The sequence below is a fragment of the Vidua chalybeata genome, chromosome 7, assembly GCF_026979565.1.
Source record: "Vidua chalybeata isolate OUT-0048 chromosome 7, bVidCha1 merged haplotype, whole genome shotgun sequence".
Classification (NCBI taxonomy): domain Eukaryota; kingdom Metazoa; phylum Chordata; class Aves; order Passeriformes; family Viduidae; genus Vidua; species Vidua chalybeata.
The window spans coordinates 2,970,330-3,031,956 of NC_071536.1; the positions used below are offsets into that span (position 1 = coordinate 2,970,330).

The following is a 61,627-nucleotide window of genomic DNA, read 5'->3' on the forward strand; positions in this document are numbered from 1 at the left end:
ACTCCATGGCATGTGCCTGCAAGGCTCCATTTTTCCTTCTGGGCACCTCCAGCAGGCCATGGGAAGCGTTATCAAGCCCTGCCTGGGGACAGCAAAGGAGGCTCAGGGAAACTGAGGACGTCAGCCCCACAGCCCAGAGCTGCCCTGTGCCCTGGGGTGGCCACTTTCTTCTGCTCTCTGCTTTCAGGGGGGATTTTTGAAGGGGCAGGGCAATGTGAATTGTTTCTGGGAATTTTATCTTCCTTGGGTGAGCTCAGAGAAGGAGAGGAAGGGTAAAAATCATGGCTGTGGAAAGCGAAGGAGACAGATGAAAATACTTATGGGGTCATTGAGTCACACAGGGACACCCAGGACTGGCTCAGGCCAAGTTGCTAAATGCCATGTCCAGCTGAGTTTAGATTCATTCAGGATGGAGATTTCACAACCAAGACATCTCTGTTTCCACCTTTTTTCCAAGCTGGAAATCTCCAGGTTGCCAGCAGCCTCTCAGTGCTGTCCCCCTGAATACCCTTACTACATCTATCCTCCCTTTGAGGCACAGTGGGATTCCCCCCCCCCCCCCCCCCCAAAATAATTGCTTTCCAGACCCTGAAAATTTATTCCATTGATACCCACACTGGCTTTAACAAGACAAACCCACAAGTTTCTCAAAACCTCCATTAGACTTTATTTAAAAGTTCTTTGTATAGACTTCCTGACACAGTATCCACAATAAAAATAAAAACCCCCCTCCCTCCCACTGCTCCCCCTCCCCAGACTGCTTTGCTTTGTATTTTATAAAACATACAACATCAGAAGAATGCCAGAGGCATCCTACACCACAATTTAAAGATTTGTTAACTGAGGCCTTGGTCCCAGCAGTGCATTTGCATTTGGAAACTTTGCTTCCTTTTCCTTGCTAGTTCAGTTGGCCACATGTGGTACAAATGCATACAAGAGATCTAGTCTGAGATCGAATCCAGCAAAAGGAGAAAAAAAAAATTTAAAAAAGAGGAAGAGTGAAAATGGAACCACTTGTTTATCAGAATCAGCCACTCCCTTACACAAAGGCTTCCCCGGTAAAGTTACGTTCAGTTATGAGAAGGATAAAAGCAAGCAGGTAACGAGTTGCAGTGAAATTATTATGATTTTTTTTTTTACTCATTTTTATGGTGCCTTAGATAGGCAGACAGCCAGAACTGGGGGGGAAAAAGGCTAATTTAGAGACATGTTGAGAGACAATAACAATCTGCACTTAGGTAAATATTTGGCAATGTTGAAGCTATACAATATAACCCGGGCACGTGTAGCACTCAGTCCACAAACAGTTTAGCACCATATTGATAGGTCATGCAGCAAAACCCTCTCCTCGGGGTTTGCTTGGGAGTTAAAAGCATGAAATATTACAGTGCAAGGTTGTCTATACCCTTAGCTTCTATAGGGGCAAGGTGGCAAAGGTGATGCTGTCTCAGAGGTAAGTGTTGGCCAGCCCCTGGCTCTATGTCCCCATCGTCGTCACCGCGCCGGGGTTGATGGTACCTGGTGGGGACAGGAGGAATGAATAAGGTTTTGATGCAGGACATTGAGGGAAGATAAACGAGGTAACTGCCAGGAGCCCAACCCCACGCAGCAGAGGGGGAATGCCAGGGATTTGGCTGGTGCCTCTTACCAGGGGTGCAGAGTTTTTCACATTCTTTCTGCGTGTTGAACCTGTTCTCGTTGCCGCCGCAGCCGCCGTACCAGAAGCGGGCGCAGCTCTTGGTCTCGGGGTCGTAGTACCACTTCAGCACAAAGTTCCTGCACGTGCCCTCGTCCTTCTGCAGCCGGCAGATGTCCATGACTGTGGAAAAGAGCAGGGGCAACAGTGGTCAGTAGCACTCCTGGGTGAAGAAACCTTTTCTGAGTGAGTCTGCAGGGCAGGGCTGGAATGCAAGCTGAGAAAGGGCACCCGCATCTCAGACTGTGCACATCTCCTGGGGCTAAATCCCATCTCCATCTTTGCAAAGAGAACCTTTTCCCTGGGGGCCACCAACCCCGGTGTCTCCTGTGTTGCTGCCATGCATCCAGGAGCGATGAAGGAAGAGTGTTGCATGGCTGTGGTTGTCTGCAAATCCCTTGGATCTCTAGGAAATGTGTTGGCAGGTCTCAGAGCTGGGAGAGGACTGGCTGGGCTGCAAGGCAAGAAGTACTGGCACCACTAAAATGACTGACTTCATTTAAAAGAGAAATTTTCCATGGGAAGATGCTCCTGGGTCCACCACACGCTGCCCATGGCATCTTGCATCCCTCACTGGGTGAGTGGGGAGCAAAACGGCAGAGCTCTTGGATTGCGGCAAAATGAAATTGCCAAGTAATTTTTTAAAAATAAAATTTAAAAAAATACCTGATATCAGCCACTGATTTGCCATCAGGTCACACAGGAAAGCAGAAGGAGCTTGTGCCACCTCTGCTCAGCACAGCAAAAACACCACAGATAAGGGGGAGTCAGAAATCAGTGTTGACCTTACAGTTCAGCTTTGCTTCTGGGCTCCTACAGCCAAAAGCTTCCCCAGGCCTTAGGCAGGCTCTTTGCCTTTTTTATATTCAGATTTTCTTTTTCCAAAGCCCATCTCCCTTCTTCCCCACCTTCCAAAACACTGAAATCCATCAGATGTGAACACAGGAATGACTCTACCCCAAACCCTGCACAGGAATGAAATCCAAACACTAATCAAAACAGAAGAATTTCTTTTGCATATATAACCTAATTTTGCCCTATTTCAGTCTAAAATTAAACAAAAGTTAACCCAAAAATTTCCAAGAATTGATGGAGAGCAAGAACTAGGGAGTTAAAATGTGTTTTAAACTGTAGCAGGTTGAAAAGATGGGAAGAGACAGGGTTTTAAGTCATCCCACGGAGAAAATGTGCCTGGGCTCCTCAGTTACACTTAAGAATTACTTTTGTCATGGTAAAAAAGTTAGTTACAACAAAAAAATAAAACCATAGAATCATTAATGTTGGGAAAGTCCTCTAAGACCCTTGAGCCCAACCATTACCCCAGCACTGCCAAGCCCACCACTAAACCATGCCTCATGTTCCACATCTACACATGAAGAATGATATCTAAAAAGTCCATAATTAAAGGGAATCGCAGCATTTAAAAGCCAGAGCTCAACTTCCAAAGAGAAGTGGGTCTGGTGCACATTTTTGCACCCAAAGTGCCTTAAGGTTTGGGAGCTCAACTCATTTCTCATTGTTGCACCTGCTGAGGGCTGAACCCAGAGCCTGAGCCATCACCCAGCACCTTGAAAGCTGAGCTGCACTGAACTCCTGTGTCCATCTTCCATGTGGATTCCAGCTCTGGCTTTGCAGAAAATGGAAAGGGAATAAAGTGAGCAGAGCACAGCGGGCAGAGACCTGAACATCCCTCCAGGGCCCCTTGGCTGCTTTTCTTGACTCTGTGCCCAGGGCAGAGCAGTGCCAAGTTGATGAAATATCACTTCTAGCCTCAGAAACAGTTGCTGGAAACATCATCAAAGCATGTGACAGTGATCAGAAGGGGCTGGCCCGTGGGACAGGGCTAGCAGGAACATGCACCCTCCAGAGAAAACCTCATCAGGGAGGCTTCCCTGCTCTCCCAGGGTGGAATCCTGCTCTGGAGTGAAGCTGTGCGCTGCTTCCTCTGGCAACAAAGTGCTCAAACTACAGCCAGAGGATCCATGATGCCCATTTGCATCCCCAAAGCACCTTGAGATCCCCTTTTGCCACCCCAGACATTTCTGTGGCTGCTGGTGGCCGCCTCCTCCTTGCCTCCACATCTTTGCAGGGCTGCCAGTGACAAAAATTCCCAAACGTGATTTAAGGACCCTAAAATGAACCTAAGAAAGTCAAATGATGTGGAAGGGTCTGTAATTTGCCTTTTCAAACCCTGTCATGCCACTGCAAGGACTAAAGCCCTGCCTTTAGGTACCAGAGCTGTCTTCACTCCTTGGTTTCCCTCCCAGCTCCACAAAGGGCCCCAAAACACCTCTGGGAGGGGGAGGCTGCTCTGATAAGGATTTTCTGGGCTCTGTTCCCATCCCAACCCCTTGCTGAACTACCACAGGTGATTTCAAGCTTCTTCTCCCTTCCCAGGTCTTGCAGAGGTTTGCAAACATAACCCCTTAACCTCAGAAACTCCTTGAGGAGAGGAGGGCATCGCCGTTGTCCTGCGGGCTCCTCCCTCAGCCTTGACTTTTCTCTTTTGGTGATGAAGGAAAACATCTCCATGCAATGCCTGAGCCCCATGGAGTCACTTTCCATCAGGTGCTTTGGTTACAGGCAGCGAAATGTTGGGAATTCTCTGCATTCCAGCAGAGGGGTGGCACTTCTTGGTCACACAGAGATAACACAAACTGGTTTGGGACCGTGCCGTGCTCCAGTTCAGCAACCCCAGGTCCCTCATGAAATCCAGTGAGCTTTGCCACTCAGGCTGTGCCAACACAGCACGTCCTCGTGGGACAACACACATGCAAAGTGACTGGCTCATGCAAAGCAGATGGAAGGGCATGGTTGTGTGAAGGAGCAAGTGAAAACTAAGTCTGTGCTACTTTTGATCTGGGGTTGGACAGGCTTGGATGCATGCTGTGGAATGGTCAAGGTGAAATAATGGGTTTGCTCTGTTTGTGATGATTAATTTTTTGGGGGGTGTGTTACCTGATGATAATCTTTTCTCAAGGGGTGGCTGCTGCATGGCTTTCTCATCTGCTGCTGGAGGAGGAAAAAGTGCACGGGTTTGGATTTTAAATGGTGCTTTCTCTCTGATCCAAACATCATTTGACAATAGGACAAAATGCAAAAGGGTGAATCCTCATGGGGTACTTACATGGCTTTAAGCATTTGTTATTGCACTCAGCTTCGGTCTCAAATCTATTGGCATTACCTCCACAGCCACCATACCAACCCTGGCTGCAGAACTTGTGTTTGGAGTCAAAGAACCACACAATCTGATAGTCCTTGCACTGCATGCCCATGTCAAAGTCCAGCAAGCAAGGATCTGGCCAATCTGCATGGCAAAAGGTGCAAAGGTTAAGTGATTCTGAGAGGGTTAAAAGCTGAAAAAGCAAAGAGATTGAAAAGAGAAAAAAAGGGGAAATAAAGCCTGGTTTGGGACTGGTAGCATTTCCCTCTTGTTTGTTTTGTCTTGCCTTGCTGGATGCAAACCTTCCTCAGCCTCCACTTTACCTCTTCTTGCTCTTGGTTTTGTCACAGATCCAAACCCCAGATCCTTGGAGTAACAGAGTGGGAACCCCTTACTCCCCACTGGTGCACTCAGGACTGAGCCCTCACGCAAATCCCCCCACTCTCTTTTCAAAGCTCTTTGTCTTGGCAGTAACTTCTAGTCCTTAAGTGTGTTTATCTCTAAAAGCAAGTTGCACCTGGTATATGTGAAGGCTCAATGAAGGCTTAAATATATGTTCCTTTCCTGTTCCAAAAATGACAATTTAGGTCCAAATCCCAGAGTTTTTATTAGCTGTGCTGGGCCATCCATGCTATTTTACCTATATAAGGAGGGCAGAGTGTGGGCTTTCCTTGAAGGTCTCTTGGAAGATTTACACATGGGTGTCTCCCATGAACTAGAGGAGGCTCAGCTAAACCCATCCCCAATTCTCTGCCCTCTTTAGAGTCTTTATCCTGTTGAAAACCTTTGGATTAGCATCCTTGGGGAATGCTCCCCCCAGATTGCTGGCTGCCATAAATCCTCAGGCAGAGGCATTTGCTGCACGTGGGCCAGTGAATGGAGCTGAGATGGAGAGGTCTGTGTGGAAGTGCAGAGCAGGCACACAGCACATCTCTTTTCCCTGGAGCAGGAGAAGCCCACATTTTCCCATGGGCTGCCAAGGGGTTAAACAAAGCCAGGGGGTGCTTGTCACCTGGTGGGAACAAGGGGGGGATGAGGGGGATGTCAGAGCCAGGGAGAGGGGCCAAATGAGCAGGAGCACATGGGAAGGGAATGATGAAGGGTCATGCAGGAAGGAGAAACGAGTTGGTCCCGCACAAGCCCTTGGCCCCTCGGCTGCACAAAGCTCCAGTGGTGCCACCAGCCAGGCACGAATGAGATCCATGCTCATCCCACTCAACACCAGCAGCCAGAGCTCAACAGCAGCTCCACAACTCCTGGCTGAACACACTGAGCAGCAGCATTTCCCAGTGCTCTCAGACCACTTTGTGAAGAAAATGAGCCACAGCGCAAGCAAAATGTTTGAAGGAAAACATGGGAGCGATGACTCAGGGATGAATTTTGGACAACAGATCAATTGTTGGTGTGCCTGCAGTGGCTGTGCTGCTTCATGAAGGCTGAGAGCCCTTGCAGTCCTTGGAGGAGGGGTTGTGACACTGATGGTACCACTGAGTGTGACAGCACCGATGTGATGAGCTTGGTGTCACCCAAAGCCATGGAATGAGGCAGAGACCCCAGTGCAGGGCTCTGACCCGTCCTGCCAAGGGTGTCACCAAGGCCATGATCAGCTGGCTCTGCAAAGCCAAGGACTTGCAGATCCCTTGGTGTTAGTGGGACTGTGAGAGCCCCCAGCCCAGCAATCCCCCCGTGGCCCGCACTCACCACTCTCAGGCCCTTCCAGTGGCTCAGTGTTGAGCATCATGTTGGCCAGGGACACCTGGGCCTGCGCCGGGGTCTCTGTGGAGGAGAGGCAGAGGGTCAGTCAAGGGGGAGGGCATCAGCAGCAGCACCCTCAGTGCAGTCACAAACTCACTCCCTGGCCCCAGCCCCAGCACAGGGGCCAGATCTGGATCTGTTTAGCCCAGCACACACTTAGGAGAAATGTTTATTGGAGGCAGCTGATGGGATGAGCAATCCCCAACAGCCCGGCTGCACCAGGATGGGATCGCCTTCCATCCCCAGCCAGTGGCTCTGCTTGGGCTCATCCTCGGGGGTCACCACAGAGGAGCAGCCTCAGGACCCCGTGTGACTGCTTTGGATGGCCCCACTCACCCCCCAGCATCGACAGGGCAGGGGTTCAGGAGCTGGATGTGGCCTCTCTGGAGCCAGTTTAGCTTTGGTCTCCTGGCCTTGGAGATGGCAGAATAAAAATGGCATCCCCCAGGGGAGCCAGTCCATGATGGATCTCTACTCTCTTGTTCCCTCAAGGGCTCTTTTGGACCACACTCCTCCCATCAGGCTTCACATCCCTCTAGGAGCCATGGTGAGGATTGTCACAGGTGAAAAAAATTCCATGGAGGGGTCTGCAGCCACAGGAAGGGCTGGATTTGCTTTTCTTTACTATATGGTTTGGGTGTGGCTAAGGGGGACAATCCTACTCAGTGTCCAGGTCACAGCTTGCCACCACTGCCTACTCAGTTTATTCCCACTCAGGATTTATTCCATGGGAAAAGCAGCTTCCCTGGGCATTGGGAGCTCCAATTCAGCACATGCTAATGTTACTTCTACCCACTGATGTCTTTTCTCAATATTTTTGTAAGCATCTTTGTTGCTTGCAAAGGTAAGGGACTGGTCCAAACCCACTGAAGCCAGAGGAAAGGCTCTCCATGGGCACTGGAATTGTCTTGGAAGTGCCAGAGGAAGCCAGACACAGCACTGGCAGAGCCAGCACAAACTTCCCACCACCAAGCCAAGTCACCTCTGTGCCAACTGTATTAAAAAAAAACTTGGCTGTGTCTTAGACAGCAACTTTTGGCCGTGCCAGAGAGTTTGGTGATGGATCTGCACACATGGAGTTTGGATCCCCAAGGGACTAAACCTTCCTTTTCATCTCCTCTTTGCGGGTTTTTCTGGATAGTGTGGGAGGCAGATCAGTAGCTATGGGAATGGCTATTAGGGAAGCAGCTTTTATTGCTTATTTTGAAATGGGGCTGGATTGAGTTTACCAGTTTGACTCATTATTAATTGCAGTAGTGCAGGCCGGGCCCCCTTCTGCACCGATGTACAAACCCTCCAGCACGTAACAAACCCACTCTGGGACTGCCTTTAATTATCCCACATTCTGTGCTGAAGTGTAAACTCCCATTTTTCAAAGAAACACATTTGCCACGTCTCCTACCCTGCTGATGATGACAGACATGAGGTGACACGACTTAGCACAGCCAGGGCTGGGATTGTTGGTACCAACTGATTCCCGATCCCTTTTTTTTTCCCCTCACACTTTTTGTGTCCACTTAATGAAAAAAATAAATGCCTCCATGTTTTCAAGAGTCACTTACTCGTGCTGAATGACCCTGTGTAGGTTACTTTGGGCTGGGATTTTTGGTAGCCAGTGACGACGACGACGTATTTCTGCCCGCTCCTGAGCCCTCGGATCACGTGCTCGGTGCCAGTCAGGTTTTGCCTCTGCACGAGGGAGTGGTCGTGTGCCAAGGTGACAGTGACATCAAAGGTGTTGTGCGGCTCGGGGCTGGCCCAGCGCAGCCTGGCGCTGCTCTCGGTGACATCTGTGATCTGGATGTCGTGGGTCTTTGCTGCAGGGCAGAACCAGAAGGGACAGCAAGCAGTGAATGAAGAGGGAAAGGTCTCAAGGAAAAAGTGCCTCAGTGCTGCAGAATCTTCTTTCCATGGCAAGTGCAAGCCAGGCTGGTACTTGGCTGTGTCAAATGCCACTGCAGGGGAGGCTTGGTTTTCCATAGCTCAGATGATTCACCAAGTGGTTTATTTATCTTTAATAATCTGTTGCAATCCAGCAAATCAAAGTCCTTTCCCCCCCCCCCCCCCCCCCAAAATTCTCACAGCTTGAAATTCCCAGCACTTTCCCAACAACTGTAGATGTGCCCAGTCAGATCCTTCCTTCTCTAGGGTGCAATGGATTCACTGAGCTGCTGAAGACCTTCAAGCCAAGCCTGCCTAAGAGTGAACATAAAATCAAAGCCTGGTTGGAAGGGACCTTCAAGACCATCTCATTCCAACCCCCATTCAATGGTCAGGGACACCTTCCACTAGTCCAGGGTTGCTTCAAGCCCTGTCCAACCTGGTCTTGAGCACTTCCAGGGATGCTAACCTTAACAGGTCAAAGAAGTTGCTAAGGAAAGGTTTTCCTGCTCTGCCTGGATGAGACCTTTATAAATAAACACTGCTTGAAGCACTGGCAGGGCAAGAAACACCAGAAAAGCTTATTCCCCTCAACCTGATAAAAGCATTAGCCTTGCAAAAGCTGATTGCTTTTATTTATTGCTTTTTATTATTTATGCAGGGACTTGCCATCAGTGACTGGATGAGCTTCCCTGTGCTTGGACACACTCTTTGATCCTTGCTCAGCTAGTGCAGACCTGCCTGAACCCCCTTGCAAAAATTCCTGGGAAACCCCCTTTGCATGACCTGTGCTCCCATGAAAGAGGCTTGGCATTCCCAAATAGATCTCCACGCTGATCCATTGATGAACTAACTATTCCTATTAGCTGAGAGTTCAAACAACACCACTATATGAACCACCATAAATAGCAAAACTTGGCCAAGGGGTGATGCTACAAGGAAATCATGGAAATAAATGAGCCACACTAGAAAGAGAAGCTCTCTCCAGAGGGATGGATTGTTCCTGCTTGTGTTTTGCTTAGGGGCACCCATTTTTGCACAAAATTCTTAACACAAGCTGACAATGCCCCAGCGCAGACTTCCTGATTTACACCTAAAACCGAAATTTGGCCTCTGGGTGACATTTCCCACAGGAGTAATCCTCTCAGGGGGCAAGAAGAGCCACAGCCTGCTGTGGTTCAGCCTAGAGGGAGGCAGTGCCCACACGGGGAGAGCTGTTCACGTACCACTGTGTCTCCTCCTGCCGCCGGCCGCGGTGGCTGTGGCGTTGCCGGTGGCCCGGCCGCTGGCTTTGGTGTGGGTGGTGGCACTGGCCGCTCCCTGGGCAGTGGCGTTGCCCTGGGCCACGGAGCTGGCCGGGGTGGTCTCGGTGGCTCTGGCCTGGGCCGTGGTGCTGGCAGGGGTGGTTCTGGCATGGGCGCTCGCCGCTGGCCTGATGGTTGCGCTGACCGTGGTGCTGGCAGTGAAGGTCTGGCTGGCGGTCGCGTTGGGAGCCACGAACCTGAGCAGAATTTTGGAAGTGGAGATGAGTTGACGTAGAAACCATTGGTAAGAACCCACCTGAGGTCAAGAGTCTTTGCCAGCTTTAGATTTGCCTACAGTGAGGAGTGAAAACTGATCCAAGCAGTGAAAAGTGCCCCCAGTGGAAGGCGTCCCTGCCCGTGGCAAGGGGTTGGAAGAAGGTATTCTTTAAGGTTCCTTCCAACTCAAACTGTTCTGCGATTCTCTGATAAGGGTGAACTCAGCAGACGGATCTGTAGCACGCCTGACTTCCAGGATCTTGGCCTTCTAAAGCCAGGACAGCTCTGTGCCACCAGTGAGTCTGGGTGACACAAGCTTTCACTTCTCTTCAGAAAATATTAGCATGGGTGCTGTGTATCAGATAACCCAGGGCAGCCCAGCCTCTGAAAATAATGTTTGGAGTAGAAAGCCCCAAATTCATAGTAATTTCTGGAATTCCTGACCTACACGATCAAAGTCAGCATATACCTCCTTCATATTTTTATACACATATAAATTTACCCCAAATTTAAAACTATACATCTTCCTTCTCTATAAGATATCTCTATTGCTCTTTTGACACATCACTGGAGAAACCAGTAAAGTTAATTGAAATATTATTAGAATTATACTAATTAAAAGATAATCCTGATTTTTGAAAGTGAAGTTGCTTTTTCTTTCCCTTTTCCCCAAAGCATTACTCACACTGCTTTCTGCCCGATGAGCACGGGTTGCTGGCTCTGAACTTGCTGACCATTCTGGAGCCACTCACATTGTTTCCTTATCTCTGGAGACAGGTAGAAAGCAAATTCACCTGGAGACAGAGAGAGACATTAAATACTGGAGTTGAGGATGGTGGATACCTACCACCAACACATTACAGTTATTTCTTCTTAATTAAAACAAACAAGCAAACAAACAAAATAACTTTCCTTTTCTTGCTTGATGTTTGGGTACTGCAACATCCTGGGCTGGGAGATTTGTTATTCCAGTTTACAAACATGAGGGCCTTAACTACAAGAGGGCTGTTTGCCTGAGTCTGTCACTTATAAACATATTTCGTGTAACAGGACACTTCCAACCACACAGGTAATGTTATTTTTTCAAGAGGTAGAAGTTTCCAGGAGTGCTGTAAGCAGTAAATTGAAAAAGCGAACTGATATAACCTAAACATTTATTTCCAGATGTTTGCTTCCTATTTGGTGCAAGACATTCCTGAACCTGTGGTATATCAGCCCACTAATCTGGTTTTCAGGAATTTTTGCTAAAACCTAGATTTCCTAAAAGAGGTCTAATTCTTATCCTTGCTGGATGGGTATGTTTAGGATCTGTGGCAGCTGGAGGTCTAGCCTGGGTTCTCTAGCTAAGCTGAGATGTAGATTTTTGAGGCACAGCCAGCACATCCCAAATACAGCAGCTTTATTTATCCCTGAGCAAAGAATCCTGTACATCTGGTCCTTAAATCTGCATAGAGCAACTCCAGATCTCAGCCTGAGCCAGCCAAGGGCCTGCTGGGCATGACGTTTATGCAGAAGTCGGGAAGAAAGATCTGCTGGGTGTTCAAGGAGCTCCAAGGAAGTGCTGCAAAGGGCCTCAGCAGGACCTATGGGAGAGGTAGGCCAGGTGGGATGAGATCAGAATCCACAGGTGAGCCCATGGAGACCAAGGCAAAGCGCACTGAAGTGCAAACTCTACTTGGTGGATCAAAATGGAAGGTGATGGGGAGGCCAAAGCGAACAAAACCCAGACATACTCAACTAGGTAAATTATGAGCAGCCCAAATTGCGCCAAACAGTACAAACCATAAAAAAAGAGACTAATTTCAGTGGGTCCTGCTGCTCAAAACCTTTCAGAGGCCACGTGTTGCCCCTTCCATGACACTCGGGCTGCAGGATGTTACACTTACTTCTGATAAAGGACGGCAGCAGCGTCCCAAAACGCAGCAAAGGCTCTTCATGGAGCTCTCCTGGTTTATCAACCAGCTTGAAGAACACGTCATTTGGCTCGCTGGCAAGGCTGTAGATGTTCTTGGCATTCACCTTCCTGCCAATGCCCAAGACAACAAAGAAGTACCCTTTGCATTTTGCATTGATGACAACCCTCTGCAGGTGCTCAAGTTCTTTTTTGTTCACTTTTCCAGTCATCATCAGAACTATGACTTTTAGGTCCCGAGGGCTCGGCACACTTTCAAAGACATGAGCAATTGTGTGTTCAATTGCACTTCCCAGAGCCCTCGTGCCATGAAGCTGGGTCATTTGGTTGTGGAGGTAATTAATGATCTTCTCTTTGGATGCATAATCGGTTAGTGAGAACTCAGTTTTTACTGGTGGGAAGCTTGAGTTGGTTTCATGTTCATAAGGAGCTTGCTGGAGAACGGCCACTCTGGCGTGGTGCTGGGATACTTTTGGCTCTGAGCTGATTTCCAGGTTAGTTACAATGTGGGAAATGTACTTCCTCATCTCGCTGAACTGCAGAGGGGTGGTGGACTCGGAGCTGTCCAGGATGAAGGCTATGTCCGTGTCCACGTCCGTGGGGGCTGCCCTTCTGTCTCGGAATGCAGGTCTCTGGCCAGTTCCAACACAGCTGGGATGGGGGTCACACACATCTGGGGAAAAAATACAGGGGCTTTCACCTGCAGGACCCAAACACAACTCTCCCTCATCACTGTAAACATCTCTTGTGTCACATGAAACACCATCAAGCCCTGGACATTCACTGGTCCATTGCTCGATACCAAAGTCGTTTCATCCCACAACACATTCAGTTATGTGTTCAGCATTTTTTTATGTGCTCCTTTGTCCAAGGGGATCCCTGAAGCACTCTGTCATAAGTGGCAGAAGGCCATCTTTTACAGCACTTAGCTATCAGTATTTGGGCTATAAAAGTGGCAACCAGACAAAAAAAAGGAGCTTCTCTTTACAAAGCAGAGAACGCCCAGCGAACCTCATTCACAATGCCAATGTTTTCCTCTCAACCCAAGAATCCCTTGTATCCCTCAACAAAAGGGCCGACTCCCAAGCTGGGCTTCCCTTCTTACAACCGGCCGCTGTGTGGCCAGAAGGATTTGGAACTGCCTAGAGGAGAAATCGGATGCTTTACCCAAACAAATGTGACAAGTCAAAAGCCTCTGAATGGTTTGATTCAGCTGACCGCCGCTGGTTGGAAGAACAATGGCGTGACCAACCGCTGTGTTGTTGATCTGGTGAGATGGAAACAGAAACACACGGAGTCAGTAACGCTGCCTTCTGTTGCTCTCAGCTCAGAGGAGGGCAGGGTAACCCACAGCTCTGAGGGATTCTCTGCTCAGCACAATGCTCTCGGTGGATCCCTTTTGGAGGAGCCTAGTGTCCCCGATGTCACTTTAGAGTCATAAACTCCAGGAAAAGGGACCACTTGAACCAGTGCTCAGTGAGTTTATCTGGGGCTTTTTCGTGGCTTTCAGTCTCTGCCCGTCCACTCTCCCTCTGCCAACAAAGCTAATGTACTCCCACCTTCCCTCTCTGTCAGACTTTTCCTCCTGTTTCATCCCACACTTGGCACCCTGGAGCCATGGCCTGGGAGAAGAGTGACTCCTGAGAGTCTCACTAGCACTTCCCAGCATGTGCTACGGCGTTACGGAATTAGGGTTTCTCTCCTAATGGGTGGATGCGTTTGGCCAGCAATGCTCTCTTCCACATTTGAGAGGCCTATGAAAGCCAAGCATTGCTTGTGGCATCCAACACCATGAAATCAGACCGAGGGCATGAGCAGAAAATAAAGAAAGGGTGAAGGACCCCAACCTCCAGAGCTCTGGCAAGAACAGCATCCTGCCTGCTGGTGAGGAACACTGGCACAACCCCGGCGTCGTAGAGCTTCAGCACAGCATCGTTGAGCTGCGGGGACGCCCTCGTGTCCCCGTTGCTGAAGAAGACAGCCACCTTCCTCATCAGGAAGCCACTGCGGGCACGCTTGAAGGTATTCCTGGCCACGAAGGACATGGCGGTCTCCAGACTGCGTGGCTTCGTGGTCAGGGTTGCCTGGAAGTTTTGGATCTGCTGGAGGAGGCTGGATTTCTTCCTGGCGTCAGCAAAGCGGATCTCGGTGGTGACCTCGTTGTTGTAGGTGACCAGAGCCACCCGTGCCCCCCGGGGACAGTTGCTCTCGGCGATGGTTAGGTTGTTGACCACCCTGAGCACGGTTTGCTTCATCCTGTTGAAAACCTCCCTCACGACGCCCGAGGAGGTGTCAATAGCGAAGGCCAGCTCGGTTGGGAAGACAGGGCACTCCTTGGGACCTGTTGGGAATGTGCATCGGGAACAAGTCATGCCTCAAACAGCTGTCAGGATCCAAGGACAGTGTCCTCAGCAGGGGTAAATCATTCATATGTGGGGAGAGCAACAACTGTGACAAGCAGCCGGCCTGGGGGTTTAAAGGACCGAATGAGACTTACCATAGCAGCAAGCTGTGGAGAAGATGGAGAGAAAAAAACAGCTTGGTCAGTGCCATTCTTGTAACGTGATGGGCAAATAAGGGTAGAGAGAGGGACTTAGCAAAGCACTGAGGAGGTACTCACGGCATTTGTCTTTGATGTTCCGCACCAGCGCACATTGCTTTAGGAAGTAAAGAAAGGGGGGAAAGAGATATGTCACACAGCCAACCCAAGGGTGTTCCGAAACAAGAGAGAAATTATGCCACACTTACATCTCTGGATTCTCCTTTCTCGCCTTTAAGGCCCTGTTTCAAAGAATGAAGAGATGTTGAGTGCAAAGTGTATCTCCAGGGTGCCTTACAAACCCTGTCAGAATAACTACTGAGCCATGGGTCATGCAGGAGACAAGGGAAAATCTGTCTGTTTTCAGCTGTGTTTCCAGCAACAGAGTGCAGGGCTCTTCTGTGTGAGGAGTAAACCTAGCTGAGGCCAAACCCAAAAGGGAGGCTGGAACTGGATGGTCTTTAAGGTCCCTTCCAACCCAGACCATTCTATGAGTTACGATGCTCCACGTTCACCTTGGCCTTTCTAGGGAGCCTCGTTCCAGACAGATTTGGTCATGGCCTATATCCTGTGTGGGGTGGTGAATGATAAAGAGATGAGAATCTCCTAGAAGGAATTTTAAGGGACATATTGCCATGGGGAATTCCTAATGCCTGGTAAAAGCATGTCTCTTTGACTTTTTCGCTTGGTTTGAGGAAGGGTAAATATTTGTCAGCAATAAACAGCTGCTTAAAAATTTATAGAGACACATCCAAGTCAAATAAAGAGGGATTTCCCCAACTTGAAATCAGCAGGAGACAGTGATGGACTTATTTTTCAATGCCTGGCACCCACAGGCACTGTTACATGAAGCCAATCAGCAATGCAATGAACACTTACAGATGGCCCAGGGTATCCAACCTCTCCTTTCTGACCGGGTGTCCCAGGTACTCCTGCATTTCCCTAGAAAGAGAGAGCAGAGAAGTCCTCTCCATGAACATCTGCAGGAGAACTCCCAGGAGCACTTGGAGGAAAAGGTGTATCCATCTTTCAGGGCATTCATGCAGAAGGGAAAATTTGTACCATGGTCCAACTTACTCTGCGGCCTCTGTTTCCTTTGGGGCCGGGGCCTCCAGCGACACCACGGTCACCAGGTCCACCCTAGGAGGGAAAAACCACAAACAGCAGCTCTAAACCTGCACAGGCCCATGGAAAATTGCTTGGAAAATAAGTGCACAGCTCACGGGCTGCACCTACCTTTGGCCCTGCGTAACCTACGAAGCCGCGTTCTCCCTGAAACAACAGAAAGGTTAATTTGGATATGTCCTGGAAAATGCCCTCATCCATCTGCGCTGGAGGTCTTGGCTGCTTCCTTGTCCTTCTTGAGGAGGTGGGAATGCTGAGTATACACCTACCTTCCTGCCTTTAGGACCCGGGCCACCAATTCCATCTCGTCCATCATCGCCCTAAAATTGGAAAGGCAGAGTCATTAATATGTAAATGATATGTCATATGTAAACAGCTTAAACCCACAGGTACAGCAGCACCAATAGAAAGAACCCACTGAAGCCACAGGCCTTTGTGAAACTCTTAAATGTTCCTTGAAGTTCCTTAAGTGTCCTTAGAGGTGTGAGGGCTTGACCACACTTACCATCTCTCCTCGTGGGCCCGGCTGTCCGTTCGGCCCTTTGGGTCCAGGGTTTCCAGGCTCACCCTAAAAGGAGGAGCATCTGTTAAAGCATGTGCTGGAATTCCAGGCTGCTCTGAGCCTTCCCCACTCCATCAACACTGGTTTCTTCTCACAGAGCAATCTGCAACCCTCCACGTGGCAGAAAGGCATGAGTGGACCTACACAGCCCGAAATACTGCCACGTGCATGCTCTTTTGTGGGATCTTTGGTGATTTCAGGAAAGATAAAACCTTCCCTCGTGGGCATTTTCTGAGAATGTGCTTAGGAAAGTTGACTGGGGAATCTCAGTTGCTCAGTTACTTTTGCCTTTCTGTTCACTGAAATGTGAGTCTAACGAGACAATGAGCACAGAGTTGCCTCTCTCCACACTGTGAAAGCCCAAGAGGTTCATCTCATGTATTTCTTTAAGCCCACGCAAAAATCAACAGCTTTTCAATGCAGCTTTAGTTGCTGCTGCCCAGTGCTCCTGAAGACATACCTTTCTTCCCAGGGGACCAATCCTGCCACGTTCTCCTGGGGGTCCTGGGGGTCCACTCCCAGCCTGGAATGGAAATGGGGAGAGGCATGTTGGCAACGTTCAAGAAAACTCAGGGGCCAGGAGCTAGGGAAGTGGATGACCATAGAAATCATGCATTGACTGCTCGGGCTGGCGTCTCTCAAAACACCTCAGGAAATTCAGAAATCTGCTTCATGTTTGGGAAGAGCTGGAGGTCCAGCTCAGTTCAATGCAAATACCAGCAGCAATTTATATTGTCCCTAAGAGAACACCCACAGGAAAGCAGGAGGGGGGAAATCGTGCTGGGGGTGGGGAAATGCAATATGGCTTTGTGTCAATAGGTGTGGCTGAGGAATGCAGCAGGAGGGAGAAATAAATACATGGGGTGGCCCCTGCAGGCATGTGAGATGGTCAAGCTCTGGCTTCAGAGAATGAAACACCACAGAGATGCCCCACCAGTCACTCAAGGATCCTCTTTAAAATTGCAAAAAATGGGCCAAACACTGAAGGCCTGACCCCCCTGTGGTTGCTTTTAGCTCTTTCTCTTCTGTAACTCTTGATCAAGAAGTCTTAAGCATAAGCTGAGAGGAGAATCATGCTGGAAGAGAGTGCTAAAAGAGAGTGGAGCAGAGCTGGAGCCCTAGGAGAGGGGAATGTGAAGATACATTGGAATCTTATTAGTTCAACAACAGTATAGTTGGGCCAAGGTCTGGGAAGCAGCAGACTTACCCTGGGTCCAGGGACACCCTGCTCTCCTCTGATGCCTGGTGTGCCAACCTGGCCAGGGGGACCCTGTGTGGGAAGAAAAGAGAGGCTGTCAGCACACGTGGGCAGAAACACGCCGAGATCCAAGGGGAAACAAATGCTGCAGTGTCTGAGGGATGCTTTGCAGACACGTCACACCTTGGCTGACGTGATCACAGTGGGACAGCCAGGTCACAGCACACCCAAAAATACCCAAATCCCAACAGTCTTTGTGGGTGAGACTTTTTGGGGAAGTGGCTGTGATGAAGTAATGCCACACCATCATGAGGCAAGGGCTTTCCTCTGCTGTGAGCTCACTGACCTGTGGCCCTCGCATGCCTTGCTCTCCAGCTGGCCCTGGCTGACCAGGCGAGCCCTTGGTGCCCTGGAAGTATAAAACAGCACAGTGCAGGTTAGCATGAGAGGACGTGGTCAGCACCATGGGAAGGGAAAGGGGACATCAGGGTATCCACAGCTGCACAAAGAGCAGGGAAGAATGGATTTTTTTTGTTTTTTTGTTTTTTTCCAAGATGTGGTGATAGCAGACAATAAGCACAGTGACTGCCCCATTGCAGGGGGCAATTTGCCTCCTGCAATTGATAGCCATCAACCATCATGCCTTGGCCCTGTTACACTGCTCCAGCAGCACATGGGGACAAAACATCCAACCAGGGAATGCTGTGGGAGACAGGCAGGCACGTGGACAGCTGGTTCTGCACCAAGGAGCACACAGGGAGATGAGCCTGAGGAGGAGGAGGAGGAGTTGGGAAATTTGGAGGAGAGAGGAGGCAGAGGGGAACAAGAAAAGCCTGCGTGTGCCTTCTCTTGGCAAATCCCTCTGGGTGCTGAGGCTGCCTGGCCCGTGGTATGGCAGGAGCCCCATGTGTTGTCCCATCACCACCTACCTTTACTCCTATAGGCCCCCTTCGTCCTGCCATGCCCTGCAAATGAAGGAACAATGAGGTTTGTTGATCTAATATGTAAGCACACCTTTCTCTATTGCTTTCAGATAAATGCTTCTTATCAGTGCTTCTTATAGTCCGAAAATTACATTTGGCTGTTTTAAACTGCTGGGGGGAAAGGGAAATCCAGATGGTCAGATCTCTTAAATCAGACTTGGGCATGTTTTTTCCCTCCTCACATCCCCCACGTAGGTGAGCTGCTCCCTCATGCATGTCAGGAGTGTGTCACCATCCCTGGGACAGGAGGGACAAGCAGCAGGGAACACATCCCAGCTCAAGCTCCATTTTTGCCTTTCCAAAAGCAGCAGCCAAATGCAGATGCATATCATGGAATCACAGATTGGTTTGGATTGGAAGGGACCTTCAAGACCATCTAATTCCAACCTCCTGCCATGGGCAAGGACACCTTCCACTAGACCAGGTTGTTCCAAGAACCATCCAACCTGGCCTGATATATAAATCATGTGTAACTCCACTAATCTGAGCACTGAGTTACTTGCATGGGAATAAATTTGACTTTTAAAGTCTCTACAACAAGCCAGGAAGGCATGAGGAATCTTCCTTCTGAGAGTTTTGTTCTTTTTTTGGGGGTGGCTTATTAGGTTTTGTAGTTGAATTCCTGATGTCTGTGAAACAAAATACATGGAAAGGAAGGAGGGGAAAAGTTATGGTCAATCTAAGCTTGGGCCTTGCTGACTGGAGGTCTGGCAACTCACCCTCCTCCCCACTTCACCGTCTTGGCCCTCCAGCCCTGCCGGTCCAGGATCTCCCTAAGGGAAAAACAAAACACAAGTGAGAGCCCTGAGATGAGCAGGCACTGGGAAAACACATTCAGTTCTCAAAAAATGGCTCCTTTCATGCTTCAACACAAGTTAATAGTCCTGCCTTTGGTGGGAATCCTTCTAACAACTCACAGAGACTTTCCATCAAGTTTCTGAGCCAGCGGAGGTCAACATTCCTATTCTTTGGGAAATGCCTTCTGAGAATTTAAGACACATTTTTTTATTGTGAGCTGATGTGAAAACAGATGGGGTTTGAAATTTTCTAAGGAGCTTGTGGGGCTTTTTTCCTTGCAAAGGTGAATCAGGAGGTTTAGATTTGGTGTCATCTAATCAGTTATCTGCTTTTGTATATGACCCATGAGACCATACAAAGGTAATTTCCAAGTACAAAGTTCTTTTCAGAGGCAATATCCCAAAAATGCATTGTAAAATAATAGTAATTTTTTTTAAGGTGCATTTTAGACAAAACATCTTCTAAACTGACATCTTCCCAGAGAAAGTTTTGGTTGCAAACCAACAACATTTTCTAGTGGAAAAAAATATTCCATCTGACAAGGCACGATGAGTTTAAGGAACTTGCATCTTTTTGGCAGTATCCTTTTTTCTCCCTTTCTCTGGCCCATTCTGTTGTAAAAACCAAAAAAACAACACAAGACAACAAAGAAATTTTACCATTGGTCCAATTTCACCCTTTTGTCCTCTGGGGCCCCGTTGAGTATTATCAGCTCCTGAATCTCCCTGAAAGCAACAGAGCAATGAGAAACACCTGTGGAAGTGGGACATGAAAATCAAATTTCATAAACTGAGAGAGTTCTCTGCTAGAGCTGAGAACCAACTTTTCTTTTTTTTTTCCTTTTGTGACTGAAATAGATGAAGTATTGCTGCTGTTTTCAGACAGACACAGCTTTTCAACTGAGAAGTAATACCGAAGAAGATGAGGAAGAGGAATTTACTACGGTGAAGCAGTGATTGATGGTTTGGTGTAACATGGTATCCATGTGTCACTTCTGAGTCCTCGCCACTGTGAAACAGCATTTAATAAGCCAGAGCCACCCTCTCTGATGACCCCAGGATCAGTGGAAAGTGGGTGGAAAATCAAGAAGATGCCTTAGCAGTATTTACCGGATCTCCACGGAGCCCACGGTCGCCTCGTTCCCCTCGTTCACCCTTAACTCCCTTATCTCCCTGAGGGAAGAGATGGAGAGTTAGGAAGAGCAGCTCTTGCTTCTTGAAAGCATCTCTGCCCAGCCCTCAGCCCTGAGGGGAGCATGATGGCTTTCCACCCTCCCTTGGCTCAAGTCCACCTCTACAGCATCATTTATCCCTACTGTAAAAGAGATTAGAGCCTACCCTCCTGCCAGAATATCCCTTCTCTCCAGAGGAGCCAGGCAAGCCCTTGTCTCCCTAAAAAAAAAAAAAAAAAGAAAACTATTTTAGAATATTTGCCACTTCCAAGGTGCTTTTTAGATACTTCACTGAAGCATCAAGCCATTAAGAGAAAAACTATTAAAATTACTGACCTCTTCTCCATCAATGCCATCCAGACCCATTTCTCCCAGTTCACCCTGTGGAAGGGAGGCAAGGGACAAATGCTCACTGAGAGGGAGGGGGAATGAGGAGGGGGATATTGATGTGCCACACACTCACGCTCACTGCTGTGCCATGAGGAAATAGCTCCCTACCTTCTCTCCTGGGAATCCCCGAGAACCCTAAGGAGATAGAAAAGAGAGTTACTCCACTTTTGTCCAGCTCACTGCCATAGGAAGCAGTGGAGAAGAAGGGCTGGGCTTGGTGGCAGACACAGAACCACAACCAGGAGAGGACTTCCCCTAATTTCTCTTATGTCAATGTTTGTCTTCAGCTGCCTCCCCAGCACTTGTGCCAAGATAAAATATGTGGGGCATGGGGATTAATCCAGCTGATCCAATAATATATCTCACTCCTTGCCACAACTCTTCCTTCTGACTGACTGACAAACTGACTTTAGTTTCTCCCTGCACCCATTTTTATGTTAATCCAGAGCCACTCCTAGTGCCTTTGTCCAAGGCTGAACAGATTTTTAACAAGACTCAGTATCTCAGCTAATGGGCTTGGTTCATGCATTCCTCTTCTCCCTGCCAGAGGATCATGTGGTGAGAGCAAATGGTAGGAAACATCCCCTTAATTTCACTACTTCCCATAAACATTATATGTTTCACCACCTTTTCTGGCTTGGGGTGCAGCTGCTGTCCTGGACCATTAGCTCAAGGTTCCCCTTTAAAGCCTCAGCCATGGCTCACTTGTCTCCCTCTTCCCCAGCAGCAGAGTTCCACCCACTCACTGTCCCAGCCCTGTGCCAAGACACGCACATCCATCTCTTCCCAAATCTTCCCCCCAGAGCCAGACTGCAGAAGATAGATCATCCTTGTCTGTGGATTGAGCCTGGGTCTCTGGGCTGCATTTTTGCTCTTCATAGCAACACCAAAGCCACAACAGCCTCTGAAAGCCCTGGTGCCTGGCCAGGTGGACACAACCACTCAAGGGCACGTGGCAGAGGTTGTGTGAGCTCCTGAAGCAGCAGGAATTACCCCTGGGGGACTCCCACCCACTGCACTCTGGGTCTGCTCTGTGCAGGCTTGTCCCACACGTACCTTTGTTCCTCTGTGCCCGGGACATCCCTGGAAACCTTGTGTCCCATTCACACCCGGTGGTCCACGCTCACCCTGGTGCATAGAGGGGAAAAACAACAGTCAGGAGTTGCCTGCTAAGCCTTTTTCTGTGGCTGTCTGTCACAGGAGGTGGCTTGGAGGCACAGGAGCAGCAGGTTTTGCCTGGCAACTCTTGCCCACAACCTTCCTCACGTAGAGACCAACTGCAAGTCTTCATCATTGAGAGAGAAACATCCTTCCCAGTCCCTCAGCTGTGAAAGAGCTTTGTGAAACTTCTCTTTCAAAACTAAAATGACAAGAAGAAGCCCTCAGAGTTCTGCATAGATGTCTAATCCCATCCTGACCTTCAAGCCCCAGGAAAACATTGCCCGGTGGGCGATGTCTCACAGCAAACTTTGGCCCCTGCCTGCGCTGTTGGAAAAGCCATGAGCACCGTCAGCCCCTTGGCCTCGGCTTCAGCCCTTGGGAGTGATGCATGGAGGGATGTTTATTCCAGGGCTGACGTGGGAGTCATGCAGAGTTTGGATGAAGAGTGTTAGTAAGAATTCACGGGATTCACATTGTCTGCCGTGTGAGGGATAGGAACGTCACTCTTGGTTCCGCTTTTGGACTAACTCAAATCTTTCAGCTGCAGGTGGTATGGATAACTTTGGCATAGGCTGCAGATTTGATGAAGTTGATTGAGGATTTTATTTGCCTTAGGGAACAGCACAGAGATGGGTGACATTAAATAATGGGAGTTATTCCCCCATCACCCTTCTCCAGCTCTCCAGAAGCTCCCTACTGACTTTCTCTCGGGAGAAGCTGGGACCAACAACTCAGCATGTCAGGTGTGGGAAAGTCAGAGTTCTGCTGTCTCTTCTAACCCACATCCACATTCCCAGCAGAAAAAAACTTGGAGGCTTTTCATTTAGTGGAAACACCTCCAAACACTTGACTGTGGTGAGGTCCCCATTTGAACAGGGGCAGTCACTCACCGCTCCTCCTTCATCACCAGGGTAGCCTCCGTAGCCAAGATCTCCTGTGACACCCTAGAAGACAACAAACAAAATTGTGAATTTCCTTCATAGTTCTGTGATTGATATTCAAGGTTTTCTTAGGTAAGCACAAAGCAGCTGCTTGGTCATATGCATTAATGAGAGATACAATCTCCTTTTGATGTCCCTAAATTGTTTCACAGGACGTTTCACCCTGTCTTTCCAGACATTTGTCCCTGCTCTCTTGGATGTTTTGCAGCATTGAGGCTGTGGTGAAAGGGAAGAAGAGCCCTCAATTGCTCTGCATGTCCCAGGGTCAGTTCTCAAATGGAGGAGTAAATGAAGCTGACCTCCCAATTAACAGCATCCACTGCAACTACAGGACCTGCACGTCACCACCAGGCTCCCGTGCACAGGGACCCTTCATCCCCAGATGAAGTGACCTACCTTTGGTCCTATAGGGCCAGGCACACCTCTGTCCCCTCTCTGTCCTGAGCACTTGCAGGGGACCTTGCAGCACGTCCTCTCTGCGATGTTGTCCTGCAGGAAAAATGGGAAGTGAAAGCATTAGAAACCTGCCAGAGCCCCAACACCTGATTTTGGACACCAGAGGGAAGGGTTTAATCAGAAACTGCGTGGGGCAGAATTCACTGAGTGCATGTAATAGGACATCAGTCCCCAGAGCTCTCTTCTGTCACTGAAGAGAGAAATCTCATCATCAAAGGAAAAAATTCCAGTCTGTGGAGCAGGCCACGAGAAGTCACAGCTCACCAGCAACCCGCAGGCTGAGAACAGTTTGCAAGCACACAGTAAAGGGGAAAAAAAAAACGTTAAAAAGAATGATATGGACTCAGAGAAACCACAGCTTGGTTTTACATCATCCAGCAGAAAGAAGAGGGAAAAAAATCACTTTCTTTGCCAAGTACATTGCTGGCTGCAAACATTTCCTGCCAGCTTCGCACATTCACATTTTGGAAGGATTTTCCTAGGCTGAATTACCTGGGGAGGGGATGAGGACCAACTCTTATCCCAAAACCCAGGGCTCACTAACAAATGGTGGCTGCACTTTGATTTGTGGGGAAGGGCCCAGTAAGGTTACCACAGGGACCAGTGGTTAAACCCAATCTTATTAAATCTATTGGAAAAGGAGCTCAGTCATGCTGGTAGCAGCTGAGAAGTTGGGAGGAACTAGACACACAGAGGTTGACAGCAAACTAACTCAACACTCGAGAGGGATTCTGCATTGGGAGTAAAGTAAATCTATGAAGAAGAAAGAATCATGGAATGGGTTAGGTTGGAAGGGACTTAAAGGGTAACGCCTTCACTTGTAAAAGCATGTCTAAAATACAGGCAGTGCATGAGATCAGGGAAAGAAACCTCGAAAGCAACGCTTCTACAAGAGGTTTAGCACTGACCAGGCACGACAGGGCATTACTGTAAGGTTAAAAAAACCAACAGTGTAAACACAGGCAGAGGGCGGGGTTTTGGCACTGCAGCTTTTGATGGCATCTTATCCTGTCCCATTTGACCTAAAGCCTCAGCTGGAGTAGGGTTTCTTCAGGAGTGGGAAGAGACCGTGATCTGCTCTGAACTTTGTTTGCTGTGGCATCTGTGAAAAGAGCTGACGTGAGGCAGGGAGGGGAGAGGAGCAGAGCCAAGAGGGTGTAATCCAGCCACGGCTCAGCCCCGCAGGAGATCCAGCCGTGGGCTTTCCTCCAGCATTACAAGGCAGCACTGCCTGTGCCAAGTTACTTACGAGCTGCTCTGCCAGCTCAAAATCCAAGTCCAGCAGATTAACTCTGAGTGGTCTGTTGTAGGTGAACCCACGGCCAAACTCCAGCTGCATCACTCTGTCAAAGTTGGTCACTCGGTCCAGCCCGACGAAGATGAGAGCGTTGACTCCTGGCAGGGAGAAGCAGAAGGGGATTTGTGATGGGGAGAGGTGCTCTGGAGGGCCTACACACCCTCCCCTGTGATAACACATGGTTATGCACATCTTTGATTGCAAACAGAGCCTTTTCAATAGAGAACAAGGATTTTCAGACACATCCAGTGTAAGCTGCCCACATGCTTAGGTGGCAGCAGGCAGCTAAACATCACAGGAAGGCAGTGAAGAACAGCAAGTTCATGTAGAACTCACAAAATCCTTAGCCCATACTATCAAAAGCAGATGAATTTAGGAGAAATGGTGGTAAGATGGGCTACATGTTAACATGGACTATAATCACTGCCTGGAAGAGCAAAAAAAATACCTTCTGAGTGTAAAGTAGACGAAGCAGCCTCCAGCTGATTTATTGGCTCATCTACACCATCAGTAAAATGGATTATGACCTGGGAGAGAAGCAAATTTCCATCAGGACCCAGAGTATTTCAGGTGTGAATCACAATCAATATGCAACCTGAAGGGCCTTTCTCCAATGCTTCATCTGAGAGAACGTGAGGGGACTTCTACACTTTTTCCAGGCCATGAAGCTCTGCATTCCTGTGCCAGGTTCCTGTACGTTCCTGTTGCTGTACATCATGCAGGTGTTGCTAGAGCACAACACAGGAAATATCTGGAGAGCGATAATTTGCAGCTAAGCAGTGATTGTGGGAACTGGCTGCAGTGATGCTCATCAATTGTCAGGACAGGACCACGACAACGCAGGCAGAGTGCGGCAAACAAGTAGGGCTTAAGTGACTAAATTTATGGTCAATAAATTCAATTAATTTTTTTTTTTTAATTATTATGAATTTACAGTTTCTTTACCAACCAAAGGACATCAGAAGTCAGCTTTGCTGGCCAATACCACCCCAGAGGCCTTGGCCCTGACTCACCTTGGTGCTGCCAGCGGGCGAGGATCGGAATTTGCTCAGGTAGGACCTCAGTGTGTCCGCCCTGAGGTAATAGGGCCCGCGGGTCCGCATGTCCAGGAACCTCTCCAAGAGCTCGGGCCGGTACTCAGAGAAGTCCAGCCCCTCCACGGGTCCCCCCTGGGCCTGGGCCATGATGGCCACCCTGACGTTGGGTGCCTGGTTGCCAGTGCAGCTGATCTTCTGCATCTGCGTTATCCTGTTCAGCACGGACTCCACTCTCGACTCCAGGCCTCGCTGGGAACTGAAGATGTTTTGTCCGGGCCCAACATCACTGACATCGAAGCCAATTATCACGTCTAAGTCACAGTCTGAGAGGGGAATGAAGAAAGAGAGAAGAGCATCATGGAGCAATGCAATGATTGGTTTTCAAGTAATGGCTTTTCTAATTACCTCTTTTAGTAGTTAATGAGGGCACTGCATCAAGAACTGACACCACTTGCCGCACAAGTGCCTTCTGTTTCCTTTCACCATAGCAGTGATAACCTGGGAAAACTTGCGTTTTATTAATTTACTTTTTTTTAATTTTAGCATTGGAACAAGCTGCCTAAACCAAGTCCAAGAGAAATTTGCATTTTCATCAGGCAGCTAAGACTGCTTCTCTCTCTCCAGCACATGAAAACCTGTCAGTACTTGTACAGTGTGCACCTTCTGCTTGTGCTGGAAGTGATGCTCAGAGAATCACAGGGAGGTGTTTGAATTTTCTTTGATATTAGCCACACTGCCTGGTTAATATCTTATCCACTCTTGGGATAACTTAATACCACCAACAGGGGTTTGCTTTTCCCAGCACTCAGTTTTTCTTCTCAGCTGGAGCTGCTGCTCAGCTCAGGGCTGTTGTGCCTCTCTTTCCACTTCTCCAGAGGTTTAGGAGACGCCTCTGCTCAAAGTCAGAGGGCTGAGCCGTGATCAGCCGTGCTGGGAGTAGGACTGGCTGTAATGTAGTAAGTAAAACCAGCTGCTGGGAGTCTGATCCGACAGCAATACCAGCTCACTTACTCACCACAATTCCCCTGCTTGGCTTCTGAAGTAGCCAAATCATGGGATTCCTTCTTAAGGCAATTTTACCTTAAACTACAACCACTCGTGCTCTGGTTTTTTTCCTCGTATACCTGTCATGAGATCAGGTGGGCATCCAGGATGATCTGACAAGGGAAATTCTGGTTTTCCCCTCCATTGTCTAAAGGGGTTACAAGAGAGCTGGGACATAGGCTCTGGACAAGATCTTGGAGTGACAGCAGGGGGGATGGCTTCCCACTGCCAGAGGGTAGGGTTAGATGGGATATTGGGAAGAAATTCTTCCCTGTGAGGGTGGTGAGGCCCTAGCAGAGGTTGCCCAGAGAAGCTGTGGCTGCCCCATCCCTGGAAGTGTTCGAGGCCAGGTTGGACGGGGCTTGAAGCAATCTGGGAGAGTGGGAGGTGTTTCATGGCAGGGAAGTTGGAACAAGATGGTTTTTGGGGTGCCCTCCCACTCAAACTATACTAGAATTCTGTGATTCTGTGATTTCCTGCATACCATGCATGCCTGAATGGCCAAAAATTTCAATTATATTGTAATAGACACAGGGAGGGGAAACAACAGCCATCACTTTTCATTTTGGCAGGAAACAAGTTGGTCTGTCAAGATAATACTGGTATCATGTCCCTGTGAGAAAGTCCAAAGTGGGATTTAGTCCAAAGGCTAAATGTGGTGGTAGGAGACCAATGATTTAGTGTTGAAATGAGTTCCACCACGATGGCACCTCTGTGGTGATGTTACTCCAGTCATTCACAGGCTGAAGGCCATAGACAGGCAACTCTTGTACCAAAAGTTTGCAGCCTCCATCAGACTCCTGGAGGAGAAATGAGCCCATCCTGCACCTCAGGCCATAGGCAAAGCACAACAGTAGGACAGACAAGTCCACCAAAACACACTGGGCATTAAAAGCCACCCCTGAGAATGACCTGAGAACATCATGAAGGGATTGTCCTTACCTCTTGTCACATCTGTTGGTGCTGGGCACAATCTCTCCTCCATGGCAGCTTCCAGCGTGACCAGGACCTGCTCATTCAGCTCTGACAGCTCCTGGGCTGTGGATGCCCTGAAACTCATGGCGCTCTCACTGGCCAGCAGGCTGACTTCCTTCAGGTCAATGTTCTTCACGCCGACTGCGAACACCTTGACGCCTTTCTGCGTGATTTCCAAGGAGGCCCTAGGCCCATCATCCGTAGACCTCCCACCCGTGACGATGAAGGCGATCTGAGGCACCCTCTGGTCAATCCTGCTGCCGGCCTCCTTCACAAAGTGTCTTTCCTGGATGTGCTTGATGGCCGCGCCGGTGTTCGCCACTCGCCCGCCTTTGTAGATGACTTTGTTGATAGCATCTAAAATCTGAGCTTTGGTGGAGTGGTCCTTGAGGAAAAACTCATCAGTGACATCCGAGTTGTACTGGGCCAGTCCTACCTGGATAGAGTCGCCATCCCTGTAAATGGCATCCACCACGGAGTAGACAAACTGGAGAACTTCTTGGAAGTTATCTCTCCCCAGATTGATGGAGCCATCCAGCAAAAACACAATGTCGGCCTGCTTTTTACCTCCTGAAAAGATTACAAAGAAAATACAGTTGTTAGTAATTGTTTGCAGCATCTGTAACATTTAAGCCTCTCAGGGCTTTGTGAAGTAGCATTTTGCAAATGAAATTTCTCTCTCCTCTCTACCACTTTAATTTCATTGACCCTTGGCGGGATTTTACATCCATACAAGACAATTTTCGTATAACACTTCATACAGCATTACTTCTGATAGGCACCCTCATCTCCTTTCAGATTTAATTATATTCTTTCCTAACTCAACAACTTCAAAGAGTTCTTTTAATCAATGCAGCTAAAGGTTTGGGAATCAAAAGGTGTTATTACAGCATCATTTTCACTTTATACAAATACAATCTATACTCTGTTCAGAAAAGTCTCCAGGATGAATAGCAGCCTTACCAGGTGGGAATGGTCCAGGTGAGTCTGTTGTAGGTATGGGGAGCTCATCAAGAATGTTCTGCACCCTCTTTTCTAAGGTTGAGAGTCCCGTGAAGTCCTGTACCACAAGCACGCGCCCAGGATCATTGGTAATGACCTGCAGCTGATCCCTGTCCACATTCCTGGCTCCAACACCCAGAGGTTTGATGCTTGTGGAAGTGATCACTCTGGCAGGTCTGTCCACATCATCCTGGGACCGGTCTCCAAGGATGACGACCAGGTGTTGGGGCACTCCATCTTCTATCCTGCTCCCCGCTGACTTGATGAAGTAGTTCTTCACCACAAAGTCCAGGGCTTTGCCAGCATTCAGGGGGGATCCACCTCTAAGCCTCAAGCGGCGGATGGCTTCCAGGACGGCATTTTTGGACTTGTGGGTCTTCAAGTAGAACTCGGGGAACACACCATTGCTGAACTGCACCACCCCAATCCGCACTTTGTTCGGCCCCACTTCCAGCTGCTGGACAATTCTGCTGATGAAATCCCGAATATGAGCAAGCCCATCCGGCCGAACGCTGTCAGAGCTGTCAATGAGGAAGACTATGTCCTTTTCATCTCCAGAAACATCTGCAGGGAAGCGAGAAGAGAGGAAATTATTGGCATGCCAAGCCTTTGCTTAAGCTTTGCTGGAGGATTTCTGTGCTATCTGCTGTCATGTGAGGTAGAACCACGTGGCATATTTTGGCCAACTTGAGGCATGATGCTTCAGGGAGTCTCTCCAAAAGGGCCTGTGTGCAAGTGGGAATGTGTGTCTGCCTAGTGTTTGAGGCATGCATTACTCAGAGCCTTATCTGTTTCATTCATCAATACTCTTCTCTGGATTTGTCAAAGTTTCCACCTTTATTTTGCCCCAGATTTATGCCTGTTTCCTAGAAAGCTTCTAAGTGGGAATAGACAATTGTATACATTGTGTATTTGAATTGAAATTGACCCAAATAGGTGTCATGTTTAGGTACTTGACTTGAAAATCATAGGTTATAATGTTTTAGGTACTTGGGTAGAATTGCCATCTGTCTAAAGCTTTCCTTCTAAAATTGTATATGTGCTACGACTTTGTTTTTAACTAAGGAAAATCTTGACTTAAAGAGGAGGTCTTTTGGGCAACATTTGTTTGAGTAGCAGCCCAGAGAGAGCCAGTGCCTCACCTACGGGGGGTTGCACATCTCCCAGCAGCCGCCTGATTTGGTCCACAGTCAGGGTTTCAATTGGAGTCAGCAGCTTCTGCTCGAGGCTGGGCAGCTCCTGGAAGCTGGAGACTTGGAATACATATTCGGGACTAAGGGAAATCTGTATCATCTCTTCAGTATCCACGTTCTTTGCTATCATCATAGGTGCCACCCCCACTTGCTTGACTTGGAGGGATGGATACTCCAAGTCATCGTCGGACTTGCGGGAGGAGAGGATGACCAAGAACTGCGGGACGCCCTCCTCTATGCGGCTCCCGGAGGGCCGGGTGAAGATGGTCTTGGCCACGAACTCCAGGGCCTCCCCCACGTTCACCAGCTGGCCACCTTTGGAGCGCAGCTGCCTCACGGCGTTCTGCACCTCGTCCTTGGTGGAGTGGGTGTTGAGCAGGAACTCCACGTGGGGATGCTCGCTGAACTGGACCACCGAAATCCTGGTGGTGTCGATGCCCACGTCCAGGTTGTTCACGATCCTCCCGATGAGGTCACGGACGAGGTAGAACTCCTGGGCGGCGTAGCGGGAGCCGTCAACCAGGAACACGACGTCCCTCTTCACACCCGCTGCAGGAGAGAAGGCATTGGTCAGAAGAAGCACCAGGAATTGCTTATGGAGAGCAGCTAAGCTCATCATCTACACCACTGACCCATGCCTCTGGCCATGGGGATGGTACTTCTTTGTCTCCCTGCCTGGGATAACTCCTGGGAGCCCCAGCAGGAAGCTCTGGGTTCAACCCAGAGACACAACCAGTCTGCTAGGTACATCCCAGGGGGTGCAAGAACAGCAAATTCTAGAGCAAAGGAAGCAAGAGGGACCAACGGGACACCTGGAACAGTAATTCCTTGTGAGATCTCCACCCAAGAAAATGTAGCCTGGTGGTAGTCCTTACTCAGGGCGGGTTGCTTTACACTCAGAAACACCACCCTTTCTTTGGCTTTGCCTTCTAGGAAAGATTCTATCTTATTATTCTCTCAGCTTCTGCCTTTCCAGGATGATTTTTTGATTCCTAATAAAGTGTTTTCTGCAGTGGTAATTCAGGTAATTCGGAGCCTGAATTATCGCAGAATATCACACTGATAAATGGAGATGGAGGGAAGTGGTCTAGCTTAGAAGGGAATGAACAGGGTAGGACAGTGAATTTCTAAGGAACTGATACGGGCTGGATACTCTTCATCCAAGGCATATGCTGGCTGGATTTCATTCCCAGGGAGACCAGAAATATAAGATCTGATCCTTCTCCTGATGCCCACTTCCAATTTCCCTTTCCTCGGTGAATGAGGGAGGCAAAAGTAGGAAAAATCAGCATGTCTTATATTTAGCAGAAAGCTGACCTTGATTTGTAGTAGTGTGAAGGTGTCCCTGTAGCATCTAAATGACACAATTTCCATTCCAGAAGGAACAGCATGGACTTAAAATCCATCCACTTAAAATAAGATTAAGGCAATAGCATTCACTTTGTGGGTCTTCCATGTGGATACGGCATGGACCACCTCGAGGGGCTGGGCTTAAAGGTGGCTCAGTTTAATTGCACAGCTCCTACCAACCCTGAGTGCACCAACAGGGGGACCACGACAGACTTGGAGTCTTAGCCGTGACCATCTTTGCTTTTCTCAGTTTGTGTTGCAGCCATGATGCTACTAAACATCATATTTTGCCACTGGCTCTCGGTGCAGACACAAACATCTTCTCACCTGGGCTGGGTGATGTAAAAACCAGGTCAGGGGCAAGAGATTCTATCTCTTGCTTGGTCAGCCGGATGACTCTGTTGGAGACGACCTGCTGCACCGAGTCCAGCTGGCTGAAGTCGGGCACAGAGATAGCAAAATCTGGGAGGAAGGAAATGGTCTGCAGCTCTGTGAGGTCGGCGTTTCCGATCCCAATGCCGAAGGGCACCGTGCCACTCGTCTTCAGGACCACTGAGGGCCTCCTGACATCGTCCTGGGACCGGTCAGCAGTCAGCAGGATCAGGAACTGCGGGACGCCCTCCGCTATCCTGCTGCCGCTTGACACCGTGAACACGTTCTTGATGAGATAGTCGAGGGCTGCCCCCGTGTTCAGAGGAGACCCTCCCATGAGCTTCAGCTGCTGGATGGCGCTGACGAGATCTGCTTTGTCCTCGTGGGTGTCCAGCAAGAACTCGGGCTGTATGGTGTTGCTGTACTGTGCGACAGCCACACGCACCTTGTCACGGCCAATGTCCAGGCTCTCGACAACTCTTTGGACAAACGTCTTCAGGAGAGGGAAACCTCTTCTGACACCATCTGAGCCATCGATCAGAAACACCACATCCTTCTTCTCACCTCTCTCAACTACTGTTTGAGACAAGTAAGGGAAGGGGGGGGCGGAAAGTGAGATTCTCTTTTGCAGTGGTTAATATTCTCCTCATACATTGAACCAAAGGAGAACAAAGCTCGGGGAGGGGAAGGCGAGGTGTCAGGAAAGGTGGTTCGGTTCCTTTGCCACTGGATGCAATCCCTGGTGAGGGGGCAGATGGGTGGAAGCTGGTGGAAACTGGAGTGCAGTGCACTCCATGCCTTACCCACCGAGTCATAGAATCATAGACCCATAGGAAATAGGGCACCAAGGGACTTCTGGGTGCCACCTGCTACCTGAGGCTGGGAGAAGCCAAAGCTCCCAAGGGGCATGGGAAGGTGGCGTGCGGCTTTGCAGCATGCAACAAGAGCCTGGGATCTTTTGTTGGCAATAAACAATGAGTTTCTGGATGAAATGGCATATGGGGAGTGCTCACAGGGAGATGGTGAAGAGAGGGAGAGAAAAGCTTTTCTGGTGCATTACTGAACTTAGAAATAAATACTTCTGAAAAGAAATTAAGAAATTTCTGGAGAGGACATTCAGCTAAAAATGCTGAAAGGCTCTTCTAAAATGCTAGATACTGGTCCTTGTTTTTTTTTCTTCTTCACTATCTTCAGGAAGAAAAAAACCATGCTAATTGTGACCAAACTATTCTTCTCAAAAAAAAAAAAAGTCAAACAAAAACCACAAAGAAACAAACAAACAAATCTCAAAATCAATACCATGAAGTGTCAAAGATCAGAGAACTTTGACCTGTTATGCTATTGACCAACAGAATTGCAAAGCTTTGGCTGGGCCAAGCAGAAAACATCACTGCCTCTCAAACACAGCAACTGCTGGATGACATCCCAAAAAGTACTCTTGGCTTGTTTAGAGCAAGGTTGAGTGGGACAAGCAGGAGCATGATCTGCCCCTCTGGAGAAAATATTAATTATCTCCTTACGAATGCTTAGTTATATAAAGAGTAAACAAGGGCAGTTGAATTCTTAATGCAGACTTCAGATCAAATTTATTTCTTAAGAGGATTGTTGGAAACATGGTGGGTTAATGCATAGGAGAGGAATATTAATATAGGTGGGAAGAGGGAGCAGACATTGCCTGGTGTATCCCAGTTTCATATACTTCCTCTAAAGTTCAGGAACAATGGAAAAGTCCTATTAAAAATCCCTGTGTAGCAGATAAAGAAGAAAAAAAATATGGTTGCTCCTATGGAATGGATGTCTTTTAGCCAAGAATACTAGGGAAACTGGGTGGGTGCTGCTGTCCCTGAGCAAATAGCACAATTATTAATAGTCCTTGGTGGTCAAAGGAATTCCAAATGGTCTGGACAAGACAGAAATGGTTTTAAAAGGGAGGATGGAATTCAAGAGCACTGCTTGCACAAGTCTTGGTTGAGACAGAAGCTGCACAAATATGGGAAGGGTCATGAATCTGCATGGAAAGGATGGGGTAAGAGATGACCAGGGGATGCCGTTGTGACGCTCTGGTCATTTGGAGCAGGCTGATGCTGGGGAGGCAAGAGTGAAAAGGTAGAAGAAAACCTACAAGACCTACAAGGAAGGATTGAATGAGCTGGGTACACAGCTGGTGACACAACAACTGAGACAAGACCTATATATCAAGCCTAAAGTAGATGAAAAAGCTGCAGAAAAATCTAAAATCTTTTCATCTATCTAAAGTAGATGAAGTCTTCTGCATCTCCTTCAACCTGAGGAGGACACAGATGCCAGCTTGTTCCTGAATTTTCATCTTTTCATCTACTTTAGATAGACTTCAGCTGTGACTAGGGAGACAGAAGGGTGACATGAAGGGTAAGTGTTGTCTGATAAAAGCAACTGCACAGATTGGCTATGGAATCTGGGAAGTCTCCCTCAAAGGGTTTCCAGAAGAGATCAGATCAATGTCATCTAGTTCTGGGCAAAGCGATCCTGCTGAGGGACAAGGGTGTGTAGCAGATGGCACCCTGAGATTCCTTCCAGCCCTATTTCTTTTTTATGTTTCTATGGTTCTAAGTCCATCTGCCCCTTTATGGAGAGAAGAGATGGATGTTATTACACTTTTCCTTGTTTCCACCTCCTCTTGGGAGACGAGCTAATGCTCCAATTAGGGCTGCCTCAGGAAATCACACAGCTGGACATGCATAATTTCCAGTACTGCGGTGTGAATTTGTTGCTGTGGCCATGTAATTCTTTTAAAGACCTTTTAAAAATTATTCTTCAATTAATCCATCTCATCTACTGAGCTTGAATGGTAACTGAGTCAAGAGCATCTGATTTATTGGTGTGTATGTAGAAAATGTAGAAACTGCCATCATATCCTGGAAGAGATAACAGAGCAAGAGTGAATCCAGTGTGCTGGAATCCACTCCTCCAGAAGAGGGAAGATGGAAAGAGAAATTGAGACAAGCCGGTATTTGCTTCTTTTAGCTCTTGCCCAGCATTGCACATCAATTAATGCAACATCTCTGGGGCAACAATGTCCTGTTATTTCAGGTTTGTCCCATATTTTACACACTGGAAACAGCGCCAGCAGCAGCTCTTGCTGCTGAACAAAGGCATTTTCCCCATTTATCATCAAAATTTGGTTTGGCACTTAATGCTTTGCCAGATCAGAGTGTGCGCAGAGAAAACTCCAAGTACAACAGCAGTTTCTACACAATCTTTTTAAACATCATCAGACCCAGATGCTCCAGTTACCAACTGAGTGGGGCATGTAAGTCGTGTCTTTCAGCCTCTTGGGAACCCCGAGGCTCCCTGTACCTGTTGGCTGAAGCTGGACTCTTCTCAGCAGGTTGACTATGTTTGGCTGAAGCTCTGCAATCCGTTGGAGGGATTCGACGTTCAGAAGGAATTCCGGGGCATAAACAATCCTTTCCAGCTCTACGGGGTCAGCATTTTTGGCTTTGATACCAAAGGTTACAACTCCAGCATGCTTCAGAACATCTGATGGCTCCACCACATCATCAGTTGATCTCCCAGCAACAAGGAGGATCAAAAACTGAGGAACTCCTTCTTCGATCCTGCTTCCAGCTTCCTTCACAAACAGCCTTCTTATAGCCTCATCAAGTGCAGCTCCAATGTTCAGTTGCTTCCCAGTTTTTAACCTCATCCTTTTCACTTTGGCAAGCATATCTTGCTTGGAGGAGTATTCGGCAAAGTCAAATTCGACTTGGATGGTGTCACTGAACTGAGCTACAGCGACTCGCGTGGCATCGGAACCCACGTTCAGGTCAGAAATGACTTTGTGTACAAAATCCCGGACGGCAGGAAAGCTGCCCAAGAGGTTGGCTGAGCCATCAATCAGGAATAAAACATCTTTCTTGCTTTCTAGAATAAATTCACAAATGAAAAGAGGGAGGGAAAAAAAGAAATGAAAGCATTTTTCTTCTCATACGTCATCCTAGAAAATTGTCTGCAAGTTAGCTGGGTTTCAATCCTTCAATATTCTCATTTACCAAAGTATTCAAAGTCTGCAGAGCTATACAGCACCTGAGGAAGAAGGGGAAGCAAGGACATGTCTATCCTGAGACTCAATAAATTTGGGCACCAGACGGAAATATCGTATATTGTATCACATCAGATCACATCATGAATTGGCTGGTTCAATGATGTTTTAGGTCTAGCAATATGTTGACAATACAGACATGAAGTAAAGCAGCAGTGGAGGGTTGGTTGGGGATTGTTTTTCCTATTTAAAGGCTCAGTAGACAACAAATAGATAGTTCATGCACATGTACACAAAGCGTTTTCTGGATCTTATCTCACTTGCATCACAAGGAGCATCTAAATCCATAAAGCCTTTCACCTGTTTCAGTTTGATGCCCTTTTGATCTCATTGAATACCCAAGGCAAACCCAATCCTCTTGCACCTTCATATTAATCTTAAACCGTCTCTTTTCCATACTAACTCATCCCAGTTGTTCCTATGGACACATAGCCACAATAATGTCTTCCTGGACACATAGCCACAATAATGGAATTCATGAGAAAATACCTGTTTAAAAAGAGTTAGACTTGCCAAAAGCCTTTGCATTTAATATTGGAGGATAACTTTGAATTTCTGGAGTCAAATCCAGCCTCTGTGACAGCCTGAGGACACCTCTGACCAAGTGGCTCTGGGGATGGATTTGACCACCTGTTCCTGGCTGGACCTCTGCTCCTGTGTGTTCTTTGGCATGATTTTAACCTTTCCACACCGCTTCTTGTGGTCAAAATCTCATGCTCCCATTGCCTGATTTACTGCACAAGATGCATTTACAGGTTGTGGCCCTATTATGGGAGCAGCAAGGGAACACCAGAGTCAGTGACTGGTGGGCACAGACTTATTCAGGTCCTCCTTTGGTCCTGACCTACCAAAAGACTTTAAACTGTGCTTTTAAGGTGTGGCAGCAATGACTTGAACAAAATTAAGAGCTTCCAGTGTCAAGCCATGTATTCATAGAATCATAGAATGGTTTGGTTTGGAAGGGACCTTAAAGATCATCAAGTTAAGCACAGCCATAACCACTTTGATGACTCAGGGCTTGGACACGTGTCAAGGCATACAGCGGAAACAAGAAATTTACTTAAACAAGATTAACTTCATGCAGTCAGCATGCAGGAAGGTAGGTATTATTACCTGTTGGGGCGAGTGGAACCTCTTCCACACCTCCACTAACATATGTTGTTATAGGCTTATTTAACTCCTGCGGTAAAGCTGCCAGAGCACTGAAATCATCCATAAAATACACCATTCTTGGATTAAAGGCAATCTGTTCAAGTTCTGCCTTATCCACATTCCTAACGCCAACAGCAAAGGTCAGCACTCCAGCCCGAACTAATTCATTGGAAACTTGGAGGAAGGGATCGGCAGAGCTCCCTGCCGTCACCAGGACTAGGACCTGGGGCACTTGTTCATTTATTCTGCTCCCACCGGCCTCCGTGAAGTGATTTGAGAGCACAAAGTTCAGCGCGGAGCCAGTGTTCAGCACCGACCCCCCCTTGGGCCTCAGCTGCCCCAGGCGCTGGATTATGTCAGATTTGGTTTGGTAGGAGTACAGGGAGAACTCGGTTTTGGGAGTGTCGCTAAATTGCACTAAGCCAACTCGCATTTTGTCATTGCCGACATCAAGGTAGTTAACTAGGGTGGCAACAAAGTCCCGCACAAAGGGGAAGTTGGCATTTCCGACGTTGAGTGATCCATCCAAAAGAAAGATGATATCCCTTTTGGTTACTTGAACTGCAGTAGAGCACAGAAAACAACATGAGACATCAGAGAAAACAAAAAAATGGAAAATTTTTTATCATGTGTGCATGCAGCATACGCTGTACATGCATGTGAACCGTGTTGCGGGGGGAGAGAGAGAGAGAGAGAGAGGAGCAAGGGTGTGATCAGCACAGAAGTAACAAGGACCTTGCTGGAAATGACTGAATTGGGCAGGGAAGGATTAGCATCTCTTTTAAATGTCAGGCTCAACAGCTACATGAGGATACCCGCCTTCTTGAGCTCTGCACTTTACTGTCTTTTATTATGGACATCCATTTCGTGGGCTGTTGAAGGGGAAGAAATTTCCCACTTTTGGCAGCTCTCAGTTCCTGTTTTTAAGGTTAAATCCTTCCTGGGCTATCTCCAAGCATCTGAGCTCCAGGACATAGGTCTACACCCCAAGACACCACAGAGTCAACACCCTGTGCTCTTTTTTTGCTCTAAACATGTCCAGATCACAGACCAAAATGCCAAGCTTTTATGCAGAATCTCGGAGAACTGATGTCATCCAAGACATCCTCCTAGATGCCTTCCTCCAAATGAGTTATTCAAGGATTTATTTATGCCCATTGCTAATTCTGCCCATTATATTTCTGTTTAAATAATTTCTGGCTAGATTAATCCATTTTCTATCTTGCCTTGTCCCTGTAAGCTTGCTGTCCTGTATATAAAATATATAAATACTGAGCTATTCAGAACAAAAAGGAAATAAAGGGCTCTTGGGAATACAGGGATTGCTCTCAGATTTTACAGATTGTCTTGGCTCTCTGTATTTTATATTTTTCCCAGAAAAGTGTTGTTCAAGGCCCAGGGTGAGACAATAGCAGGTTAAAATGCAACTGCCCAGTGTCAAAATCAGTTTTGTTGCTACCAATAATAATTTGCAGGGGCAGGATATGGTCCCATAGTTATTGTGTGTGTGAATAGCTGTGAGCACAAAAAAAGGACTGGAAAAATAGAGAAGCTGCATGAATGATCTTTAAAGAATGAGAAAACACAGGAACATTTTTAATTTACATTGAAAAATAAGCACATCAGCTTTGGTGTATAGCCATGCAAAACTGTATTAGCTGGAAACACACTCTGAAACAAAGCTTATTAAATTATAAGTCCTGTGATATTCATCTTCATTAAGGACAAGTACTGGCAAACTGATTTAAAAATGTCTTCTTTTCATGTAAATTAGACACATGCTTTAATCCTTTCAGGATTCTTTCCAAACATTCTGTTTCTTTTCCACTGCGGTTTATAATTGTAAATTACGTGAGAAACTAGAAAAAATATGGACACAATTCAACAGCTACTTAGGCCAGTGGGAGCCTCACTATTGATCTTACTGGGAGCTGGAAGAAATCCTGGTTTTCTAATGTTCATATGCCATGAGACAGAAATACAAGGTTCAAATATGATCTAGTGCAACATGGATTTCACCTCAAGCATCTCTATTGTGAAGAAATCCTGAGAAATTTGGTATAAAATCTCTATGCACTTAGAACATCTCTTGAAATGCAGGGGGAACTTCCTCAAAAGCCATGACCCTATCAGTTGGTTTCTTCCAAAGTCTACTGAAGTCAATGGCAAGGACAATTAAAAAGAGTCTACTGGCTTCGTGGAGCTTTGGATAATCTTCCAAACAGATTAAATGAAAATACTGAAATATCCTTGCATGCCTCTTAGGGCTCGAGCTGAACAAGTCATAAGAAAACTAAATATGTTGTTAAAGGGTGAGTTTCCATCCAACAGTGTCAGCCATGAATATCTCCACAAACAAACTGGCTTATGTTCTTTACACTCCAAAGAAACCTCTACTCTCCTGAGCAAACACCCACTATAGATGATTCCCAAACTGAGGAAGAGACTTCAACAATCACAGGTGTCCCATTCATATACAGACCCTAAGAAGAGCAAAACCCTCCACTGAACAATTTGGGTACCTAACTAGTAAAGCACATCTTCCACATCCAGGCCTTTAAATGTTGGTGACAAAATCAGAATGGGAAAAAAATCTCCAGGAAGGAACCATAAATCTGTAATGACAAGCACACTACCAAGTTCACTGACCTGTTCATGCACTCACATTTAACCATGCTGGAACATGCATTTGGTATGGTTTTCCCCATTATCTTTACATGTCATAGAATAAGAATTGGCAAACTTATAAACCACACCTCCTTAATTAGAAAAAGGCCTTTAATTACCTGAGGGTGGCTCTGGGACAATCAGTCCTCCAGAGAGTGTCCGGATAGGTGACAGCACTTCAGGAAGGATGGCTTGCATGAACTGAAGGCGGAAGTCGTTCGGGTTGAACACAAAATCTCGTTCATGAGCAATTTCTTGAAGCTCTGCCAGGTCAGCGTTTCTTGACCCAACGGCAAGGGTCACTATCCTGTTCCTCTTCATCTCTGCTGCAGCTTGGTCAACAGCATCCCTGGACTTACCCCCAGTGATGAGCACCAGCATGGGGAGCACCCCTTCCTCCACCCTGCACCCAGCAGCACTGGTGAAGAAGTTGGTCCTCACAAAGTCCAGTGCCGAGCCAGTGTTGAGTGTCGTGCCACCCATGAGCTTCATCTTCCTCACATTGGCCATCACATCCTTCCTGGTCTGGTGGGTGTTAAAATAAAACTCTGGCTTCACAGTGTCTGCGTACTGTGCCACCGCCACTTGGATCAGGTCGGGTCCAACCTCCAGCCTTTGGACAATTTTGGCAACGAAATCACGAATTGCATTAAAGGGGGCGGCCCCCAAAGCAGTTGAGCCATCTATCAGGAAGACTATATCCTTCTTGTTCACTTCAATAACTGCAAGTAACACATGAACATCATGTTAGCCTTCAGAACACTCCGCATCAATTCTGTGACAATAGCTCAGCAATGTTCAGGACCTCTTGTTTGCTTGGAGTACTGTTACTCTAAATGCCTTTAAAAAGGTCTTGCTTTCCAAAAAGAATTATTATTTTAGGCTCTAGCAGAGGACTAACAGTAAATCTGACTGTTTCCCCTTTCTAAAACACCAAAGAGTTGAAGAGTTGCAAAAACTGTTATTTTTTACACACCTGGACATTAAAATACATGTACATGTCAAAGCAAGAATGAAAGGCAGTAAGGAGAAATCTTGGCATTCAGAGGGCACATGAGATAAAATAAGCAGGTGATGCTCCTTCCATCTGCAGAGTAACCACCTGAATGGTGGTGGTTTGGTATGAGAAGTATTAGGTTCCTGAGAGCAATGACACAAGGAAAGAGCAGCCTCCACCTACTCAACATACCTGGATTTTGGGTCTTTCCATCCTAAATCTTATTCCTCATCTAACAAAAACAAGTTATGGTTTTTCTTGGCACAGCTGGCCCAGTCATGGATGAGCTGGATTATGTTCTGGTGGCCATGTCTTTAACAAACAGGTTCCCTGGCTTGTAACTTCTGAAACTTTATTATTCATGATGGCACAAGACACAGAAAGGGCACAACTGGCTTTCCAGTACCCTGGCTAAGTTTGAAGAAGGATAGTCAGGGAGGAAAAAAAAACCTGTTTTGTGGCATTGGAACTAAAGCATGATGGTTCCATCATCATGATATTTAATACAGTAAATATATTTTTTAAAAAGGTAGATATTAACAAGACGAATATGATTGTGATAACAGCATTATACATGATTATTATGCTGCCTAACCTTAATACCATCTTTTAGACAAATCCTCTCACATCATCACCTCCCTGATCTCATGCCATTGACCTGAGAAAGGAAACTTTGTGTTGCTTCCAAGCTATGCTGGAGCACTATGAATCATTGTGTTATGCTGGATTTGGGGTATCCTTAAATCACCCACCCACCTAAAAGCTCCTGAGGTGGGTTCAGGATTCAAGGAGGCAGGTCCATCACCTCCCAGGCTTACTGCCACCCCCAGTGCACAGCCTGCTCCTGCGGGGATCTCACATTCCCCAGGGCAAGCGGTAGCAAACGCTGCCTGGACAGAGAAGAGCAGCCCCCAGCCCATCAGGGCTCCTCTGCGTGGAGGCTGTTTACTTTGGATTTCAACAAAGAACAAAACTTTGGCTGCAGTCCTCCTTGGCCAGACACCAGCTGGCCATGGATAGCGGTGCTCCCCAAGGCTGGGTGCCGTCAGGTTTCTCACTATGGGTGAGTGCCATGAGACTGGGCTGCCCCAAGGGGTGACTTGGAGCTGGGGGTGACATTTGTGACTCAGCTGCCCCTCTGCCAAAAGATCCTGAAAGACCTGCTTGCCTTGCAGAACCTTTGCAAACGCCTCTCATGGAGTCGTGCTAGAAATAGTGTCACTAAGGACCAATTGTAAAAAAATGGAAGTTTAAAATTGCCTGCTATGGTGCTGTCCGGCATAAAATGATGAGGACGTGAACAAAGCAAACGTGGTGGTGCCCTCCTCAAGCCACAACCTCAAGCAAGCTGACAGTGGTCTGCAATTGGCTGCCCATGCTGTCAGAACAGAGCTACACAAAAAGCAACAAGGGTTTATGTAAATGATCCCTTTCCCAGAGCCATGATTTCCAGCATTCATCCCTCCAGCCAGGCTTTTTTTCCTCCTCAGTTACTCCAAGGAGGAGAGGGCTGAAAACAGGAAACCTTCCAAATGGATAGCAAGGGCTGACATCGCTGCTTTTTATGACCCAGGAGAAATGTCCAAAGCACATCCTTAGCTTGTCAGCAGCTAGAAACCCAAAAGTGGAGAGCCTGGAAACTTTTGACTTTTGGGGAAAACATCAAAGGGGCTTTGGAAAGATGAGGGAGGCTGGGAAAGAAGAGTTTCCTCCACTTCTCATTCCTTTTGCAGCTCTCAAATCCTGCAGTATTTTTCGTCAGAGGAATGCAAGAACTAAACCCAAAACACACAGGAAGAAACAACCCACGGTTACAGTTTGCATGGACACAATTAATGCAAAAGCCTTTAAGCAGGGCTGTGCACATCTCATAGGGTTTAATCCAAAGCCCTGTAAAGCCGATGACAAGTCTCCCAAGAATTTAGAAAGATTTGGGATCAAAGCATTATATCTTTGACTCTCAAAGTTGGGAATGTTGGAGGGTGTCAGCGCTGAACCCAGCCCTGCATAGTTCCATCCTCATTGCCATGTCAGCTCTCTGGTGAAGCACCTCATCTAACTTCATCATCCAGGCTCCCCCAGTGGGTGAAGGAGCATAAAGACACTTTGGAGCTCCCCTTCAGCCCAGGATGAACAGCTGGCAAGCTAAAGAGAAGCAAGATGACTTCAGCATTTCATAGGAGCACTTGGCACCACAGAGGGTTTGGCATCCCTTTTGGGCTACAGCGTCTCCCAAACTGCTTTACAATTCTGCCTTCCAAGTCGTCGATGTCAATCAAGCAAACCAGTCAAAATTGATTTCCATGGGTTCCAGGGGAAGGAAATTCCCTAAAGATCCTTTGAAAATAATCTACCTCCCCATTTAGCACATCCATCTGTATGTAACTGTACAGGCTGACGTAGCACCTTCCACAAATGAGCTGGCACTTTAAGTGAGAAATATGCAAGTGCAGATGAAGCAAAATGTACCAAAATCTTTTAATCTTGCCATTCAAACTGTTACTAATCAGACAGGAGGAGAGAGAGATTTTTCCAGTTGCACGGATCCTGGCATACACATCTTAGCTATACATGCTGACTTCATATTATTTGGCTAAATACGGTTCTTGTAGGGTGCTACAAGAAAAAGTTCTTAATGTTCTTTCCTGGAATAATCAAGGCAAGGTCACAGATCTTTAAGGCAAATTCCTCCCTTTGATTTGAGCCACAGGATAGCAATCATGTTTAGGCATGGATCAGCAAAGACATCTGGAATGCAGTTTTATATGTCAACATGCACCATGAGGAACAGTGTGTACAGAACTCCAGACTGACAACAGTATCCCAAAAGTGCTGTTTGCATTAAGCATCCTGTTAATTAAGTGCAGCAGCTCCAGGCTGGCCCCTTCCAGGGGCCTGTGCAATACGTCATATTGTGTCATTCATAAATCACCTATTTGCCCCATAAATCCATATATTCATTATCCTACCATGCCTGAGCTGATGCTACTCCAGAAATAATGTCAATGGGACTTATGGGTGGCAAAGTAACCGAAGTGGAATATTAACAACTGCATTTTTAATTCCCATGGCCCCGTGGATAGCCGCAAACTTTCTCAGCGATGGATCAAAAGTAGGGATTTCACTTCAGAAGAGCTAAGGGCTGTTCAGTTTTTAAGTTCAACAACACAGGAATGTCACCCTTTTACCAAGGGCAGCCCAGAGCTTCAGTGAGTTGCGGAATTTTACTGTTTTAGCAAGCAGATAATTTCAACTCTGGTACATAGGGATCCATTTAGCATTCCTGTTACCTTCCTCAGCCACATTTTATGGTCATGACACTTCCAACTGAAATATAATGTAAGCTTACTTGGCATAAATATTTTTACAACTGGTAGTGCTGCAGTGTTTACTCCCAGGGTGCTTAGATATCTCAATAAGGATTATATGAGGTTTTTTTATTATACCTTTTTTTTTAATATATTCTGCTCCTGCCTTTTAAAACACCCAACATGTCATGCCAGTTATTGCAACAAGACCTCATGGTTTTTGAGAGATAACCTACTGGGCCAATGAGTTCCTGCACAGAAACATCACTTCTCCATAACGAGACCAGAGAGATTAATTGAAAAAAAAAATTAAAATTTTTAAAAATTAAAAATTTTTAAAAATTAAAATAAATACTTCAAGCTTTAAATATACTCGTAAAGCGTGCAAAAGTTCAATCATTCATCGATTCACCGAAATGCAAGGGTCTAGAAAGGCATACATACCTTCAGTCACAATGGTTGGGGCCGCTAACAAAATGAGTCTTTGGGCCACTCCAACAATGTTGGGCAGTAATAATTCTTGAAGAGCATCAAGGTTACGGATATCCAGGGCAGTATAGGCGAAGCTTCCATCAGTAGCAATCTGCTGCAGCTCTGCACTGTCAGCATTCAGGACCCCAATGCTAAACGAAAATATACCAGCTTGCTTCACCGCTAACAAGCCCTCTCGGATATCATCACTAGACTCTCCACCACTTATCAGCACTAAAATCTGAGGCACCGCTTCCTCTATCCTGCTGCCTCCCGCCTGGGTGAAGAGGTTCTCCACCACAAACTCCAGTGCCGCACCGGTGTTCGCTTCCTCGCCCCCGCGGAATCCGAGTGCCTTCACGGCATCCAGGACATCCGCTTTTGTGGAGTAGCTGTTCAAAGCGAACTCGGTTCTGGGTTGATCACTATACTGCACCACCCCAATGTGTATCTGCTGAGCTCCAACTCTGAGGATTTCAATCAAATTTACAAGGAAATCGCGTATGGCTGGAAAATTGACACCTCCGATGTTGTTTGATCCGTCAATAAGGAAAATTAGGTCAGCGGACTCTTGAGCTTTAAAAAAAAGAAATGCAAAAGGTGAAAGCATTAAAATGAGTGATTACATGCAGTTGTAACAGTGTTCTGACATGTTTCTTGGAAAACCAGTGAGAAACACGAAAATGAGAAAACAAAACAACGTGATCACTGAGGAGGTGACTTTTGCCTCTTAGTTCTGCATTCTGATTGAATATGAGCTCTCAGGCCCTTCCCAGTAGCATCCACAACCCATCAAGGGAGGGCTTGAGTGGACACAACACGAGCCAGTGGCTGTAGTAACATGGGGTCAGCATTATTGGCATGCAAGGAGAAACTTCAGCAAAGTACAGGTTTTGGGAATCTAGTACATTCCGTCAGTGGCCAGTACTGCCCAAACATTCAGACAGAGCCAAAAGAAAAAGGTGGACTTTGCTGGCAATGAAGGTAGAGGGTGAGGAGGTTTTTATCATTGCTGCCTTCTATTTTTTGGGAGGAAAAAAGCCAACATTTACTGGATGCAGGGAAAGTTTCAGCCTCTCTGTCACAATTCTGCTCTTTTGCTGGTTAAACACAGAGGCTGAATATATGGGCTCCTCCCACCATGAATAAGTATTATTTAAAACACACTTGTAAGAAACAATTGAAAAGGTTTTAGCTATTTTTCTTTGATGGTAACTCTTTGACCAGCTGCCAGCATCCACCTGAAGTTATGTCTCTAGCAGGCTGACCCACCCAGTTCTCAACCCAGGCCACACAAAAATTGTGTCACTTTAAATATTTTGCACAAAGATGGGTTGATTACTGCCAGAGGGGTCTGGTCTGTACTTTTCATATGGATTCTGAATATTCAATCAAGGAATGCAGAATCAGGTTAAAAAAGGATGATGAAATCAGTCATGACACAATTATCCAACTCTAGTTGTTATGACCATACCCAGATGATCACAAGCATTTGCTGAGAATATACACACACCAAACAAAGCTTGCACATGGCACGAATGTGATGTTGAGGGGGAGTATTTTTGCTGTGAGACTTACCAAAGCAGACCCAAAATTCCCTGGTGTCTGCTCTTACTCCTTTTGCTCAACTAATTTTACCATCGACATCACCAAGAGCTGTATGCATGCAAAAAAGAGGGAGGGGAAAAAACCCCAGAGCATGCTCAGATGTTTCCATGCTGTTACTCTCCACTCACATTAAGAACTCAAATTTCAGACTATTTGCAAATGAACGATGAGCAACATTTGGAAATCCCTCTGTCAGCTCTCAACTTCTGAAAGCCAAAGGTGAAACCAGCAGCAAAGCTGGCATGTGGTTTAGCAAGGCCAGGAATAAACCCGAGAGCTTTGCTATTAACCAGCACTGCCAGTAAATAATTTATTTATTGCTGATTTAGTTGTTTTTCTAGTACATGTTTTCATAAACCAGGAGATTCAAATAATGCTGCAATTCCAGCGACAAAGGAGAAGGTCTCCAAGTCACCATTGCTCCCCTGGACCAACTTATTGGCCAGTGTTGGCTCAGAGGAAGTCACCAGGGTTCAGAATTTCAAGGTGCTCCAGGATTTATTTTTCCATTGAGGCAAAATTTAGAGGTGCTTAGGCTTGGTTTTACTGAGCCAGTTTCAGCTGGGGCTTACACGTTTCACTTCATCGTAAAAATGAAAGGGAAACCTCACAGTGGTTTTGCCCAGGGATGCTTTAGATATCCTGGATATCTTTTTGGAGGAACAAGAGTCCAGGCACTAATGGGTTGCTCCCACGGAAGAGAAAATAGATATGAAACAGATGCGTTGGATAATTTGTCATCACTGTAAATAAACCTTGTACTTCAGTGCAAATTTATGGAACAAGCTGGTGTGGAGAACAAATAAAAGCATGCTGGTTACACAACTAAGCAAGGAGGGTCAGATGAGACAGACAGCTCAGATTTAACAAATACTTCAGGGCAAACTCGGGGCTGACTGTTATACTTACGTGAGTCAGCTCCAGGGACTGCCACAGACCAACAGTTTTGGTTCTCTTTACTAGAACCACCTCAGGACTGGGGCTTTTTTACACTTCCATTCCATATTAGGGCTCATTTCTAACATAGCATCAATGGCAATTTTAGACATTTTAATGCCACATGTAGTAATCAGCTGAATAAATGACTTAAACTCTTATTTGTATCATGTTTTGCACACTGTTATCACCCAAGGTTTAGGGTGATCTTTTCCCATGTTTAACAATGCTCTGTATATCACCCATGCAAGTCACACAGGGACAACACTACAACAGTAGGATTAACTTAAATTCGTGCTATAGGATGGGAAGGAAATGCTTGCAAAAAATACCTTTAAGCAGAAACAAACTTGGGACTGCACGATATACACAAAGTAGGAATTTGGCTTTAAAGCTTTTAAAGGAATGTCTGTGATTCCAGATGTTTCCATTCAATGGGGTTACCTGCTGGCATGGCCCAGAGGAGGACAGCCAGCTTGCAGAGACCAATCTCCCAATTGATTTCAAGAGGGAAGCACTGGGGTTCTTCAGGGCTAAGATGCCCAACAGCCACGGGAATGCTGTCAGCAGCGTAATGTTCATTTCCCACAAATATTGGTGTCATTTCCTTAGCTTTGGCAAGCCTTTTGTTGTAATTGTGGGGCAGCTAGTCCCCTGTGGCTTTCCTGTGACCTTGGATATTTGCCCTGTCAAGCGTTTTGCACGACAAAAAACACACATGAGCACGGCCTTTTGGTGTTGCTCGGTGTCATGCAGTGATGGAGAGCACCCAGTGGGACTGGCGTGAGGGTTAATCAGGCAAGACAACACAGGGGGATTAATGTCACACTGCCTCATCACACTGCTGTGGCCTTACATCGCCCCACAAGCTCTCGACCTTCAGATGGAGTCTCAGGAATAAAAAGAAAGGTTTGATCCCCAGGACTTCTGTTTTGAAAAACAACAAAGCTGCTCAGAAGGCTCTTGCCATGCTGGAATTTCAAAAACAGAGAAGGGATGGAGGAAGACTGGTTTGGTTTGGTTTTTTTTTTTTTTTCAGGGAAATTGGGCCCTGTGTTGCAGTCAGTGCAGGTCTGTTGAAGCCAACGTGGTTTGCAGGAAGGTTTCAGTTATGGGAAGGGTCCAGTGCTCCAGCAGGTGGAAGCCATGGGCTTGTAGAGAAGACTTTTCAACCATACACCTTCTCCAGGTGCATGAAGAGAGAGGTTAAGGGACAGCTCAGGGGTGGGCTTGCAGCAGAGAAATTCCCCACCCAGCTTCTTTTGCTGTCTTCAGCCAAGAATGTGACTTTCTGGAATGACACACTGCTCAAGAATGTGACTTTCTGGAATGGCACACTGCACATCCCCCTGTCCCCCCACCTGGTTCTAAGGGGACATCCATCATGGTGTCCCTGCAACCAGCAGCGACCTTCTCAGTCTCCAGAGGATTTTCAGTCAGGGTCACCACCAGGTCTGGTGTGTTCATCCCCTGTTTCCCCACCTTGGGAGTAAAGAGGACAGGGCAATTTACTAACTCTGCAGAGCTCCCTGCGCTTGAATTTCCATGCCATATGTGCCAAAGGATGGCCACAAGGTGCCACTGCCCATTCAAGGATTCCTGCCCTGACTCCTGGCAGCCGTGGCTCAGTCTGCAAACAGCACCTCGGCAGCTGCAAACACGGGGCCACACACTTCAAACCTTTATTTTTAAACCTCTGAACGTCCATCTCAGTCTTGCCCCTACAGAGTGGCAACGCCAAACAGCACAGCGCCAGCAGATACCACCAGTCAGCCATTACCTGTGATGTCTTTAACCAGTCCTTTGGCTCCAGCCTTTTCTGGAGTCATGGAGGAGCGGACACTTGCCACTAAGTCCCCAACTATGCCGTGGAGAGTGGTAAAATTCTCTAGGTTGAAGCGGTGCGTATCGAGGGGTCCGCTCGCTACTTCCTGCAACGGCCCTTCCACTGCGTCCTGAACGCCGACCGCAAACAGGTTTACACGGGCCGAGTTAAGGAGAGATGAGGGCAGAGCCACATCATCCCGGGGCTGTCCGTCTGTTAGCACTACAATAACCTGGGGCACGCCTTCACTGGCTCTGCTTCCAGCAGCTTTAGTGAGGTGCTTCTCGATTAGGTACTCTAATCCTTTTCCAGGCTCGGCGCCTCCCCCCACGTAAGTCATGTTGGCAATATGGGACAGGACGTCCTGGGTGGAGGGGTAGGTATTTAACTGGAACTCTGTGTGGGGGTTTCCGCTGAACTGGACCAGGGCAAAGCGAAAATCATTTCCTCCCACATCTAAAGCTTTTACAACATCATACAGAAACTCTCGAACGAGTTGGAAGTGTTCCTTCCCAACGCTCCAGGAGGAATCCACTAGAAATATTATATCAGCCACGGCAATGGTTTTGACAGCTTTAAAAAAACAGATGGGGGTTTAGGATTTTCTATCGGTCAGCACAAGCATGTCTCCTCCTCCTCCTCCTCCTCCTCCTCCTCCTCACCCAAAACAACATACAGCCTCCTTGGCATGGTGAAAGTGAAGCTCAGCTTCCCCTTATCGCCCGCAGCAAAATGGAGAACGACCAGGCAGCCACCAGAGCCCTGGCCCCGCAGGCGCTGGGGGACAGCATGCCACCTGCCCTGCCCAGAGAGGGGGAGCTGAGGTGCTCCTGCCCATGGGTTTGGACACCAGCCCTGAGCCAGACAGAGACAGCAGCTTCACCTGTTAGCTCAGGCTCATTCAGGTCCTAGCTGCCTGTGTCTCTTGCATGGTTTTTGCTGGCTCCATGGTAGTGCTCAAGGAAGGAAGGACAGCTTGGTTTAATCAGCCTGGGTGCTGGCATGAGTTTTCTGTATTTTTCCCTGCTGTTAACACCAGCTTGGTGACACCAGCTGCAGTCCTAAAGGTGCCAGCACCACCTCTTTAAACAGCCTTTCTGCAGGTTAGTGGCAGTGCTCTTCTCACTGCTAAAAGCCCTCCTACACATGCAGGGAGGGCAGAACAGCTCTGCCCAGGAGAAGACCCTCTCAGGAGCACCCTGAGTGCAGGTCCCACACCCTGTGCCCTGCAGAGCATCCTCCATGGCACTGAGAGGGTCATGCTGGGGGAGGCACCGCGAGCGTTGGCCAAGGCCCGTGTCGCAAGGACCCTCAGCAAGGTGGGAGCTGAGGAGCAGAAGGTCATCCATCCACAACATCCCATGGACATGCATGTCAAACACCAAACAGTGCCAATGAGTGCTTGTACACAGGGCCACAGTCAGGTGAAGCAGCCCGGGCTTACCTGCTTGCTGCTGAGCACCAACCGAGCCAAAGCTTGAGAGCAGGAGGCAAAACATTGCCACGAGGGGCAAATGTCGATGTTTCCTCATTTTGCTCTTTTATGAGTTTTCCTTTTATTCTCTTTTTTTTTTTTTTTTTTTTTTTTTTTGAAGCACCTGACGTGAGACCTAAGGGGTGGAAAACAGGGAGAGTTAGAATTAGCAGCAGTGGTAGCCAGGCACAGATGAGACACAATGTAGAAAAGCCAAACCATGTGAGTTTACAAGGCTTTTGTGGCACTTTGGCAGGAAAAAAATTCTTTACTGCTGGACAGAGTGACAATTCACATAATTTTCACCCTTAATCACCTCTGTGGAATTAGATTTTTTTTTTTTTTTGCCTGTGCTGTCCCAGGCAATGTGTAATATACAGGAAAATGCTTAGGCTTCTCTACCAGAACACACAGTGGCCTCCCACCTGCCCTCCCCACCCCTGGATGACCAGCTGATACATCTTTGCCAACATACTTCCTCTTGCTGCGGCCTTTTCTCACTTTATTTCTTCCAAACACCACAATAATTGCCCTGAACATCCTCCCTTGCCTCAGCTCACCTTTTCAGCTGTCCCAAATACACAAATGGAAATTTAAGCACTCTAGACCCAAGTGAGCCACATGATCTGGCTGCACAGCAAAAAGCCCTTGGACTCCCCCAGGCTCAGAGCCCCAGTTGTGGAATAGCCTGTGCTGGCTGATCATATTTTGGAAAGGCACCAAAAATAATATTTTATCTGCTGGAGCCAAAAGTATAATTTAAGTAAGTTTCTTATCTGTGATCCACCTGGCAAGCCTTCTGAAACAACGTCTCCACCATGAAGGCTGTGTTTCTGTTGTCATAGAGATGACCAATTTATTATTTAATCTTCATTTCCAAGCCTACAGAGCAGAAACCAGCAAGGCTTGCTTAACTGGGAAAATATCCTTCCAAAAGAGGACACAGTGATTTAATACCTTTCATTCCCCAAAGGGGATCAATTACTCAAATCAGCCACAAGTGACTCCAATACATCAATCTGTTAACCAGGTCATCATAAAAGAAAAAAAAAAGAAAAAAGGTGATTCAATTTTCTTATTACCATCCTTGCCAATTCCATCAATCCAGACAGTTACAATCAATACAAGAGTCTAAGAGGGCTAAGGGGAAGAGTAACTCTTATTTTTGAGGAAAACTGTGGTAATTACACTGATGGTTATTGCTGGCATGGCTGGAAACAGAACCAAGAGTCAGGAATATGGGAAAATCTGGACATAAGGAGCTAATCCCATTTCTGCTGTAGAGACATTCCTCAGGGATATCAGAGGGCAGTTCTGTGGAAAGGAGGGGACAACTTCCACCTGGCTTCCTGAAATCCAATGTGTCCCTGACACTTCCTCTGGCTCCCTGTGTGTCAAAGCTGGGCTGGGGACTGGTCTTTCTTGGGAGAAGAGATTTGCAGCATTTGGTCTTTCCTGTCCTCCAGATGGAATTTATGAATGTCCTATAGCATGAGTCTGGGAGAAGCTCTCTTCTGCCTTTTCCCCAGCTAATAATGATGATGATGATGATGATGATGATGATGATGATGATGATGATGATGATGATAATAATAATAATAATAATAATATCAGATTATAATAATATCAGATAATAATAATAATATCAGATACATTGAACAGGCCCCCAGAGCCAGCAGTTAGCACAATGTTAATCAAGACATGGCAAAGTCTTCCCTTTTATTGGCAACCCCTCAATTTATAGAGGCAGCTGCTGCAGCCCAGAGATATCATCATCATTCCTGAAGAGACTAAACCATCACCTTTGTGAGCTGGCATCCATCCATCCCCCTGGCTGTTCCAGTGCAAGCCAAACCTCCCAGTGCCTCCAGCAGGAGCAAACCTGCTCAGATGGACTGTGTCCCTGATGAGCAACTTGTTCCCAGAAAAAATAGTTTCACCCAAAGGATGCATGGAGAGGGTTTGTCCCCTGAGCACACAAATACAGAAAGGTCTGTGGGTCCCAGAGCTGAGTTCTGCAAAAAGCACCGAGCTCATGACAGCCACCCACCCAACCCCATGGGAGAGTCTTCCCCCTGGGAAGAAATTTATGGAAGAGCTGCAAGTTTTTGAGTGGGATTCGCTTGCAACATCCATTGGGATTGTACAGAAGCCTAGAAGAGCCTAAAGTGCTGGACAATGCTCTCAGGCATAGGATGGGATTGTTGGGGTGTCCTGTGCAGGGCCAGGAGTTGGATTTTGATGATCCTTGTGGCTTCCTTCCAGCTCAGGATATTCCATGCTTCTCTGATTCAAGATGTGTATGCCTCAAATAAATCCTCATAGCTGTGCAGCCAACCAAGGATCGCTGGTGATAACAACCAAGGATTGTTGGCAGTAACCCACTCTGGGAAAGAACAGGATGTGGCTGGAGAAAAGGCCACACGGAGGTAGGGCAGCATTTTATGGGACAAATGTCCTTATTGTGGCTAGGGAAGATAAGCACAGCACAGGGATAATGTTGAGAAGCAGGAAGACCTCTGGAGCCCCTCGACCCATTTCAAGAAAGGTCTAGGAAAAACTTGTTAGCTAATTTGCATAGAAAGTGAGGATTTTTTCTCCAGGGAGGGAGAAATGTAGCTATTAAAGGTGCAGCCATGAAGCCCAGGTGCATCTGTGCCCCTGGATACCCATCAGCTGGATCAATGCTGCAGTCAGGAATGGTGATCTCTCTCCCTTCCTTTCTGTCTCTCCCTCTTTAATCCATCACCCTCTCCCTCTTCCCTTTCACTCTGTCCTTTATCCACGAGCCGCTGCCACGTGCTTATACTGAGATGAGGGAGATCAGCAACTAACACACCAAATTCCATGCCAAGTGTGTAATTTGTTAATGACGCTTTGTAAGCTTTTGCAGGCTTTTGTCTTTTCTTTCAACCATGAGCATCTACAAACCTTAGGAGCCCCCTTCTCCTTAAGGGTGGGATGCTACAGAGTGAAAAGGCTGCTAGCATTGAATGAAAAATATGAAATAAAATTTGTGCTAAGGAAAACAGCCCACTAAAGAAATGTGTGCTGTAAAACTGCTTATATTTCTTTCCCAAAATGCAGGAAGTTATGTTATCATCCTGTTTATTAGCTGCTGGCAGCCAATCCCTCTTCAGACACAACAGCTGGGGATGAGCAGAGCATCAAGATAAGCCAGTGAAAATTGATGTCTTGCTGGCTAAAAAGTGACAGGACTGAAGCAAACGTTTGGGGCTTTTTTGGTTTTAACGTCGAGCAGCTGCTCAGAGCCTGTTTACAGCCACGAGATGTAGGCAAAGGGAAAAGTGAAACTCCCTGAGGCTTGGAATCTCCCCTGCCCACAGCATCACCCATGAACTCCCACAGCAGTGGGAAGCTGAGATTTTCCACAGAATTTCTTAGGTTGGAAAAGACCTCCAAGACCGAGTCCAACCTGGGGACCGATTCCCACCTTGTCACCCATCCTAGAGCACTGAGTGCCACATCCATGTGTTCCTTGGACACCTCCAGGGATGGAGATTCCACCACTCCCACCCATTCACCTCATTCCCCATTTTCTCTTTTAGGAGGCTTCCAGATCTATCTCCAGCTTTCTCTGTGACATCCATCATGGTGTTTATAGTTCTGTGCAAGCAGAAGGACTTGTCCATCAACAAGTGATGAGTTTTAGCATCATACAAAGCCATCCTAAACTCAAAGGAGCCAGGATTATTCATCAGAAGGAGAAAGGCAGCAAAGTCTTGCAGGAAAAGGTGATGGATGTCTGCTGGAGGTTGACAGCTTAAGGAAAAGAAGAGCCTTTAAGAAGAGCTGCTTCTGAGCAGGATTTTATCTTACAGCCCCCTCTCCACGGCACTCATTAGCTAATGAGGAAGAGTTCAGTGCTTGCAGAAATGGACGGACAAGGAGATGATTCTCCTATAGGAGATGGTCCTTGAGGAGAAGATGCAGCAAGGACAGCAACTTTTTTTGTAAAGGTAATGTAGTGGGGGTTAGATGGGTGGGGGTAATTTATTTTTTCTTTCTTTGGATGGGGGAGTTCACCCAAAACTCTGCTCAGCTCTGTTTTGACTGAGCAAAGTCTCTGGCTCAGTGAGAAAAGTGGGTTTAAGACAACGAATAATGTGATTTTTATTGCTTGGCTTGCCTCAGTGAGGCACAAGAAGCAATTTCCGTTGCTCAATGTGTTCTTGCTTTGTGTCCCAAATTACCATCGGTCACAGAAGCTGGAGGTGGCACCAGCTTGCCGGGAATGGATGATAAAACCAGAGATGTGAAATCATTTTAATACTTGGTTATGGTAAGTATTTGTTTTGTAATTTTATTCTCTGGCATTGTTGGGTTTTCAATAATGTATTTTCAACAAGGCAATTTAATTGTGGATTTATTTCATTTTTTAAATGAAAAGTTCCTTGCAGGCCTGTGGGGTGAAAGCTCTGGTGAAGCTTTTACTATATCCATTTCAAGCTGGAAAAATATGCTGAAAAACCTGACTCTTTCCTTTAGGAAAGGAAAGAGTTTTTCTGAATCAAGTTAGCACCAAAGACTGGGGAGCCAATTTCTTCATGATTCATGTGCTAAAAGATTAACTCCTGTAGCCTTCAATAATCTGAAAGTTTTATGTCTGTCTAGAGTTTATATAGTGTGTGCCGACTTCTTAATATTACAGTATTTCATCAGAAGAAATACATCTGTTCCTAATACTGCTCTCAAAAAGCAATCATTTCTACCTCCAACACAATGAAGTGATTTCCTTAAATATTTTCCCCAGCAGCTATTTTTTTGCATATATTGCATACTTCTCTGCACATAAAATTTGGTATTTTACATTTTCTTTTCCTTTGAGTAGATGTTTTAAATTCACTTTCTAAACAGTTGTTTGCTTGTGTGTGTTGGGGAGGGGTTTTTTCACTAGAGTGTAGTTAAAATAGAATAGATGGGATAATGGGAAGAAATTCTTCCCTGTGAGGGTGGGGATGCCCTCATACAGAGTGCCCAGAGAAACTGTGGCTGCACCATCCCTGGAAGTGTTGAAGGGGGCAGGAACAAAATTGTTTTTAATGTCCCTTCCAACCCAAACCATTTTGTGATTGTATTTACGACATTTGTTCCCATAATCTCCCCGTTCCTGTGACACATTCCTGCTGGAAAGCTGAGCAGCCTCTGGGAAGGAGCAGAGCATGGCAAGCATGGTAGGCAGAGCCATGGCTGGCACATTTTCTGGGGACAAATGGCCTGGATTTGGGCTTGGCCTTGTGCAGCTTTCCCAGCTGGCATGCCGAGGGACCTTTGGAATGCCTCACTGCCCCTAATCACAGGATATCTGGTCCAGTTTTCCTGCCCAGCCATGCAGCATATCCCCAAAAAATATATTGACTAAAAACCTGAGAAGCAATTGCAGCCCTTGTGCATGTGGGGTGGATCATGCTTTTCTCACGGGAAAAAGAGGTGCATTTGCAGCTGGCTCCCAACAGCTTTTCTGAAAGGGGGACAGGGATAGCAAAGCATCAACCCACAGGTGGTGCAGGGTGCTGTGAGCATCCCCTAGGCCCCTCCAGAAGTCTCTCATGGCTTCTGCCTTCTCCTGCATTTGCTTTGTGGGGATTTTCCCTTGTCCATCATCACCCTGTTTCCCAACCAAACTGCTCAGCCTCAAATTCCCTTGGCTTGGCTGTTCTCTGCTGCATGGGGACAGCAGCTGTAAGCCCTGCCAGTGGCATGGAAGTGGACACCAGGCACCCAGAACAACTACTTGCATCCCCAGCAGTGGGATACGATTGCACTCATGGCTGTGGAGTGAGCAGCTGGGAGAAGCAGATCCCAAAATCCTGACGTGGAGCAAGGGAGCTGCAGATTGCCCTCTGGAGGTGAGGCACGCTCCTCTCTCGCCTGGATGAATTCCCCCTTCAATTTCCCTGAGCTGGGGAAAACGATAGCCAAAAGCCACTCCCAGCATGATTTTGAGGCTGAATGCCATGATTTTTTTCCATGAAAAAAAAAAAAAAAAAAAAAAAAAAAAAAAAAAAAAAAAAAGCTTGGTCAACTTTTCCAAGGGACAGAAGTGCCCATGCCTGGCCACCCCTTCATCACAGAACACTATTCCACTTCAACACAGCCCTTCGGAGAAGCAAAGCTACTTCTAGAGACTCAGGATGAGCTGAACAGGACAGATCCTGGATTTATTCATGGCTCCAGGTGGAGACATTAAGATTTGTCTCAGCTCTTCTGAAGCGTAAATGTTGCTGCCAAGTGTTACTGGGAAGGTGAGGCTTGTGGGGTTGAGGGTTGCCCCTGAAAAAATTTATTCCTACAAAGGCAGATTTGAACATTAAAAAAAAAAAAAAATGAAATAGCCTGAAAGGGTGGAAAAAATCTCCCTGCTTTCGCAAGCCACTGGAGCTCTGATTTTTGAAAACCAGTGTTCAGCAAAGCAATAGAGGCGCTTCCATATCCTACCCAGGCAAGTTCCCTGGGTGCTAGAATTTAATATGAATCACATATTCATTGCTGTCCTTCTAAGCAGGCCGTTGGCTTCAAATCTAGTTGTTTTCTCCATCCAAAGACTGAGACCAAAATAGAGTCATTAATAAGAGGAAAGGGAGTATTTGCTAAAAAAAAAAAAAAAAAAAAAAACACACAAAAAAAGGGGAAACTCCCTCAAAGATCAATGAGTCTTTATGTATAGTAACCAGAGCCTCCCGGAGCCTCTCCACCCAAACAAATCGGCTCCTTAATGTGGAACACAGATCACTTAAAAAGGTGGAAAAAGTGATGGGCATGTGGAGGGGTAAGGCTGGCTGTGATTCACGGCGGGGAGCAGGCACGCAATGCCACCCGGCGCCGTGCACGCCCAGCACAGGCCAGGCTCACCCCTTTGCTGGAAATCCAGTGGGGAACACAATCCAAGGCTGGCAAGGCTGTGCAGTTACCACAGCTTGTACTGATGGAAGGAATAAGATGTTCCCTCCTGTTCCTGGACAGGCACGTAGCAAAAGTAAAAGAGGAACTTTTTTTTTTTTAAATATTTTTCCCCCTCCTTGACATGTGGGAATAAAGCAGGGGCTGGTTTAGCTCACCCTGAAATCAGGGAAAGTTACTGAGCTTGAATGGAAAATCGTAGAGATGTTTGAAAAACCAGAAAGGGGACTGGGGTGGGTGCTGGAAACTGGAGAGGGAATGAATGAACAATGGTGTGGTGGCAGCAAGCACACAACCCTTCACTCCTGTCTTAAACACTGTCACAGCCCTGGTCATGGTCAATGTCTCTGCAAAGACAGAGAAAGTGTGGGGATGAAAAGCATGTTTTCCTGAGCACTGACTGAAGGGATGGTGCCAGGGAGATGTGGAGCTGAGTCTCTCCTCTGCCACTGCATTCTTACATGACCTTGGAGGAATTCTCCAGCTCCCTGTAAAAACCTTTGTCTGGAAGCATCTCTCTACAAACCTCCTGAACTGGGTATTTGTGCCCCAGAAGCATCACTACATAAGCACCATAATTACCCAGCCACAAATACTGATTCTTTTTTCCCTAAAGCAGCAAGAGATGGGGCAAAGCCAGAATTTTGAAAAGCGCAGGAAGGATTCCTCCCCCAAGAGCACACATGAATCATCACAGCAACCAGAAACGAGCTGAGAGTTTCCCATTGCACTCACTGGAACCAGAGGGGCTTTGGCTACTCCCATTCCAGCCAGTTTTGGCCCTTTTGCTTGGTCAGGAAACCAGTTTGGCCACAAGCATTTCTCGCCCCAGCTCTACTTTGGGAAGGGAGGGCTTCGCTGAGCCCAGCGGGATGATGGCAGGGTGTCTCCAGATTAGTCATAGCCACCCCCTCAGCAAGTCCCAGGAGGCTGAGGGCAACTGGGGCTGCGGGGGGAAAGGGCTGGGGAAGGCAGGAGGAGAGCAGACGGGAGCTGTGCAGAGGCTCCATGCATGGCTGGAGAGCCCTTTCCCTTAGGGGAAAAGCTGCTGTTTGGCTAATTTCCCTCTCTGTGGATGACCACAAGAGGATGAGGATTATCCTTGGAGCCACATGCTGGCCCACCCCGGAGCAGTGGGAACATGTCTGGTAGCAGGACCTGAATTAGCACAGCCGAGCACCTCTGCTGGGTTCATCCGACTTCACCTGGGGGCAGGAGGGGTGAGGGCAGCTGTCCAACAACCCCCAGCCCTGGGAGCAGGGAAGGGGCACTGAGATACCCCCTCAGCAGGTTCCTTGCAAGGTCCCATTGATGTGCCCACCTCCTTGTGCTGATACATCTTCCCAAACCACCACATGCCCTCCTTGGGGCGCTGCTTCCCGTGTCATCCTGCTCCCATCTCATCACACTGCTTCTGCAGTGATTCTGAGGCATCTAATCCAAAAACCACGCTGAGGCAGCAGGGGAAGCACACTGGTCTGTGCTTTTGAATGGGTTTAGTTCCCCTGCAGTGGTGGGGACAGGAGTGTTCCCACACACCTGTGGTGCATCAGCTCCAGGCTGAACAAGCCGGCAGCATCGCTCCGCTTTTCTAAGAGTGATGCAAACCTGGGAATGGCTGAAAAAAACCCCAGATACTACCACCCCACCAAGGAGAAGAACCATGCCTTAGCAGCTGCTGAGCTTAGGCTGAGGGCTCCCACGCGGAAAGCAGCTCTTACCCCTGAGTGAACCTCCAGAAGAGTTGCTTACTCCGGGATTTTCCGCTCCGAAGCGCCTCTCACCCTTGCTTCATGGCGTGCGGTCTGCTCAGCCTTCCCAGTCCCCTCCGGCCGTGCTCGGTGGGGTGCAGGCACTGCTGGGGTGAGGGAATGGCGGGGCACCAGCGGGACGAGGGGACTGGTGGGACGCTGGTCCCTGCGCGACGGCTGCCGTGGGTCTGAGCGAGGCCGGAGGAGGCAGCTGGCTCGGCAGTGCCGGGGGGCCGGGCGAGCCGGCGTCGCAAATGGGATCCAGATGGTTGGTGCTGGCGCTCCCGGGGCTGAGGTCAGAGCTGCTCATCACACAAAGTCCCCCCCCCTCCGCTTCGGGGGACGCCTCCGCGCTCTGTGGCTTCCCCCTCTCCGCGCTGGCCCTGCCGCGTCCAAAGCGCTGCTCCCTTGTGGGTGAGAAGTAGATATTAAAATAAAATTTAAAAAAAAGAGGAAAGATTAAAAAAAAAGCCCTTTGGGATTGGAGGAAGCTGATTAAACCATGGCTTTTGGTCGGGAAGGGCCGGTCCTGGATGTTTGCAGGAGTCGGGATGTGCCAAGGACCATGCCAAGTTACGCAGGGCTCCGGAGCAGCACCGCTCGGAGATGCTCGAGGCTGGGTAAAGCACAGCCTCTCTCCCTGAGTGGTTATAACACCAGCACCAGGGGAGAGAATCTTTTCCCACTGAAATGCAGCAGCAGGTTTTTACAGGGGAGGCAGAAGCGGGGGTTTTATGTTATACATAACTTATAAATAAAAGTTAACACCTTAGGATAAGGAAAACTATTTAAAAGATATATAGGTTTCATTTTATGTTACACATAACTTATAAATAAAAGTTAACACCTTAGCATAACTATTTTAAAAGATATATAGGTTTAAAAATAAAAGTTTAAAAGGCAGCAAATCCAGTCTGCAAGTTCCCGACTGGCGGTTTTAAATTTTTTTTTAAGCATATGTTAAGTGAAAGAATATTTTAACCTTTCATTAGGCAGAGCCTAATAAATTTGGGGCTAATTTTATTCCTGTGTCTTGAGTGACAGCAGACCACTGGCCAAAGTTAAACATTTCAGGCTGGACTGGGTTGTGTTTTGCAATAAACGCTGGTATGGAAACTTTAACTCTTATCTCTTGCTCCTGCTTGATTCCATACAAGGCTGGAGTGGAGATGGCGTCCCTGGAATCAAATAGTCAAGTTCTTTTCTTTTCAAAGGGGGATTTATGATGTTTGCTCTTGGGTTTGTGCTGTTTGAAAGACCAGCCACATAAAGAAATAGCTGGAATGCTTCAGGGAAGTGCTGAGCCCTTGGACTGAGGCAATAACTCCTTTTAGAAACTGTGCTTGGCGTGGTGCTGGCAGAGACTGAAGACACAGTGGAGAAACTCCCCAGCCTCGTGCCCAAAGGCAAGCAGGGCGTTATGCCACCCCTCCAAAATCTGTCAAGCTGGGCAGGGAGTTCCCAAATAATAAATGAGCCTGGCAAAAGGGAGCTGCAGCTCCTCTCTGGGTGTCAGTGGGCACTGAATGGAGGGTGGTGGAAACGGGAACTGCTGGAAAGCCATGACAATAAGCTTATTTTATTTTATTTTAATTTTTTTAAGATTTTTATTTTCACCCAGGGTGAGGGACAACTGCTAAAAGATAAAATACATGTGATGGAGGGGCATTATGTGGGCAGAAGCATCCACACAAAAGGCCTTTCCAGGAGATTTCAGCTGTTGGGCAGAGCTCAGCTGGGATGCCCCATCCCTAGAAGTGCTCCTGGCCAGGTTGGACAGGGCTTGGAGCAACCAGGTCTAGTGGAAAATGTCCCTGCCCGTTGCAGGGGGACAGAACAAGGTGGTCTTCAAGGTCCCTTCCAGGGGTCCCAACCCAGGCTATTCTGAGATTCAATAAAGCAAGAACTTGAGGCTACAGCTGCTACTGTAATAAAGAATTGTATCCACCAGTGGTTCCAGTTTGCCACCAGTAACCAGTATGCAGATGGGATCTGTGTTGCCTTTTCTTCAGATCTGCCTAGAAAACCAGAGTTTTCTGAGGGAGTGCAGGGAAACACTTTAATTGACTTAAAAAAACCCAAAAGAACAAACCACAGGAAAGCTCCACGCACCCCCAGAACAGTAGTGAAAAACAGCCAAGTCAGAGAATTCCAGATGAATAATGTAACAACACTGGTGAAATGTGTGTGAGCCGTGCTGTGTGCCTATCACAGCTCACTTGAGAACACTATTAACTCGGGACTTAAATTGATTTCTTTTCGTGCTGTTAGCATTTCTTCTTTCTTTTTTTTTTTTTTTTCCCTTTGTCTTAACATGGTTTTAATATTGAAGTGACTTTTACCAAGTGCTCCAGTAATTAAATGAGGCTGCAAGAGCTCTTCAACTCCCATCTGACTGCCTCTGTGGCTGTAATAACCAAGCTGGAAGATTTTCCTTTCCAAAAAGGGGCTTTATTACTGACACATAATGGGGGAGCAGCCAGACAGGATGCTCAGGGCATTTTGGTGTGGGGTTATTTTTTTCCCCCCTTTCACTCATGACCCTTTACAATCCTTCCTTTAAGCAGTTCCCTCTCCGTTTGTGTTGGTGACTCCCAGCAAAGCCATCCCCATTCCCATCATGGGAACCTGGGCTGTGGCTGCTGTGGCATTTTGGGAGTGGGTGATCCCCCTGGGGAGAGGGTGACATCTGCAGGGACAGACTACTTTCCACCCCCAGACACCAAACAAACCCTCTGATAATTAGTAAAAGACTGGATCACATCACACTGGTAATTTCTAGAGGCAGCTGGGACTAAGTTTAGCAATGTTTCCTCCCTGGTGCATTAATAACTAGACGTGATTAATACTATGAGTCAGGACGAGGGTTTTGAGGAATTCTCTTTCAACCCATGAAAAAAATGAAAAGCTCTCTG

The 61,627-nt window shown here is 47.3% G+C and overlaps 1 protein-coding gene across 10 annotated transcripts; it reads right to left on the reverse strand.

The window, feature by feature from the left end:
* Nucleotides 1-578: 578 nt before the first annotated feature.
* Nucleotides 579-58,893, reverse strand: COL6A3 (collagen type VI alpha 3 chain). Of its 10 annotated transcripts, XM_053947374.1 has the most exons (46): nucleotides 58,683-58,893; nucleotides 50,011-50,176; nucleotides 48,522-49,139; nucleotides 44,171-44,773; nucleotides 39,541-40,143; nucleotides 36,716-37,315; nucleotides 34,858-35,424; nucleotides 31,477-32,097; nucleotides 29,749-30,348; nucleotides 28,568-29,170; nucleotides 27,572-28,174; nucleotides 25,562-25,908; nucleotides 24,997-25,075; nucleotides 24,501-24,646; nucleotides 23,192-23,284; nucleotides 22,745-22,798; nucleotides 21,750-21,821; nucleotides 20,802-20,828; nucleotides 20,640-20,684; nucleotides 20,470-20,523; nucleotides 20,242-20,304; nucleotides 19,792-19,857; nucleotides 19,054-19,107; nucleotides 18,281-18,316; nucleotides 17,698-17,760; nucleotides 17,361-17,423; nucleotides 16,614-16,676; nucleotides 16,097-16,159; nucleotides 15,861-15,911; nucleotides 15,703-15,738; nucleotides 15,544-15,606; nucleotides 15,346-15,408; nucleotides 14,676-14,708; nucleotides 14,548-14,584; nucleotides 14,425-14,436; nucleotides 13,775-14,268; nucleotides 13,095-13,194; nucleotides 11,902-12,600; nucleotides 10,701-10,809; nucleotides 9,722-9,996; nucleotides 8,177-8,431; nucleotides 6,561-6,635; nucleotides 4,824-5,003; nucleotides 4,655-4,708; nucleotides 1,649-1,819; nucleotides 579-1,518 (listed from the first exon to the last, which is right to left on the reverse strand). In XM_053947374.1, exons 2-46 carry the CDS (start codon nucleotides 50,096-50,098, stop codon nucleotides 1,478-1,480), a joined length of 9,642 nt encoding a protein of 3,213 aa, XP_053803349.1. In that variant the 5' UTR covers nucleotides 50,099-50,176; nucleotides 58,683-58,893; the 3' UTR covers nucleotides 579-1,477. The 10 variants fall into 10 exon arrangements, with proteins under 10 accessions (XP_053803349.1, XP_053803342.1, XP_053803341.1 ...); XM_053947367.1 differs by lacking the exon at nucleotides 48,522-49,139 and having other exon boundaries at nucleotides 31,477-32,094; nucleotides 58,683-58,892; XM_053947366.1 differs by lacking the exon at nucleotides 48,522-49,139 and having other exon boundaries at nucleotides 58,683-58,892.
* Between the last annotated feature and the right edge of the window lie 2,734 nt (nucleotides 58,894-61,627).

Excerpts from the sequence above, each read along its gene's own strand:
- COL6A3 (XM_053947374.1), bottom strand. The coding sequence starts at position 50,098 with ATGAGGAAACATCGACATTTGCCCCTCGTGGCAATGTTTTGCCTCCTG. Across the intron at positions 23,285-24,500 it reads TTGAGCTGGCAGAGCAGCTC|GACAACATCGCAGAGAGGAC; the intron begins GTAAGTAACTTG and ends TTTTTCCTGCAG. Across the intron at positions 14,709-15,345 it reads TTGGATACCCTGGGCCATCT|GGCCTTAAAGGCGAGAAAGG; the intron begins GTAAGTGTTCAT and ends TCTTTGAAACAG.